The 61,021-nt window shown below is 44.0% G+C and overlaps 1 protein-coding gene across 1 annotated transcript; it reads left to right on the top strand.

The window, feature by feature from the left end:
- Positions 1 to 13,057: 13,057 nt before the first annotated feature.
- LOC141105250 (pancreatic triacylglycerol lipase-like) lies at positions 13,058 to 48,440 on the top strand. The gene is made up of 10 exons (XM_073595138.1): positions 13,058 to 13,102; positions 13,189 to 13,237; positions 28,104 to 28,258; positions 28,580 to 28,705; positions 32,581 to 32,715; positions 33,854 to 33,962; positions 43,385 to 43,504; positions 44,092 to 44,214; positions 45,221 to 45,339; positions 48,330 to 48,440. The coding sequence occupies exons 1-10, from the start codon at positions 13,058 to 13,060 to the stop codon at positions 48,438 to 48,440; spliced, it is 1,092 nt and encodes a 363-aa protein (XP_073451239.1).
- Positions 48,441 to 61,021: the final 12,581 nt, after the last annotated feature.

Below are 61,021 nucleotides of genomic sequence, written 5' to 3'. Positions count from 1 at the left end.
TGTCAAGCCATCAAATGGCTGATGTCATAACTGATCACATGTGCAGCACCATGGCAGTTGCAAGTCAAACAGAAGCAGCTTCCTTGGTTGTAAAGGATGAGAGGGCTTCATTCCACTTTAAGGCTGTCAGCAGATCGGCCTCTACAGATTCAGCAGTGCTTAAATATGGAGAGCAACTGAGCATGTGCAGAGCAGAGTGAGATAGTGTATTACTGGAATTTAAACAGTATGGGCACTTATTTTTAATGTTTTACATAGCTATACCTGCAAAAGGGGCCAGCCTTAAGTCATCTATCAGGACTTAAGTTTCTGACTTTTTCAGTTCTTTGAATTTTTGTACTGTTGCTTTAATTTTTTTATATTCTACAGTTTGTTTTGAAAAAAAGTAAAAGAATGAGGCTGGCGGTGTTTTTGTGCCACAAGAACATATCAAGTATAATTGAAATAAGCTTCTATAGCCTGCAGGAGGCATTTCGGGCCCATTGTACCAACCAAAAGTTCACCTTTCTCATTTACTCCAATTCAATTTACAAAAATGGCAAAAATGCATGAAATTCCCTGATCTTCACTGAGAATTTGGGGAGTTGAAAACGCTCACGTTTGCTCATCTCTATTCATAAGAGGCTGAGATTGCTGTTTTATTGTTGTTTTAACTAGATATAGAGATTCTGACAATTTTACTGTTTTATTCTGCTGCGATGGGCTATTTCCCTACTCGTAATTCTGATGAAGAATACAATTCCAGTGAAATCCATTTCTTTGCAGATAATTTATGCCCTCTATAGCTCACGTAGCGCTTACCCCCGAGGGAGCTGCTGATGTTGATGGTTCCTTTGTTCTGCCAAGACTCTTATGTGGCGTACACATGAGCAAACTTTTCGACCGGACTGGTCCGACGGACTATCCGACGGACTTTCGGCGGACTTCCAATGGACTTTCCCAACGAACGGCCTACACACTATCACACCAAAGTCTGATAGATTCCTACGTGATGACGTACGACCGGACTAAAATAAGGAAGTTGATAGCCAGTAGCCAATAGCTGCCCTAGCGTCGGTTTTCGTCCGTCGGACTAGCATACAGACAAGCGGACTTTTCGATAGGAACTGGGTCCGGCAGAGTTCCGACGTAAAGATTTGAAACATGTTCCAAATCTAAAGTCCGTCAGATTTTCGACCCAAAAAGTCTGCTGCAGGTTCGATGAAGCCCACACACGGTCGAATTGTCCGCCGGACTCGGCCCGTTCGTGTGTACGTGCATTAAACCCACTCGGTCCCCACTGGCACGCCCAGTTAGAGGTAGGAGACCCTGGGCAACTTAAGCATTAGTGATTCACAACAATGTAAACAGCGCACAAGAAATCTAAACAAAGACTACCAGATAACACATTAAGTAAATGTATTATCTCAAAATGGGTGACATTGATATGTAGCAAATACTTACCTCTCAACTTTTGAACTTGACAATGACAATGATGAAAAATTTCATCCGACGAACGATCTGCCGGTTTTCGGATCTATAACATTTTTGTCGTATGTGAAATCAACGTCCGATTTTCATGTAATTAGTGCGGTTTTCGTCCGAAGAAAATCGTAAGAGCAAGACTACGCATGCTCAGAAACAAAAGAATACATACAAAACTATTCAACACGTTACATCACTTCTGACGTTGTATTCTGTCGTACGAGAATTTTCGTATGGCGAGTAACCTCTTCTAGTGACCCCCCCTCCCTCAGTACAGACCCCCCCTCCACTAAGTATAGACCCCCCTCAGGACAAACCACGCCTCCCAGAACAAACCACCCCCTCCTCCATCAGTACAAACCCCCCTCAGGACAAACCACTCCCCACCTCTATTAGTACAGACCCCCCCACCCTCAGGACAACCCCCCCAATCAGTACAGACCCCCCTCAGGATAAATCCCCCCCAAATCAGTACAGACCCCCCCCCTCAGGATAAATCCCGCCTCCATCAATACAGACACCCCCTCAGGATTACCCCCCCCAATCAGTACAGACCCCCCTCACCTTCTATCTGCTGACATCAATTCATCCCACTGTCACTCCCCCCCCCCCCCCCCCCCAGCTGACATTCATCCCTCCTCAGCCACCACTTTCCCCCTCCACTGACATCCCCTGATTCCTCCCCAGTCAACGTATCCCTCCACTGATTTCCATCCCTCCTCAGCCACCTCTTACCTCTCCACTGACATCTATCTCTCCTTAGCCACCTTATCCCCCACCATTGACATCCATACCTCTCTGACTACCCTGGCAACTTCACTCCACCTCCACTATCCATTCCTTCTCGGTTACCTAATCCCCCGGCAATATCATTCATCCAATTCCCTTCCCAGCCGCATCAACCCCTACTGACATCTTCCACTGCCCTGCCCTTCACTGATATCCATCCCTACCCAGTCGCTTCACCCTACCTCTGCTTACATCCATCTCTTCCCATAATCTTGCCTTCCCATCACAGACATCCATTCATCCCCAGCCACATCACCCCCTCTGTTGACATAGATCCCTTTATAGCTTCCTCTTCCCCTCTCTGCTAACATCCACCCTTTTCAGGCCACCTCACTTGGCTGAATTGCCCCGCTTCTCTTACATCCACCTCCCCAGCCCTCTTTAAATGATATGTCAACCCAACATTTCATATTCCTGATATTCCTGATATGTGCCTGCTGTACCATGTTTGATAAAGTCTCCTGTTCTCTTTGTATTGCTTCCTTTGTGTGAAATTATGGTGTTCCTGCCAATCCCTCTGCTTTCCTATTAAAAGCTGACCACACTAGGCACAAGAGCACAGCTTGCTCAGTTTTATAGCTGTGCTGGAACTCTCCTCCAATGATCAAACTTGTGTTGACATGCCCCCCCTGCACAGCCATTCACTTGAAAGACTAGTGTGCTGCTGTCCCCCCCCCCCCCCCCCAGCTCTCTAATATCCTTATGCAGCTGAAAACAGAGGTTATGTGATCACTTATAAAAAAAAAAGGGGGGAGAAAGCAAGTATTACAGACCCAATCAAGACAGGGGCTTTTGGAGAGGACTAGGGGCAAGCCTCCTACCCACTGATTATGGCCCATGAACAGAGCAGTTCATTCTATAATGATGGAGAACAACCTAATGGCCGCTGAGAGTGAGTCTTGAGTTACTTCTCTGAATACGGACAATAAAGCTTTCCTTCTCCATTTCTCCCAACTGTCCCTGATTTTGAGGGACTGTCCTTGATTTCGAACAAAGTCCCTCTGTCCCTCATAGCTCCTCATTTGTCCCTCATTATGGTCTGATCTATACAGTTGTATATAAAATGCACTATTTATATTTCAAAAATGTTTACCAGGGCTAAACCTTTCATCCGATTTCTAAATTGCTGCATTTGTACATTCCAAAAGTCAATATAAGAATAGTAATGGTAAAAAAAAGCAATTGTGGGTTTAACCAATCAATTTCTTTTGTACGATTCTCCTTTAGGGGGCGTGGCAGTGGGCGTGTCCGATGCCTACATACTTTTGTTAAACAAAAGTTAATAGTACCTGACCTACAACAAGGTAATAGTACCTTTCTATCATTAACCACTTCAGCCCCGGAAGATTTGGCTGCTCAATGACCAGCCCATGTTTTGCGAAACGGTACTGCATCGTTTTATTGTGCGGTCGTGCGACGCTGTACCCAAACAAAATTAATGCCCTTTTTTTCCCACAAATAGAGCTTTATTTTGGTGGTACTGTATTTGATCACCTCTGCGGTTTTAATTTTTTGTGCTATAAACAAAAGAAGAGCGACATTTTTGGAAAAAAAACACATATCTTTTACTTTTTGCTATAATAAATACCCCACTTAAAAAAAAAAAAAAAAAAAATTCCTCAGTTTAGGCCGATATGTTTTCTTCTACATATTTTTGGTAAAAAAAAAAATCGCAATAAGTTTTCTTCATTAGTGCCCTGCAGGTGCCCCAGCTGACAGATAATTATGAAACCACTCAGTACAGAAGCACAGAGGGATTTCTTCAGAATAACAAAAGGTAGGAATCTGCAACAAAACGGAAAATTTATATCAAATACTTACCGTAATTTTCCTTTCCTGATAGGCTCCATGGCAGCATACGTGTGGGTAGGCTCCGCTTCCATAACTACCCAATAGGACCCCTCTCCCATAAATCTTTGCTCTAGGCTGCTATCCATGTTCCGTAACTAGCCTACTCCAGACATTTGGGAGGGAATCCTGCTGCTATGGAGCCTATCAGGAAAGGAAAATTACGGTAAGTATTTGATATAAATTTTCCGTTTTCCTGACAGGCTCCATGGCAGCATACGTGTGGGAAATAACTCGCCCAAAATACACACGGGTGGGCAAAAATGTTTGAGCAAAGAAACCAAATTTTATTTAACATTGTCAACCGACAATACTTGTAAACCAAAATTAATGGATGACAGAGTAGCAGGCTCAACACAGTAGTGAGAAACAAATGTGTTAATAGAAGACCAGGAAGCCGCTTTACAAATGATTTCAGGCGCGACATGCCGAGAAGCTGCCCACGAGGTCGAGATACTCCTGGTCGAATGAGCTGTCACTGCCTCTGGAGGAGCCAAGCCCTTTGCCTTGTATGCCCTCTGAATGGTCTGCACAATCCAAGAAGAAATTGATCTGACCGAAGCTCGCATTCCCTTGTTTTTACTATGGAGAAGAACGAAAAGGAATTCCGTTTGTCTGAATGGAGCCGTGACCTCCAGATATTGTTTTAGAGTGTGGCCTACATCAAGTGGATGAACATCCTGATTATCCATTGTTTTAAAAGTAGGAAGTACAATCTCTTGGTTTTCATGAAAGACTGAGGTCACTTTAGGGTTTGACCCAAGCATGGGAATCAACACTACCCTGTCTGGAAAGAATGTCAGGAAAGGTTCTTCTGAACCTAGATTTCTAATCTCTGACACTCTTTTAGCCGACGTCACAGCTACTAAGAAGGTGGTCTTGAGCGTGAGGTCTCTCATGGAAAGAGGTTTGTCAGGATCTGATCCGAGATTGGAGAGAAAATCCAAGACAATAGGGAGGTCCCATTTGGGAAACCTAGGTCTTCTTTGAGGTTTAAGCCTGATAGCTCCTTTAAAGAATTGACGGACTAATGTGTGATTTGCCCAAGATACTCCTGTGAAGGCCGAGATGGCTGAAACTTGAACTCTTAGTGAGGTTTAAGCCTGATAGCTCCTTTAAAGAATTGACGGACTAATGTGTGATTTGCCCAAGATACTCCTGTGAAGGCCGAGATGGCTGAAACTTGAACTCTTAGTGAGCTGACTGCTAAGGATAGGTCCAGCCCTGATTGGAGAAAACTTAGAATGTCCTGTACTGCTGGAGAGTTACACGGATTTGACCGGGAAGACATATGATCAGTGAATTTAGACCATATACGTTCGTATACCCTATTAGTACTTCCCCTCCGGGCACTAAGAAGAGTTGGAATAGCTTCTTCAGGACAACCTAGAGATTCAAGCCTTTCCCTCTCAAGAACCACACCCTGAGGTGTAGGCAAGATGGGCATGGGTGTAACATCGTGCCTTGAGACAGTAGATCCAGCCTGAGAGGAAGGGGAACTGGGTCTTGATAACTCAGGAGTGATAACAGAGGGAACCACGGCCTGTTGGGCCAGAAAGGAATCACTGCAATGATCTCCACCTTCTCTGTTCTGAACCTCCGGAGAAAATGAAGAATCACCGTTACCGGAGGGAAGGCATAAGCCTTCTGAAACTTCCATTGATCTGAAAGAGCATCTATTCCATATGCCTGAGGGTCTCTGAACCTTGAATAATATCTGGGCATTTTGTGATTGCATGGGGAAGCAAACAGATCGACCTCTGGAAATACTCCCAGGGTCAGAAGCCCCTCGAACACCTCTCTGTGGAGAGACCACTTGTTGTCCATTTGAACCCGCGAGAGGAAGTCCGCTTGTACATTCTGAATCCCCGGAATGTAAACTGCCGAGATGTTGGACAAATACTTCTGAGCCCAGCTCATTATTGGCTCCACTTCCTGTAACAGAGACCAGCTGCGAGTTCCACCTTGCTTCTTTATGTATGCCACCGCGGTTGTATTATCCAACCTTAGCATTACAGATGACCCTTCTATTAGATGGCGAAATGACAGGAGTAAAAAACTTCCTATTGATTCCAAGAGCCCAAGGCGACCCCTGTGAAGCAATATAAGCGGCGCTAAATGACAGTGATCACCATCCAAAACAGGATTCTAGTGCATCTATCTATACCCAAAATAATAAAAAAAATAAAAATAAAATAAAATAAAAATATAAAAATTATTGCATGTGGTAATCTGTATAAACAATTTTCAGTATACAGTAAACCAGTGAATATCAAAAGAACCTAACAGTGTATATTAAAGTGTATCATACACCCAGTAATATCAATTGGCAAATAAATCAAAAGTGAAATCAGGCAGTATAGTCCATATGAAGTCCATAGACAGGACACCGTGCAGGAAAGGTGATAAGCTGGAAAACGTCCACCACTTCACTTAGTGTCAGTGCCTCCACTCCCCTTGAATACAAAACTCACCGACTCAAAATGCCTCACACTCTCGTGTTTTGGCAAAAAAGCATGGATGTGTAGTAGGTCAGCTGGGCATATGAACTTCCGAACTCCTTATAATTCCAGTGTCACCTGTAAAATCCTTTTCTTTGAGTACTTCATGAGACACAGGGTCAGGCTAATATTCATTACCTCCTGGGTTATACTCCATCACCAGGTGAATGGACACCGGTAGACCAAAGGTCCATCCATGCTTTTTTGCCAAAACACGAGAGTGTGAGGCATTTTGAGTCGGTGAGTTTTGTATTCAAGGGGAGTGGAGGCACTGACACTAAGTGAAGTGGTGGACGTTTTCCAGCTTATCACCTTTCCTGCACGGTGTCCTGTCTATGGACTTCATATGGACTATACTGCCTGATTTCACTTTTGATTTATTTGCCAATTGATATTACTGGGTGTATGATACACTTTAATATACACTGTTAGGTTCTTTTGATATTCACTGGTTTACTGTATACTGAAAATTGTTTATACAGATTACCACATGCAATAATTTTTATATTTTTATTTTATTTTATTTTTATTTTTTTTATTATTTTGGGTATAGATAGATGCACTAGAATCCTGTTTTGGATGGTGATCACTGTCATTTAGCGCCGCTTATATTGCTTCACAGGGGTCGCCTTGGGCTCTTGGAATCAATAGGAAGTTTTTTGCATTGATTATTTAATAAGTGGCAGCTTTGGTTTTATCTTATTTTATTTCATTTATGAGTTCATTTCACATAGGTGTTTCATACACAGTGTCAGTTTACACCTTTCATAGGGGGTCACACCCCTTCATCTGGCATCGAGCGCAGTGGTGAGAACTCAAGAAGGGCGCGTTGGTTCGAGTTTTCAATTTTTGACAAGAAATGACAGGAGTGCCTGAAAGGCGGCTCTCAGCTCCAGAATGTTGGAGACAATCCCCCGAGCAGGGACAATCCATCGGCCTTGAGCCACTTCTGAAAGGCAGTGAGCGCCCCAACCCCGATTGCTGGCATCCGATGTTAATGTGACCCATGAGATGGGAGTGATTGAATGTTGATTGCGCAGATTCTTCCCTTGAAGCCACCAAAGGAGAGACGTTCTCATGGTTGGAGTAAGGTGTATGCGCTGGATTTGGCTGGAAGAATCCCATTGTTGAAGGAACCCTTTTTGGAAGGGTCGTGTATGCCATTGGGCCCACTTCACCATAGGAATGGTAGCTGTCATCGTGCCAATTACTTTCAGGCATTGGAGAGCGGAGAGGTGAGACAAAGCAAGGGCTGCGTGTATTCTGTCTCGAATCACTCCAATCTTCTCCTCTGGAAGGGAGATGGTGCCTTCCAATGTGTTGAAGTGAGCCCCTAGAAACACCAGAGATTGAGTTGGCTCTAGATGACTCTTCTCTAAATTCAGAAGCCACCCGAATTCCTGCAGGGTGGAGATGACTACGTTCTTGTGCTCTAAAAGTTGATCTTTGTTCTGGGCTAGGAGAAGTAGGTCGTCTAAATAGTGGTGGAGACGAACCCCCTTGATTCGAAGTAGAGCCACAACAGACAAAAGGACCTTGGAGAAGACCCGAGGTGACGTTGTTAGGCTGAAGGGTAGACATGTGAACTGCAGATGCTGATTGCCTACCGCAAAGCGGAGGAATTGTTGGAAATCTGTTGCCACTGGCACGTGAAAGTATGAATCTTTTAGATCGATTGAAATCATCCAATCCCCCAGATGTACTGATTGTTGAATCGTAAGTAAAGATTCCATTTTGAACTTTTCCTTTCGGATAAAGGAATTGAGATGTGTTAAATCTATTACTGGCCTCCATGTACCGTTTTTCTTTTGTATCATGAACAGAGGAGAATACATGCCCTTGCCTCGTTCGTTTTCTGGAACAGGGACGGCTGCGCCTTGATCCAATAAACAATTCACGTAGGTTAATAGGACCTGCTTTTTCTCCTCTGAACCTGGAAGAGATGTGGGAACAAATCTGAGTCTTGGGGTATTGTTGAAGACCCACTTGTGACCGGAGGAGACCTTCTTGATGGTCCAGTAATCCCGGATTGAGGCCGCCCAGACATGCCCGAAGTGGCGAAAGAACCTTCAAACGGAATTCGGCACCAAGCTTGCTTGGAAGCTGGATCCGCCAACCACGGACGGAGCCATAAGGCTCGACGTGCTGAAACAGCCGCCAACATAACTCGGGACATCAGGCGGATGACATCAATAGATGCCTCCCCAAGAAAGGCTGATGCCAGCCTGATCTCCTGGATAGGAGAATCCTTTGCTGTTTCAGTAGAGATACCTCTTAAGAACTCATCCACATTATCAGACCAAGATTCCAAAGCTTTGGAGACTGCAGCTATCGCAAGTACTGGCTTACATGCCATTCCTGACGTCAGGTAGACCCTTTTTAAATCTGAATCAATTCGTCTTTCCAAAGGATCTTTAAAAGATACAGTATCTTCTAAGGGAAGCATTACATATCTTGCTAATCTCATCAGTGCTGCATCCACTAATGGAGCTGACTCAAGGTACTTTACTTCCTCTTCCTTAAAAGGATATAGTTTCAGGACCTTTGACTGCATGGAACTTTTCTTGTCCAACTTGCTCCATTCCTCAGAAATGACATCGCCCAGCTCAGAGAGAAAAGGAAAATACTGTCGCTCCTTATTGAGCTGCTTGAAAAACTTTCTCTGTTTTGGGGGGGAAGTAACCAGATCTTCCCACTTCAGGGCCTCTTTTACTACCTTCACCAAAGAAGGGACTAGAGCATACTCAAACCCCACGCCAGGATCTTCCAGATCCAAATCGCTGTCTGAAACAGGAGCAGAAGGGTGACTTGGCTGGGAAGATTCCCATGTCTCATGCACAGAACCTTCTCCCACTGGAGGGCATAATGGGTCTGATGGGGAATCACAGGGCTGTTGAGCCTCTCTTTCCTGTAGAGATTCTTTCACAACTTGCCTCATCATAGATTCCAAACGCTGGTCTGCACCATCCCTCTCATCTGCAGCTTTAGAGAAGCAGTGAATACAGAGAGATTTGTCTGTTGGAACAGGCATCCTGCATCCCCAGCATGATTTTCCTGTTCTCTCTCTAGAGTGAGATGAAGGGAGGTGAGAAGGATCTTTATTGCGCTGTTCAGATCTGGAAGGAGATCTATGATGGCTAGACCTAGAGGAAGATTGCCGGTGGCGTGATTTTGATGATCCACTTCCTTTATGGGAACTACGGTGTGGATCAGACCTAGGAGGGCTGTGAGGAAAAAAACACAGAAAAGATAGAGAAAGAAATCAGCTAGTGTCCTAAAATCCTACTCTCAATCCTTGTACAGGTAGAAAAGCATAACTGCAAACATACCTGCTACAAGCGGGCTGGCCACTAGGGGGCAGTGAGGAGTCCATGGAGTCAACACAATAGGAAACTGCAGAGACAGATTCACACATCAGCTGGCTGACAACAGACCTCAACCCCCAGACAATAGAGATTGTCTTACCTTGAACCACCAAGATAGTTGCCCCGGGAAGTCGCCGTATCCCCCACGATCATTCCCGGGGCTCTATAAGCTTTCCACAGCTTTTAAAAGTGGCGCCCGTGACGTCATCGCCGACGTCAGACGCGAGACGCTCGCGCGCATGTGCGAACCAAACCTCGACTTCGTATCGGGTCAGCGCATGCGCAGAGCGCATGCCGGTACCCGGAAGTAATAGAGAGAGCGGCTGCTGGAATGCAGGGAGCGTCAGCGCCGGCTAGGACACCAGTGATGCGGAAGAACACAAAGGAAAGAGGTACAACAACACATAAACACTGCTGCCATATGCATATGAATAAAAAACTTACCCCTCCACCTACGATCACCTGGGCCGAGGAACCGCCATCCACACACACACACACCGGACTTGGCAGCAGATAATGGTCGCCTGAAACATTAGGCAAACAGATCGTGCGCACATAGATTAACCGATCCAATCTTCAGTGCTACTCTGCTATACACTCCATACCCTGCTTAACAGTCAGGGCCTATCAGAGGAATTTATGGCACTCGGCTGATTCGATCGTAGGGAGGTTTATCTTCAGGTAGGACAGTGGTTCTCAACTCCAGTCCTCAGGACCCACCAACAGGCCAGGTTTGCAAGATAGCTGAAATACATCACAGGTGATATCACTTGCTGCTCAGTGATTGCAGTATTCTATTCTGCAACTCCCCAAGGTAATACTTAAAATCTGGCCTGTTGGTGGGTCCCGAGGACTGGAGTTGAGAACCACTGAGGTAGGAGAACCAACACCTGGTCCTACGGAGGAGGAAAAAAAAGGAACATGGATAGCAGCCTAGAGCAAAGATTTATGGGAGAGGGGTCCTATTGGGTAGTTATGGAGGCGGAGCCTACCCACACGTATGCTGCCATGGAGCCTGTCAGGAAAGGTTGTTAAAATCCCTGCAATGTACATAGATCACCCAGAGGGGAATGTTTTTTTCTCAACAAAAGTGGAGTTACGCTTTAATTGTGTTAACTTTTTGTTTCTGTCTGTCTGCTAGTATTGTGCCCACTTCACCTTGTTACCAAATTGTTTAATTAGATTACTGTTGAATTAAGATCACTGTTAGTTGTTAGCTTTTAATTGGATTGGTGTTTGAAGTTTGCATTGTCATGCTAATATCCTCAAGAGTGAAATGTCCTCCTGTGGGGTATAAAGTATGTGTCTGAGTTTCAATAAACAGTTATTCCTTTGGTTCTATCCCAACATCTTGTCTGTGTACGAAGCTTGGGGTAAAAAAGGCTGGTATTAGCTCTCGGTTTGTCTGGAACAGTTTGGAGGGCAGGATGCACTGTTTGGCAGAAGGAAGCACCCAAGCGAGGTGCCAAGCGGTTCCGTCACAACAAGTATTTATAATGTGTTTATATGCATACACAAATGTTTTGCCTTTCATTTCTATTTTAGACTGAATAGGTTGTTTTACAATGTGAGGGTCACATATACTCAGGGATCAGCAAGGTGTCCGTACACGGACACTGGTGTCTGTGAGCGGTCCTTGCCGGGTCCGAGGCCGCTGGTCAGCTTGACATGGCACTGCTCCCGGTTTTTAACATTGGCGTCTATGGAAAATCTTGTTCAGCTTGACATGGCACTGCTCCCGGTTTTTAACATTGGTGTCTATGGGAAATCTTAGTCAGCTTGACATGGCACTGCTCCCGAACCATAAGTGACAGGGACATCAAACTTGGGGGGGGGGGGGGGGCACCGAAAGGGGACTCAGGATTACAACATTTCCAATGTTGGAGTCAGACAGCTTGCCTAGGTAATTTACCATATCGTAGTCCTGGGTCCTCTTAACATGCTCCCCAAGTTTAGTGTCCCTGTCACTTATGGTTCGGGAGCAGTGCCATGTCAATTTGACCAAGTTTTTCCATAGACGCCAATGTTAAATGTTAAAAACCGGGAGCAGTGCCATGTCAAGCTGACCAAGATTTCCCATAGAGCTAGTGTATTTACATGCATTGATAAGTGAGAAAAGGTATTACGTTCTACATACAGTACATGCTCTGGTCCCATTGTGTACTTAAAAGTGGGGTATGCCTGTATATATTCTTTGCAGGGGGAGAGCCTGGAGTGTGGTGCAGGAAAACCTGGGGAATATACAGGTGAAAGGGTAAGAATAAGAAGACTAAAGGGGGATCTATTCTATGGAGGACCTGCTGCCCTGGCCTGCTCTAAAGGGGGATCCATCGGGGACCCTGGCCTGCTCTAAAGGGGGTCATGTTGGCTAAATATATATATTCTTTGCAGGGAGACCCTGGAGTACCTGGTGGTGCAGGAAAACCTGGTAGCACGGGGAATATAGGTAAAAAGGTAAGACTAAAGTGGGATTTATCGGGACCCTGGCCTGCTCTAAAAGGGGATCAATGGGTACCCTGCTAGACCCTGCTAGTGGACAGGGTGTTTTTTGATAATTTGGAAAATGTCCACCACAGCCTTGGTCCATGCCTATCCCTGCATATATTTAATCCCCTTCCTCTGAAATTCCCCCTCCTCTCACATTCAACCCCCTTAGCCCCTTCGCCTCGCCCACTGCACTCCTCCCCTTCACATCTGACCCATTAGTACAGTTGTAAAACCTAATTTGCTATATCCCCAACCTTGCCCATCCAGGAATGAGCACAATTATGCCTGTCTACTTTTATTGCTCTACTGCAAATCTTTTGTGCAACACCTTGAAGTAACATGATACAAACGTAATGATTAATCTCATGACAACTGATTTACTAAGAATGACCAGTGCATCCACAGCCTAAAGAACAGAACAGGTAGAACTAATAAAATAATAAAATACATTCTGTTTTTTTGATCCTGAGGGATTTTTTCTTGATGATATTATCCCGTGACACACTCTTATAGTGGCAATAAGAAGAGATGCTCTTTAATGATTAATACTGCTGGGGGTCATTGTGTATAGTGAACCCTCCCTCCCTCTATATATACACTGAAATGTCAGGTATGAGTGCAGCTGAGTGGAGCGCTGTGGGGATGAAGGTGAGAGTGGAATTCATTGTATTCCATCACCCAGGGATGAAGAACGCCCAAATCCTCATTTTAAATCCGTTCTCTTTCCCTTGCAGATGTTGCTCGCCTGGATCATTGGTATTTTCCTCCTAGGCACCGTTAAAGGTAAAGGAATTTATTAATTCGCTTATTCATAATGATCACAAACAAAGTTCTTTGTCTTTGGAATCCCTTTGGGAATAATAAAGTATTCCGAATCTGAATTGATGTACATTTAAAACATTACAGATTAAGTGCAGATCTCATACTGAATGAGATAGAAATAAGGATATTTAAAATGTATGTATAGCCAAAACTTTTTCTTTTTTTTAGTTTGGATGGTATGGGGTTCTGCTAGAAAAATTTTCCCCTACTTGCTGGTAGAAATTAGTTCACAAGACAGAAAATTAGTTCACCAGACAGACAACAAACTTGAAGAAATGATGGGCAGAAACTTTGGAAATGCCACAGGTTATGTTGGAAACATGCTGTAGAGACAGAGACTGGGGACATGTTACAAGCTGTAGAGATCACTGCTTATGCCCCTTTATAAATAAATGCTCCCACTCTCTGTTTCATTGTTTTTTATTAAAGTTTTCACAAAAACAAAGAATGAGTACATCCAGATACAAATACAGCTGTTATACATTATATTACTCTTTGAAGATTTCTATGAAAAGGACTGCATGACATAGTTTACAGTTATAATTAGGTGATTAGATTATTTTATACCAGTGTCAAATGTTGAACGTAGGGCAGTGAGTGGAGTCCCTTCTCCTCCAGACACTCCCATCTGGGAACAAACTGTGCCCAGGGAGAGGGCATCCAATTCACCCCCCCCCCTTCACCTACACACCTGGGACAACAGAACAATTGCCTGTCGTCAATTAATACTTTATTACAGTTATTATACGTTATAGGTGCATATGGATATACTTCAGAATAAAATTAAAGAAAAGGGTATAAGTCAGAATAATAAAGTAGACGGATAATTAGTTAAGCGTAAACTAGTTAATGAACATAGAAAACATAAAAAAAACATAAATTACCACCATTTGGAAAGTGTATCTATATCAGTGTATCAATGAGGAGTCTCTGGAAAGCTTGAGGACCATGGTATCTAATTAGCCAGGAGATTTTTCATTGAATTAGACGAGTATGCAAAGAACTTTTCGTAAAGGTATTGAGTGTTTACTCTATTTATTACATCGTTTATGCTAGGTATAGTGTCTGTTTTCCATTTCGAAGTAATATATAGGCGTGCTGCTATCAAGATGTGGATGATTATGCATCTGAATTTCGTGGGTATATTATCTATCCCTAGGTTGAGAAGGCCCAGAGCAGGTTTAGGGGTGAGGATGATTCCTGTGATTTTGCTAGTAAAGAGAATACTGAGTTCCAGAAACTCCTCACAGACCTACATTCCCATAGTATATGAAATATCATTCCTTTAGAGCCACATTGTCCCCAACAAGAGTTATTTGTACCTTTGAAAATATGTGATAATCTCATCGGTGTTAGGTAACTTCTATATAATAATTTGAGAGACAAGTCCCAGTGGTTAGTGCAATGGGAATAATTATAGTTAGATTGAGTAGCCTTGAGCCAGTCTGTTAGAGCGGTTTTAAAGTCTCCCTCCAGTTTAACATACTCAAAGTTTTAGTTTGGGTGTGAGTGTTTTGCAATTTCTTATAGAACCATGAGAGTCCTTTAGGTTTGATAAAGGAAGTGGTTAGATAGTCCCATATGTCTGGTCTTAAGTAAAGAAGGTATTTGGGTTTTTGATGTGGTAGTGGTGTAGTTGGATATCTGCGTATGATGGTTTTGGTGGACGTTTGGCTATGAATTGTGATATATGTAGTATTCTTTGGGAAAGAGTTGTCTCATATATTTTTAATGAGGGGATGAGGTATTCGTACATACCTAGGGTGAAGTCTTTCTTTTGTAGGGATTTGCTGCTGTCAGTTTGTTCATTTAAAGCCCTCCACGCGGTCACCGTTGCGTCAATAGAAGGAAATTTGGGATAATATAATGGTCTGTGTGTTAACGTAGCTAATAAAAGTGATGGTAGATCTCTTTGTGTGACTATTGCTCATTCTATTTGTACTCATAACTTATCTGTTGTTTGATTGAACCATGACTTAGCTTAGTCCAGTAACGCTGCAATGTAATATTTGGGTAGGTTAGGAAATCCGTTCCTCCTCTCTGTCTTTGTTTTAGTAATATGGAGTATGAGAGCATCGCTAGTTTACCAGCCCATACAAATTTAAGAGTTTGTCAACTGTAGTAAAGAAATGTTCAGGCAAAATGATGGGAATAGTTTGAAAATAATATATTATTTTTGGCAATACATTCATTTTAAAAGCGGCTATCCTCCCCAGCCAGGTAAGTTTGTGTGACGAGATGTGTGCTAGATCATTCTTTATTGTATTTAGTAGGGCAGGGTAGTTATGGTCGAATACAGAGCTGGAGGGGTAGGAGAGATTAATCCCTAAGTACTTCAAGTATTTTGTGGCCCATTGAAAAGGAAATTTAGACTTTAATGTATTAAGATTATTGCTGCGAATGTGTGTAGGAAGAATAGAGTATTTGTTGATGTTGAGTTTATAATATGAAATATTTCCAAATTCGCTAAGTAATTGTTGTGTCCTATAAAGAGAAGTTTCCGGTGAGGTTACGGTCAATACCACATCATCCGCAAATAATCCAATTTTATGGTCTATGTCTGATACTTGATGCCAGTAATGAGGGTGTCTTGTCTGATAGCTTCCGCCAGGGGCTCCATCACCAGTGAAAAAATCAGTGGCGATAGGGGACATCCCTGGCGAGTCCCACTTTGTGATATAGAATTTATCTGACATGGCGTTGGAAGTCGTGACCATAGCTGTTACCCCTATTAGGTCATGGTGACTCTTTTTAATTTGTTTTTTTCAATAAAATTCATTTAAATATTCTTCCTACTTTTGTACTTCCATTTTGAGTGATCCTCTTAAACTCCATTAGAGGAATTACACTCCTTGTGAGTGTTGCTGTTTTTTTCATTACATAGGGATGTGGGTTTAATCTCAATTTAAAACTCATATTGGGGTGACACCTTTTCACTCATAGAAGTATATACTTGTTGCAGTATATAATCCGGAGATGGCTGAATGGATACGACCCGTAAGGCCAAACTTGTTGAGTGTCGCAGATAGGTACTCCAGTGAACCTGATCGAGCACTTTTTCAGAATCAAGTGTCAGGAACACTGTGGGCACCTTACGAGTCTCTGCAATTCTAAGAAGGTTGTACATTCTTCGAGTGCCATCTGGGGCTTGCCTACCTTTCACAAATCCCACTTGATCTGCTTTTATTAGGTAAGGGTTACTTCTGCTAGACGGTTAGCCAACATTTTTGAGTATACTTTTAAGTCCGTATTGAGAAGGGATATGGGCCGAAAATTTTGAGGGGCATCTGGTTTGATGAGGTAGAGGTGGTAGCTTTGTGAAAGAGTTTGTTCATGTGTGGCACTAGAATAGCCGAAGCTGTCAGCGCCTGGTGATTTATTGTGGGGTAGGGATTGTATGGCTTGGAAAATTTCTGTGTATGTTATGGCAGATTTTAGGTAGTGTAGCTTTTCATTGTCTAGGAAGGGAAGGTTGACAGATTGAAGAAAGTCATTAATCGCTATGTCAGTAGGTTGGGGTGTTGAGGAATCTGACTGTAAATTATATAGTTGCTTATAATATTTGCAAAATGCATTAGCTATATCTAACCGTTTTTAACCACTTGAGCCCCGGACCATTATGCTGCCTAAGGACCAGAGGTCTTTTTCATTTGGCACTGCGTCGCTTTAACTGCTAATTGCGCGGTCATGCAATGCTGTACCCAAACGAAATTTGCGTCCTTTTCTTCCCACAAATAGAGCTTTCTTTTGATGGTATTTGATCACCTCTGCAGTTTTTATTTTTTGCGCTATAAACGGAAAAAGACCGAAAATTTTGAAAAAAAAGTGATATTTTCTACTTTTTGTTATAAAAAAAATCCAATAAACTCAATTTTAGTCATACATTTAGGCCAAAATGTATTCGGCCACATGTCTTTGGTAAAAAAAATGTCAATAAGCGTATATTTATTGTTTGCGCAAAAGTTATAGCGTCTACAAACTAGGGTACATTTTCTGGAATTTACACAGCTTTTAGTTTATGACTGCCTATGTCATTTCTTGAGGTGCTAAAATGGCAGGGCAGTACAAACCCCCCCAAATGACCCCATTTTGGAAAGTAGACACCCCAAGGAAATTGCTGATAGGCATGTTGAACCCATTGAATATTTATTTTTTTTGTCCCAAGTGATTGAATAATGACAAAAAAAAAAAAAAAAAAAAATATTTACAAAAAGTTGTCACTAAATGATATATTGCTCACACAGGCCATGGGCCTATGTGGAATTGCACCCCAAAATATATTCAGCTACTTCTCCTGAGTACGGGGATACCACATGTGTGGGACTTTTTGGGAGCCTAGCCGCGTATGGGACCCCGAAAACCAATCACCGCCTTCAGGATTTCTAAGGGTGTAACTTTTTGATTTCACTCTTCACTGCCTATCACAGTTTCGGAGGCCATGGAATGCCCAGGTGGCACAACCCCCCCCCAAATGACCCCATTTTGGAAAGTAGACACCCCAAGCTATTTGCTGAGAGGCATATTGAGTCCATGGAATATTTTATATTTTGACACAAGTTGCGGGAAAGTGACACTTTTTTTTTTTTTTTTTTTTTTTTTTTTTGCACAAAGTTGTCACTAAATGATATATTGCTCACACAGGCCATGGGCCTATGTGGAATTGCACCCCAAAATACATTTAGCTGCTTCTCCTGAGTACGGGGATACCACATGTGTGAGACTTTTTGGGAGCCTAGCCGCGTACGGGACCCCGAAAACCAAGCACCGCCTTCAGGCTTTCTAAGGGCGTGAATTTTTGATTTCACTCTTCACTGCCTAACACCGTTTCGGAGGCCATGGAATGCCCAGGTGGCACAAAACCCCCCCAAATGACCCCATTTTGGAAAGTAGACACCCCAAGCTATTTGCTGAGAGGCATGGTGAGTATTTTGCAGCTCTCATTTGTTTTTGAAAATGAAGAAAGACAAGAAAAAACTTTTTTTTTTTTTCTTTTTTCAAATTTCAAAACTTTGTGACAAAAAGTGAGGTCTGCAAAATACTCACTATACCTCTCAGCAAATAGCTTGGGGTGTCTACTTTCCAAAATGGGGTCATTTGGGGGGGTTTTGTGCCACCTGGGCATTCCATGGCCTCCGAAACTGTGATAGGCAGTGAAGAGTGAAATCAAAAATTCACGCCCTTAGAAAGCCTGAAGGCGGTGCTTGGTTTTCGGGGTCCCGTACGCGGCTAGGCTCCCAAAAAGTCTCACACATGTGGTATCCCCGTACTCAGGAGAAGCAGCAGAATGTATTTTGGGGTGTAATTTCACATATTCCCATGGCATGTTTGAGCAATATATCATTTAGTGACAACTTTGTGCAAAAAAAAAAAAAAAAAAAAAAATTTGTCTCTTTCCCGCAACTTGTGTCGCAATATAAAATATTCCATGGACTCGACATGCCTCTCAGCAAATAGCTTGGGGTGTCTACTTTCCAAAATGGGGTCATTTGGGGGGGGTTTTGAACTGTCCTGGCATTTTATGCACAACATTTAGAAGCTTATGTCACACATCACCCACTCTTCTAACCACTTGAAGACAAAGCCCTTTCTGACACTTATTTTTTACATGAAAAAGTTTTTTTTTTTTGCAAGAAAATTACTTTGAACCCCCAAACATTATATATTTTTTTAAAGCAAATGCCCTACAGATTAAAATGGTGGGTGTTTCATTTTTTTTTTTCACACAGTATTTGCGCAGCGATTTTTCAAACGCATTTTTTGGGGAAAAAACACACTTTTTTAAATTTTAATGCACTAAAACACACTATATTGCCCAAATGTTTGATGAAATAAAAAAGATGATCTTAGACCGAGTACATGGATACCAAACATGACATGCTTTACAATTGCGCACAAACGTGCAGTGGCAACAAAATAAATACATTTTTAAAAGCCTTTAAAAGCCTTTACAGGTTACCACTTTAGATTTGCAGAGGAGGTCTACTGCAAAAATTACTGCCCTCGATCTGACCTTCGCGGCGATACCTCACATGCATGGTGCAATTGCTGTTTACGTTTGACGACAGACCGCCGCTTGCGTTCGCCTTAGCGCAAGAGCAGGGGGCGACAGGGGTGCTTTTTTTTTTTTTTTTTTTTTTCTTTATTATTTTTTTGCTTTTTTATCTTATTTTTAAACTGTTCCTTTCATTTTTTTTTTTTTTAAATCATTTTTATTGTTATCTCGGGGAATGTAAATATCCCCTATGATAGCAATAGGTAGTGACAGGTACTCTTTTTTGAAAAAATTGGGGTCTATTAGACCCTAGATCTCTCCTCTGCCTTCAAAGCATCTGACCACACCAAGATCGGTGTGATAAAATGCTTCCCCAATTTCCCAATGGCGCTATTTACATCCGGCGAAATCTAAGTCATAAAATGCTCGTAGCTTCCGGTTTCTTAGGCCATAGAGATGTTTGGAGCCACTCTTGTCTCTGATCAGCTCTATGGTCAGCTGGCTGAATCACCGGCTGCATTCTCAGGTTCCCTGTTGAGACAGGAGAGCCAGAGAAAAACACGGAAGACGGGGGGGGGGGGGGCATTCCCTCCCACGGCTTGTAAAGGCAGTCTAGAGGCTAATTAGCCGCTAGGATTGCTTTTACATGAAAGCCGACCGCTGGCTGAAAAGAATGATACCAAGATGATACCTAAACCTGCAGGCATCATTCTGGTATAACCACTCAAAGTTGTGAATGGCGTACCTGAAGACAAAAAAATGGTTAACAATAAAGCACAGTAAACAGTAAAGTATAAATAATTACATACCTGAAAAACAAACATGATAAAACATAATAACAATAACAATAAAACATTGCAGAATAGAATACAGTAAAAAAAGAGCAGAACAATAGAGAGAGAGAATAGAGAGAGAGAACAATAAAACGACAACTATTTTTTTTTATTTTATATATATATATTTTTTTTTTACACTTTTTTTGTAACTAACTTTTATAACGGTAACCGGTTCCAGGTTCGGGTCTCTCAAAATGCGATGGCATCTTGGGAGACCCTGTGAAAGTGTGCCTAGTCTGTGCAATGCTGTACCCTACGCTAATACTCAACTAGTGAATGGTAGCGTTCAAAACATTCACCAATGCAAAGACCAGGATTGTCAGGACAGGAGGGACAATAATAGCGGGTGTCACGTCTATATCCGCGCTTGCTGCAGACACAACATCTTTTTTGGGGGTTCGTTGGGTAGGGGTACTCGGGAGGACATAAAGAAAATGCCTCTCATGCAGCCGACTGCATTTGGTTGGGGATGTGAATGAGGGAAGTACGGGCGCTGCAGAAGTGGTGGGTTCCCAATTAGGATTGGCGAATGCAGCAGGAAGGGCACTATGGGCACGACGGGCCTGTGTTTGTCTTTTTGGTGGCAGCGGGACACTACTTGTGCTTGCCACCTCACCAGCTTGAACTGCACTTATGGGACTTGCCACGTCACCAAGTGTTACTGCAGCGCTGGTTTGACTACGACCGGGGTGTACTAGGCCGCTGGTGCTTGCCAGTTCAATAAAAAGCTTCCAAAAAAACTGTTAGCGATCGCAGGGATCAGGTCTGACTCTGCGAACGCTGCAGTTATGCGTTTAGTGTTTTGTAAGTGTCAGTGATCGATCGATACTGCACTTGGGTGGGCTGGACTGGGCCGGGCGGAGGGGCAAAACGCAGGTGCTAGCAGGTATCTGGGCTGATCCCGCTAACACTGCGTTTTTGGGAACCCTAAACTGCTGGGGACGCTAGTATAGATCTGATCGGATCAGATATTGATCCGTTCAGATACTATACCACTAAAGGAGGCGTATGCTGCGTGCGTGGGTGTTAGTGGTACTGGCGCTAACCTGACGCTGCCTGGGGCCGGTGCTTGCTAGTTCACCAAAATGCTACCAAAAAAACTGTTAGCGATCGCAGAGATCAGGCCTGACTCTGCGAACGCTGCAGTTATGCGTTTAGTGCCTTGTAAGTGACAGTGATCGATCGATACTGCACTTGGGTGGGCTGGGCTGGGCCGGGCGGAGGGGCGCAACGCAGGTGCTAGCAGGTATCTGGGCTGATCCCGCTAACACTGCGTTTTTGGGAACCCTAAACTGCTGGGGACGCTAGTATAGATCTGATCGGATCAGATATTGATCTGATCAGATACTATACCACTAAGGGAGGTGTACGGTGCGTGCGTGGGTGTTAGCGCTACTGGCGCTAACCTGACGCTGCCTGGTGCTTTCTTGCCAGTTCACCAAAATGCTACCAAAAAAACTGTTAGCGATCGTAGGGATCAGGCCTGACTCTGCGAACGCTGCAGTTATGCGTTTAGTGTTTTGTAAGTGACAGTGATCGATCGATACTGCACTTGGGTGGGCTGGGCGGAGGGGCAAAACGCAGGTGCTAGCGGGTATCTGGGCTGATCCCGCTAACACTGTGTTTTTGGGAACCCTAAACTGCTGGGGACGCCAGTATAGATCTGATCGGATCAGATATTGATCCGATCAGATACTATACCACTAAGGGAGGCGCATGCTGCGTGCGTGGGTGTTAGCGGTACTGGCGCTAATCTGACGCTGCCTGGGGCGACGCATATCACCGCCGGGCGATCAGGGGGCTAAACCTTTATTCGGTAATAAACGGCGGGTGCCCTGACACTATAAAAAATAAACAAACTAACCAGCGTCACCCGTAACGGTTATACGGTGATCAGTGGTGAAAGGGTTAACTAGGGGGCAATCAAGGGGTTAAAACATTTATTAGATAGTATATGGGGGTCCCTGTCACTATAAAACGCTGACGGCGAACCTAAATATTTACCTCACTAACTAGCGTCACCAGTGACACTAATACAGCGATCAGAAAAATGATCGCTTAGCGACACTGGCGATGGGGGGTGATCAAGGGGTTAAAACTTTATTAGGGGGGGTTAGGGGGGTATCCTAGACCTAAAGGGGGGTAATACTCACTGTCCCAACACTGTAACTGTCACAAACTGACACTATGCAGTAATCAGAAAAAAAAAAAAAAAAACCTGCTGGTGTCAGTTTGTGACAGGGGGGGGGATCGGGGGGCGATCGGGGGGGGGATCGGGGTGTTTTGTATGCCTGGCATGTTCTACTGTGTGTGTAGTGTGTTGTGCACTTACATTGATGTCTTCTCCCCTCGGCGCTGGAACGGAATACCGAGCCGAGGGGAGATGACATCATTTCCTTTGCTGCTGTTTAGCATACAGCAGCAAAGGAGTGTTCCCATTGGCCGGCGGCGATCGCGAGGGGGGGGCCACGAACGGATGGCCTCCCCCTCATCTCGGATCGCCGGGGAACAGAACGGGACCGCTTCGGGCACCGGGGGGGGGTCCGATCGGACCCCCCACCCGCGAGAGGCAAATCACGTACATGTACGTGATTTTGCCTGCCCGTGCCGCCTTGCCGACGTAAATCGGCGTTAGGCGGTCCTTAAGTGGTTAACGTAATAGGGTCTGTAATATGGGAAAGTTTAGATTTTTGCTGTTTCTTGCAGATATAAGCCACTAAGAATTTGCCAGCCTTGTTTCCTTGGGTGTAGTAAGTGGCTTTGAATCTCTGTAGGTGAAGTTGGTGTTCTGAGATTAAGTACGATCGAACCTTCTGTCTGGTTTGAAACAATGCTGAATGTACCTGAGGAGAAGGATTAGATTTATGCTGCATTTCAAGAGATTGGAGTTTATTCAATCATGTAGTCAGTGCCTGTAGATTCCTCTTTTTTTCCCTTGAGGCTGCCTGGAGAAGTAGGCCCCTGCTATATGCTTTATGCGCGCACCACAAAGTGAATATGGTGTTATCCGGGGTATCATTATGAAGGAAAAAATCTTTGATCTGATCACGCAATCTGTCCCTATGCTTGGGATTATTAAGTATAGATATATTATTGCGCCGCAAATGTACTGGTATCGCAGAATTTTGTTCCTTAATTGAGAGTGAGACAGGGGCGTGATCAGACCAAGTCATTGAGTGAATTTTACCTGATATTACATTTTTAAGAATAGACAGGTCAGATACAAATAAGTTGATTCTTGAATATGACTTGTGGGGAGCTGAATAGTAAGTAAAGTCTTTTTTCCCTGAGTTTGCACAACGCCATATATCATATAAGTTGGATGTGTGTAAAAAGGATTGGATTTTGCTGCGTGTTGAGCGTTGTGGGGCAGAGCAATGTAAGTGCTTGTTAGGTACACAATTAAAATCACCACAGTATAGTACTAAACCTTTCTTGACATTGTCAACCTTCTTTTTGAGAATATGCAAGAAAGGTAATTGTCTACAGTTCGGAGAATACAGGTTAATTATAGTATGCATGGTATTGTTCAACTCACAAACTAATATAATATATCTCCCTGCTTTATCTTTTATCATATCATGCAAGCAAAATGCTACATTTTGATTAATAGCGATCAGCACTCCGCCTTTTCTCTTTGGGCCAGAGGCTGTAAAAACCTGAGGAAACAGTTTGTTTGTGCATAATGGATGTTTCTGTTGAGCAAAATGAGTCTCTTGAATGCATAAAACATCACTCTCTAGGGTTTTTGCCTGTTGCCACATGGCCTTCCTTTTAAAGGGACTGTTGAGGCTGTGAGCGTTCAAAGACACGAAGTTAAGAACCATTGATCCCTAATGTAAGAATGCTTTGTATAAGCAATTTTAGAAATCGTAGTGAATAGTTATGCATAAGAGTACCTGTAGTTGATGTTATAGTGTCTTTGGATATGGTGTAGCCAATTGCTTGTGGTAGCATCAAAAAGTAAGTGAATTCCAGGAGGTTGTCAGCAGATTGACCGTGGATAGTTGTCGGTGGTAAAACAAAAAATAAAAAATAAAGAACGTCAACAATCAAATAGGAAAAGTAACATAAAAAAGCGAGGAAATAGTCCTCAATGTGCGAATAGCATCGTATAAGAGCAACTGGGGGTATTATATTTACATATAAATTAGAAAAGCAAAGTCAAGTTGCATTGCTTGATTTCCATTCAGGTGAGATGCGCCCAGGGGCTTTGTTAATAAGTGTATCTTCCCCCTCAATTGGGAGAAGACCACATTTTTTGTAAGTTGGAGACCTTCCTCTAGAGATCTGATGGCATATGTGCGGCCTTCTTTGGTAACAAGGAGCTTGGTGGGGAAGCCCCATGAGTATGCAAGCTGGTTGTTGTATATTAACTTTGTAAGCGGCACTAACTTTTTCAGAGCCAACATGGTGTGCTGGGAGAGGTCGGCATAAATGGCGATTCTTGAGTAAGAATTGGGCAGCGAGGAGTTTTGTCTTGCAAACTGCATCAAGTCGTCCTTAACGTGGAAGAAATGTATGCGAGCTATAACGTCGCGTGAGATTTTATCTGGTAGATGCTGTGGCTTAGGTAGCCTATGACCCCTATCCACTATAATTTCACCAGTAGGTGTATGAAGTAGATCCTGTATTAGTTTTTGAACATAACGTCAGAGGTCAGAAGGAGGTACAGATTCCGCCACCCCACGAAATGTTATATTATTTCTGCGAGATCTGTCCTCTAAGTCCGCCATTTTGTTTTTTAGTGCCTCTAGTTCATCATCTTTATCGTTGTGTGCACTAGTTCATTATAAGCAGTCGTGAATTCTGCCATTTTATCCTCTACGTGGCTGACTCGCTCTCCCACCTCTGCTATATCCGATTTCATTTGTGAAATACGTTCTATAAGATCCCTGTGCATTGATCCCTGCAGGGACACCAGCATCTCTTTCTTTGTGGTATCGCTAAAGGGTTGCCCAATAGTAGGGAACTCATGGATTTGATCATAGAACTCAGTGGTGCTATTCTGGGATATGTAGTCCTCCTTCCTATCCCCTGCATAAGTGTGGGTGGAGGAGCACTTGGGAGCTGCCTTTTGTGGGCTGTGGGTCGGTGTATTGCATAGGGATGTTTTCTCTTCCCCATCCCTTCGGTGAGGTCAGCGGGGTTCTCAGGCACCTGTGGCTTGTATTTGCCAGCGTTCCTGGTCGCTTTGTGTGGGCCGTTAGAGCTGGAGAACACAGGGCTCTCTCCTTATGCGGCCATCTCCTTCGGCTGCTGGCTACGCCCCAATGCTCCCACTCTCACTACAGACTATGGGACCTGAAGGTCCTATAACAAGTGTTAAAGGGCTGCTTGTGGTCCTTGGGCTGCAAGATGGGCAGCAAGGGAGAAATGGAAAAGCTAAAATGCCTATCTGCTTTTCATTGCTTGTACGGTAAGGAAAGTGCTAGACACGTTCTATAAAGTCCAAAAATTAGGATTATTGAAAGATACATTCCATTGAAGCCAATGGTTTATGAGGGTCTAAAGGACCATTCAGAATGGTTACTAGGATGGTACAAGAACCTGCTCATTCTTAGCTATACTGTAATGGCAACAGCAAACAGTGTGACTTTCAACACGTTCCTGAGGAACCAACCAAAATTCAAGGCAATGGTGGTCCTGCTGATACTCTTCTGCCCAATATGAGGAACATTCAGCACAGCTTCTAGAATGATACAAGAACCTGCTCATTCTTAGCTATACTGTAATGGCATCAGCAGACAGGGTGAACTTCAAACATTTCCTATATAATCAACCAAAATTCAAGGTATGGGTGGCCCTGTTGACACCCGTCCACTGACATCCTTATGTCTGCATCCAATTTCCGGATATTTTGACAGTTGTCAGAATATAATAGCTGGCAAAGGAGATTCCTTCATCCATGCTGTCTTGCATAAATGGGGGATCAATAGATATCTCTCATACAGCCCTTGGCTTGCAGTGTATAGTCAGCCTAATCACCTATCTAGTCATTGACCATTTATCATCATTATTTTATGTTATACATTCTTTTATTCAGCAATCCATAAACAGTACTGATATTATTTATTAGAAGAAAGATGCTTAATTTAGGGAGAATTATACAGAGATAAGGATCTTAATTAGTGTCAGTCATGTCATTCTTAAAACTCACTGGGCAAATCTGAAAATAGCTGTCTCTTTTTCAAAGTAGGGATCCATGTCTTTTTGTGTTGGCTTTTTCTTTATTATGGTAAAGACTAAAAAACAACATTTAAAAACTGTTATTTTTATTTTTTAAATATGAAATATTGTATTCTCCCTTTTTAGCTATCAGCTCCTCTGTGCATGATTGCCTTTCTAAAGCCAGCCATACATTGATTAAAAGTTGGTCTGTTCAGCAGGGACCAGCTGAATTTTGAGCCATGTGTGGGCAGGTTGGCTGTATACAAGTATATCATACAATAAGCCTGTTGGAAAATATTCTCTCAATCAGCACTACTGGCTATAGCTGGCGGTGCTAAGAAGTGTATTTTAACCGTGGGGAAATCTCCCCGCTGTCAGAACACAATATCTCAGCGGGAGTGATTCCCCCATCCATCTCAAATGTGTGGCTGGGGGAATCAAGTCAGTTTCTTTCATTCAACATGCTGGCTGAAGGAAAAATAAATGACTCCTCCATAGCCAGCCTAATTCTCATCCACTTTACCGATAAAAAAAATCTGTTCACATAGTTTAGTAGTTCAATGAACACTAATAATTAAAGCTTATCTAAACCAATATAGTATATACAGTGTTTTATGTTTATTTTTTATTTTGTATTTGTGAATAATCGCTTCAACAGTTGTCTCCTTCTCACCAAGCTTCTTGCTGAAGGTCTTGTAGCCCATTCCAGCCTTGTGCAGGTCTACAATCTTGTTTCTGATATCCTTTGACAGCTCTTTGGTCTTGCCCATGATGATGAGGTTTGGATGGAGAAAGAGATTCTGTGGACAGGTGTCTTTTATACACATAATGAGTTCTTTTTACTGTAGCCAGTCTGTGGGAGCCAGAATTAGACGGGTGGGGTTGAAGCTGTTCCTGCTGGGAGAAGACAGTGATTATCGCTAGCATCTATAGCAGCCACTAGCAATAATCACAAGAGAATCTAGCAGGCTGGTTGTACTCAAGTTAATCAATCGATCAACTTGGTATATTCAGCCTGCCCATTAACAGTTTGAATCTTGGCTGGTGCATGCTGAACCAGCTGAGATTCAAAACGTGCATGGCCAGCCTTAAACAAAAAGTAAACTGCAAGCTGCGCAAGAGTTAAATCTTCAGCTGTTGTTAATGATGGGACATGGGAGGGTAAGGTTGTCTGTAGATAAAGCGGGTGAGGTTGATAAGATGTAACGGAGATAAAAGCTCCTGAAATTACCCTGAGATTGTACCTGCAGATAGCAGAATACTGATAATCATCTGCAGTGAACAAATAGGTTCATCATGATCATCACATAAAAAGATCACATAAAACAGCCAACATGTTTCAGAGGCTAACAACGCTCCGCCTTCATCAGGGCTCAGTAGACTTTAAAGTGTATTTGCACTTTTGCAGCCAAATTGGGATAACACTTAAGCTGGTCATAGATCAAAATTCAGCCGGTTCAGTAGAAATATATGGCCATATTAGGTCAATGATGTCACCTCCACTGTGTTACATATGGCTGCGGGACAGAATTCAATGGCCGCTGATTGAGCCTGTGACCTGCTATCATGTGAAAGTTTTCTGCGGGTTTGGGCCGAACTGAGAAAATGTGCAGTTTGTGCCACCTATAGACAAAAAACTACTGTGCCTAGAGTTGCACAGAATGGCTGGTTGAAGGTGATCGTGCATTTTAGAGGTCCTTAAGCACCCACAGGGCTTCTGACGCAGTTTTAGGTGGCCTTTTGGGTGGTCTGACCCTGACTTTAATGTTATTAAACAGAGCGTATTGGGAGTCTCTCCTCACTGATGTCTCTTCGTGCCTCCCTTCAGGTGGTGAAGTGTGCTATGACAGGCTTGGATGTTTCTCGGATGCCTGGCCCTATTCAGGTTCTCTTCAGAGACCCTCTGCCAAGTTACCCTGGTCCCCAGAGAAGATCAACGTTCGATTCTTCCTCTACACCAGGAGCAACCAGAACAGCTACCAAGTGAGAAATCCAATTCTGCCAATTTTTTCTGTAAACATATTAATACGTAAAGGATCAGTCCTTCCTAAAGTGATATTTAGTTATTCTAAATTTCCTCACATTCTATTTCACCGAAAATGGTCAGTATTGCTAATAGAGAGGGTGAATCTCCCTAGTGGAGATAACGGGACTTTTCACCTTTTCCCTTTTGGGAGATATTTCCACAATATACCATGTTCAATATTCCACAATATAATATACATTATATTATATTATATTATATTATATTATATTATATTATATTATATTATATATATTTATTTTTCTGTCTCCTCCATCCAGGTGATCAGTGCTGTCAATCCTTCCACCATCTCCTCCTCCAACTTCAGCACCTCCAGGAAGACCCGCTTTGCCATCCATGGCTTCACCAGTAGTGGAGAGGCTTCTTGGCTATCTGAAACCTGCAGAGTAAGTGGACCTCCTTCAAAGTCATTAGCATCTCTACTGTTAATGTCCAACCTAATTTTACGTTTTTAATTTTTTTTTGTTTTTGTTTTTTGCTGTCTGTGACTTCATTGGTGGGATTCCCCCTATCATTCTACCCTTGCGACCCCAGGACGGAAATTGAGGGGAGTGGAGGTCAAAGGAAAATAAGCCAAGTCCAATTCTATTAATTCTAATTTAATTTATGATAGACTAGAAAAGGGTTAGAGCATTTATCGTGGTTTTATTGCTTTCTGTGTTCCCACTGGGGATATTTTGTCATGACAGGAAGTGATAGGCAATTGCTCTGGTGGTAACACAGACGAAAAAAAAAAAATGCACTTTTTTAAGCAATAATAAGGTTACCAGAGATCATGGACTTTATAAGCACAAAGAGGTTTCAGTAAGTGCAACGAGATGACGTGATATATATATACAGATTCAATATATCTTGTACACTAATGTTAAATATTTTTTAAATCTATAAGTTGACTCAGCACCCAAAGAAGCTCCTGAAGAAGCAGCTCTCTGTGAAATATGTCGAGCTAAGTAATTAATTGAAGGATATTTAGACCTTTTCACTGAGATCTGTGTTTTAATGATGTATCAGAAAAGTTGGTTTATAATTGTTTACACACTCATTCATGTACATGGGGCGTTTTTACAACCTCTCCTGAACGATTTGACAGATAGTAACCCACGTTTAAAACGTCAGTTTAGCCGTGTTTTGCCACGTTTTGACGCGTTTCGTTTAGAAGCGTTTTGTAAAAAAAAAAACAATTTTTTTTTTAAATGGTCAAAAACGAAAAACATCCACAAATGAAATGCGGCTTAACATGGGTTACCACGTTTAGCCGCGTTTAGATGCGTTTTGGCGTCTGAAACGTTGGAAACTTTGGTGTCTGAACTAATTTTTTTGCCTTAAAAAAAAGGCCTATAAACGCAACTGCCTAAAAAACGACAGTAAACGAGCCTGTGTACATGTACACATAAGATAACATTGTATGAGTACAGAGGGGGGAAGGGTTCTTCTTTTTTTTCTTGTCTCAATGACAACCATCTTCCTTGTTTCTTGTATGGGTGTCACATGGGCAGGAAGTGGAGTAATACCTCTCCAATTTAACAGAAACATCAACACTTCACCACTCTGTCCAATACTGAAAAAAGAAGAGATGATATAAAATGTAGAAAAAACTTCAACTGGAGGTCACAGAAGCCCAATACACACACGTGTCTACAGGAAATGTTTGGATAGCTCTCATCAGCATGTAGCATGCATAGTTTCCTGGTTGTCAGCCCCTTATATCTGTCTGTACTTTAGTTCATGGTACTACAGCCTCTGAGGGATCTTCACCAAATATGAGCCATAAATAGACAAACTTTAAACTAATATAAACCTTGATATGATAAGTTTCTCATCCTCAGAAGATAAGCTATAGAAGGCTCTGTTGCTTGAACATGTTTGTGTTTGATTCATCAACAGTATGCTGAAAATTACCAAGCAACCTGAACTTGAGTCCGAACAGTATTGAATTCAATGAAGAGAGAATTCAGGGAGGCTTTTCCGTAATCTGAAAGACTGTCACGGCCTTTGTGGGATCTGTGGTGATCCAAAGGAGCCTTATTGACAGCTTAGCCACTAAATGGCCTGAATTCCCAGAACACTTTGACAGGTACCGTTCCCCACTTCCGGAGACGGCGCCGCGGCGATGTCTCTCGGAAGTTCGTCCCCCCCTCCTCCTTCCTCCACCGCTGGGCCAATTAGAAACGCGCTTCGCGCATGCGCAGTAGGGTGCTGGCTGTAAAGCCGAAAGGCTTCATTGCCAGGTTCCCTTACCAGGAATGGCAGTGGCTGCACCCGACAGCCGATCAGAAGATTGGCTGGGGTGCCGACATCGCTGGATTCCTGGGCAGGTAAATGTCATAATAAAAGTCAGCAGCTGCAGTATTTGTAGCTGCTGACTTTTAATTTTTCATGGGGGGGGGGGGGGGGGGGGGGGCTGTACCTCTTCTTTAACAATCCATGTTAAAAACAGAGGGTTTAGTTTCACACATTTGCAAAAATATGTAAAAGTCGCAGTACCCCGCCAAAGTTCCTCTGTATACGGTGGTCCTAACTCTATAGTTTTGACAGTCTCCAAGTTGTAGCACATATAGCAGTGAATAAATTAAGGGCATGTTTGCCAGGAGGGAACCCACTCCTCCTAAAGGCACAGCAACACAGACACCCAGCAAGAGCACAATGGAAGCCGAAGGTATCCAATGTGTCCTTATGCCAAATACAGCTGACAAGCTGTAAAATCAATAGCTTTTCTAGGAACACAGGAGCCCTTTAAGAGGCTTTGTTAACTTCTGAAAGCCAGGCTTAGGGTTAGAGGCATTTAAAAAAGGACCAATGGCTTCATTATGGCAAGTTCCAAAATGGTGACTGGAGGATTGAATCTGATTGCAGCAGTCCCTACAGCAGTTTCTATAGCAGTGACAATATTGCAGTTGTTGGCTTTTAGCTTTTTAGAACTTATTCTGTGATAGACAGGATGCATTTGCCATTTACCCAAGCATGAACAGCAACCCTAGCATTGTATGAAGCTAGGTTCCTAGGCCCAATAGAGATGGTATCTATCCCTGAAGTACAATATTCAAGAACCCACAAGGGGAACAAAAGGACAAGCACTTGGAGCATGGTAGCCAAGCACCCCACACAAGCACAGATGTAACCAGCACATGGAGGCCCAGTACAAGTCAGGAGGCCGGGGAGGAGTAGACATGCACCCAGGAAAACTGGCTGTAGACTTTCTGACCCTTATGGAGGTAGGGGCTAGGGCGGATTGCAAAAGGACTTTTAGGCCAGGCCAAGAGTTCCCTGAGTAAGGCTATTTCCCTGGATGGTCCCAAGAGAAGTGTACCTGTGGAGGAGGTGGTTACAGAAACCCCAGTCCTGTGAGCACTAATGTCCCTTGATGGAATGAGAAACAGAGGGAGATGGCTGCTTAAAGTGCTGCATATGCTTTCACATATGACTACTGCAAACCATCCACTAAATGTAATCCCCTATGTATTGTCAAGTGACTGTGGAATGTATGTTGATGTGATGTAACTGTTATGCCATCCCCTGAATTTCATCAGTAAAGTGCAGCAAATTTACTAATTTGTGTGGACATTCTTTTCTCGGGCTATAAAGGTCAATGGCTAGGAATGTCTTGTGGTACTGAGTGGGGCACCCTATAGCAGAGGGTTCGGCCTTAGCAGCAGGAACAGTGTTCTAGCAGGACAGGAGCTGGGGTAGGGACTTGTGGTCTTGACGCCAATTCTAGCCAACCACAAAGCACCTCTGAATTGTCTGTTTCAATGCAGCTAGGGCCTGAAAGAGGTTGATACTGGTGGGCATGTGTCCTTGGCAGTTAATTTGGAACCTCCCTCCCCCACCTTTGTGGTGATAACAGCATCCAATCTTCTGAGAGGGCTTTTTTTTACAAGATCTCGGAGTGTATCCGTGGGAATTTATGTACATTCAACCAAAAGAACATTTGCAAGGTCAGATCAGCTCACAATCAGATTTCTAATTCAGTCATTCAGCAGGGTGGAGGTCAGGGCTTTGTGCAAGCCACTCGAGTTCCTCTACACTAAACTAGTCAAACCATGTCTTGTACAGAGTGACTTTTTACACAGGCGCACAGTTACCACAAGGTTGGAAGAGCAGAATTGTCTAAAATGTCTTTGTATGATGTATTACTAACAGTATTCTTCACATACGTTTTGGGTTTAAGTATAGGTGGGAAGGTCAGGCGTTCACATACGTTTAGCCTTATTGTGTACATCAGAGCAAGAAAGTGTAACCAGACTCTGTTTCTGCTGCTCAGACCCTGTTTCAGGTTGAAGATGTGAACTGCATTGCCGTAGACTGGGGCGGAGGATCCCGCACTACTTATTCCCAGGCCGCTAACAATATCCGCCTTGTGGGGGCAGAAATTGCCTATTTTCTTAACTATTTATTGGTAAGTTTGTGAAGGTTCTTATATTTCCAAGTTAGTATATGCTTAGTACTAGTTGGCCACATTCAACTGGACTTGTTCTGTGATTTTAAAGATGTTTCATTGCTTCCTAATAAGTGTTTATGATTTAACAACAGTTCAAACCCTTAGGCCCACACAGCCCAGCAGGTCAGGAAAAGGGAGGGGACGAGCAAGCGCCCCCCCTTCCTAGACCATACTAGGCCACATGCTCTCAACATGGGGGGATGTACCTTGAAGCTGGGGGGCCCTGCACCCCCCACCCCAAAGCACCTTGCCCCCATGTTGATGGGGACAAGGGCCTCTTCCTGACAACCCTGGCTGTTGGTTGTAGGGGGCTGCGGGTGGGGGCTTATCGGAATCTGGAAGCCCCCTTTAACAAGGGGCCCCCAGATCCCGGCCCCCCACCTTATGTGAATAAGTATGGGGTACATTGTACCCCTACCCGTTCACCTAAAAAAGTATCAAAGATAAAAGGCAGTATACAGGTTTTTAAAATAATTTTTTAAGGCAGCTCCGCTGTCTCTTCCGATTTCTTCTCCCTCCTCTGCTGATGCCTTCTGCCTCTGCCGGTTCTTCTCCCCTCTCCGGTTCTTCTCTGCTCTCTGCTGATTTCTTCTAGCCCTCTATGGTGCTTCTCCCTCTGTCTGCTGTCTTCTGCCTCTGCCGGGTCTCCTCTCTGTGCTGTCTTCTCCCTCTGTTCTTCCCCTGTTCTTCCTCCGATGATGACTCGGCGCTCTCTCCCAAACTAATACTGGGTGCGCTGTGAGCCACTACTGATATTGGCATGGGGCGGGGTTACTGGGTGACGTCATTCGGAGGACCCACCCCTTATAATGTCACTTCCCCATCATTCCCCGGGCAGTGATGTCATAAGGGGGCGGGGCCTCTGGATGACGTCACCCGGTGACCCCACTCCATGCCAATATAAGTAGTGAGGTTCTGGGTAAAGTTTAGATTTTACAAATTTGGAGGATGCTTTGTAAAACTGGTTGCCAATCAAATCTGGGGAGGTTTGCTAATCCTTAATTTTATTACTATTAGCAGCAAATGTTCTTGAATTGAAATAAGCTGTTTCTTTAGAACGCTTTTATACCTTTTCATATTTCTAACTTCTTATTAGGAATACTTTGGATATTCGCCTTCAAATGTCCATGTGATCGGACACAGTCTGGGGTCGCACGCTGCTGGAGAGGCCGGAAAGAGAATGAAAGGCATTGGCCGAATCACAGGTGACAACTGACGGGGGGCTACACAGACAAGATAACACAGTGTAAACCCTTTACATTTTATTGTTCTGTCATGGTATTCTGACTTTAATGCACACCTTGCAGCATTTTTTTAACCAAAAGTTACAGCATGTTTATCATTCTTAGTTGTAGCCAGGGTGTCTGGGCACCTATCACTTTAATCCAAATATGGTCCTAGGACTCCACAAATGGAACCCAACAGAATCAATAATATAATGGTGAGTGTCACCACAAAAACCTACTGATCCAACAAGCAAAAGAAATGTAGGTGGGCACCTATGGTAGTTGTGGGATGAAATGCATGGTACCATAATCCAAGGCCACAATAAAGCATATCTAAGCCTAAAAGGAAAAAATGTATATATTGCAGCTGACCAGTCATGGGTGGTGGCTGCATTATTTTTTTTTCAGGATAAGAAAATTGACACTTACTGATAGCCTTAAAGATAACATAAAAACCTTCTGTTCCCTGTGTAAACTACGAATCTCAACAGTCCTCATGTAATATTGATGAAAAAAAAGGTAGACATGTTTGAAGTCCAGAGTAAAAATGTCTGGCAGCACACTGTGAAGTCCAATGCTTGTAATGTATTATTACTTTCAAAGATTTTTATTTTCACAAGTAGCACTTTTACAAAAGAGAATAGAAAAGCTAAGGCAAAGTAGGGGTGGAATACAAATATGGAATATGGAATACAAATCATGAGCAAACATATCAAAAACAAGAGATGGTTGTATAGGTTATAACCAAAGACTGAAAATTGCTAATTACATATCTCTGAAGAACTATCAAAGACTTATAGTAAATCCGCCCCAGGTGGCAACAATTGCCTCGGGTTAGTGGCTCTTAAGCTCGGAGGCATAAACCCCCTTTGGGAGTGGGGAGAGAGGAATAGGGCATCTACTCCACCAGCACCCCCAATGGGATCAAACTGTGGCGGGGGATGGGACACCCCTACCCATCCCCCCCCCCCCCCAGCGAGGGTCCCCTCCAAAAACAGGCATTTGCAAAGTGAGAGCCCTAGTATGTTTCCAGTAAATTCTTTTGAGGATCCATGAGTGGGAAAGAGTTTAGAAGGCTATAAAGAGAGGAGAAATAGAGTAAAATGTGGGGAAGGGAGGGGAAGGAAGGAGAGTCATTCACCGGAACTTTGGGCTAAACCCTGGGGGGTTCAGCACCCGGGATGATGGAGATTTCCACAACTTGAGCCCAAGGTTCCCAGATAGTTTCAAACTTATGAGCCGTGTCTGACAGGATAATAGCTACTTTCCGTTTGACTGCGTTTATTGAGACTGACGGTTGTTTCCAGGCCTTAGCTATGGTTAGTTTGGCTCCTAAGAGTATGACGTGTATACACTTTCGGTTATATTTGGAGATCTTTGGGATATGTGAGTTCAGTAGAGCGACCTCTGGAGACCTGGTTATCTCGCATCCCGTGACCCTTCGAATAAGGTTAAAAAATTTTCTCCAGAAACATCTGATTCTAGGGCATCCCCACCATATGTGGGCTAATGTGCCCATCAGTTGGCAGCCCCAAAAGTAAAGGGGATCCGCTGAGGGATAAATTATTGCTAATCTGGCGGGGGTCATATACTACCGAGTCATGACTTTTAGGCTCGCCTCCATTAGGAATATGTTGAGAATGCCCTTAAATGAAGTGGAAAAAACAGAGTGCCAGGTTCCCAGGTTCCATTGAAATTGAAAATCTTCTTCCCAGGCTAACATATACAAAAGATTTCTGTGAGGGCTGGGAAAGTGACGCGTAAATGACCGAAATGTCACCCCTCTGCTCCATGGCTTGACCGCACCAAAGCTCATAGGCTGTGAATTTGGGGGGTTTGGGTTTATCCTTCCAGAGGCTGTGGAGGAAATGTGAGATTTGTCTGAACCTGAATCGTTCCGATTGTGGGAGTTCAAGTTTGGGCTAGTGAAGAGGAGCCCATTGATGTGTAGAAGTGTCCTATTGGGCCTTTATGTTCATACCTGGAGGAAAGTTCGGATTATGAAAGAGGTGTGCTAGGGGATTTATATCTGAAATGAGAGATGAGTCGTCCCTTAACTTGTCCCACAAAGCAAAGGAGTGAGAGAGTGTAGGGGCCAGGATAGGTGGGTTCTAGGTGGGCTCCAGAGGAGAAAGTCTAATGTGTTTTGCGGCACAGCCGGGCATTCTATCTGGACCCAATCGTTTTTTTCACAATAAAAGTAGACTGTGGATAGCTGGGCTAGTCTGGAAGCTTGATAGTTTCTGTGTAAATGAGGTAGTCCCAGCCCTCCTTGTTTACGGGACAGGTAAAGGGTCTGTTGTTGGATCCTATATCCAGAGCCTCCCCAAATAAATTTAAGTATTTTGCTTTGAAAGGACCTGAGGTGGTCTCTTCTGACTTGAATGGGGAGGGAGTGGAAAAGGTATAGTAATTTAGGTAGCAGTGTCATTTTGACGGCATTTATTCTCCCTATCCACGAGGGGTTTTGTTTGGTTGGACCATGGCAAGTTTGTGGTACATAGGAGGGTAATTACTGTCAACGTGTCAAATTTAGAGAAGTGAAATCGTCTCGGGGGCTAGGGAGACGTTTAGGGCTTGAGATTTGTTATAGTTGACTTTGAGGCCAGAAATGTTCGCAAAAGAAGTAGGAGTCCAACAGAGGTTGGGGAGAGAGGCAATAGGCGAGGTAATGAATAAAATTAGGTCATATGCTAAAAGACCGCATTTGTGGGTCTGGGGGCCACATGAAATCCCTTTGATGTCGGGATTCTCTTGTATTGCTATTGCAAGAGTCTCGACGGCTATGGCGAAAATTAGTGGTGATAAGGGGCAGCCCTGTCTTGTACCTCTAGCAATATGGATGGGGGGAGAGTAAGGGCTCTGGGGCAGGAATAAAGGGCCCTCATGATGCCCAGGAAGCGTTGACAAAATCCTTAATGCTCAAACAGCGTTAGAATATATGGCCAGGACACTGAATCAAATGCTTTCTGTATATCGAGGGAAAGCAGTAAACCCTGTTGTTTTAGTGCCTCCCGGATTGGATTGTAGGATGGATATTATATATATGGCTCTTCTGATTTGGTCCGGGCCTTGTCTCCCTGGGATGATTCCCAGCTGGTCCTTATGAATATAGGAACTTATGAAAGAAGCTAGTCGGTTAGCTAGGATTTTAGTGAGGATTTTCAGATCGTTATTTATGAGTGATATTGGACGGTAATTTCCTACTGTACCTCCTCAGGTTTCTTATCAGGTTTCAGGATCACAGTAATGAAAGCTGTATTAGGGTCGTGGCTTAGGGGGTCCCCAGACATTTTGGCATTGAAGAATTTGGCCATAAATTGGGCTACAGTATTTGCGAAAGCTTTGTAATATGGGACCGAAAGACCGTCTGGGCCAGGGTTTGAGCCTCTTTTCAGGTTTCTAATGACCTCCAAAATTTCCTCTTCAGTGATGTTTTTTTCCAGAATAGTATTATGTTTATCAGTGAGTACAGGGGTGGGGAGGGTTTCAAGAAACTGAGATATGGCGTCTTTGTTGCCCTGCGATGAAGCACTATATAGCTTGTCGTAAAAATCTCTGAAGGCTGCCAGGATTTTGGTGGGGTCAGATGTGGTGAACTGCCCATTGGTTTGAATCTTGGGCAGAGAATGATCCCTCGCACTGGTCCAAGTTTATCCTTCTGGATATAAAATTTAGCGCCACTTCAGCGAATTTGCTTCTGGGTTCGTGCTGTGTGAGCAAGGTTCAGCTCCAGCCTAGCTGCAACTAATTGGGCGTTAGGAAAACCAGAGAGATCCCTTTTGTGGTGTGCCCTTAGGGACGTGTATCCTTGTTCCAATCTTACTATATCCGCCTTTCTCTCTTTTTTGTGAGTGTGGTGTCTATAATTTTTGAGCTGGAGACACTGGGCTGTTGGTGTGTGGCTATCAGAATGTGGTCAATCCTTGCATAAGAATGGTGGGGGCTAGAGAAATGAGTATAGTTCCTCTTCAATGGGTTCAACTCTCGCCAAATATCCGGCAGACCTTGAGAGTGGACCAGTATAGCTATTTTACGGCTAGCCCTGGTGGGACGGGTCAAAAGAGCCTTGTCCAATCCTTGATCAAAAGGCACGTTAGAGTCCCCTCCTAGAATGGGAGCATAGCCCACATTGATTGAAAAAATTAAAATTGGCCCTTGTTGGGAGCATAGTAGGAGATACAAGAGAAGAAGTGGCCTTCTATGAACCCTTTAACTGAAATGAATTTGCCCTCCGGGTCTTTATAATCTGCCTGCCAGGTGAAATTACAAGTTTTGAAGAATAATATAGCGAAACCCTTAGACTTTCCTTCTGCCTTTGCCAGGGAGAACAAGGGATAATGATGGTGGAGAAATTTGGGGCTGTACCATTGATGAGGGAAATGAGTCTCCTGTATCATAACGATATCTAGCTCTCCTGTATCATAACGATATCTAGCTTGAGATCGTTAATTATTGAAAATCTTTCTCTTTTTGCCCGGGGAGTTCAGGCCTTGAACATCATGTGTGGCTAAACTGAGTGTGGGTCTTGTAGTATTAGCCATGGAGCAGGTGGATGCTGTCATACACTGTGTCACTTACCTTAAGATGGACACTGTCGCAAGAGTGAAGGACATAGAGCAAATGGAAGATCAGACCGCGGCATTATGGGATAAGTCAGAGGAACACAAGTCCAGATGGATTCACTGGGACCTCTTCCGCTTCTCAGATGAATTCCTCCAATATTTCTAATTAAGATTCATCGACAGAAGTTCCCATTGCCTGATTGGCGCTGTTGATGCCCTCTCCTGGGAAGTGACCCCTCCATCCCTCCACCCCCCCGCCCCCACCTTTTTTTTTCTTCTTCTCTTTTTCTCCCTTCCTACCTCTCCCTCACTCTTTCTTCTGCTTCTTTTCTAATTCTCTTAAAATAAATAGATGAAAATGTGGTGTGTACAGGACAGCGTTCTCTACCCCATTTTAGACTTCCCTCTATGACGTGATGGATTTCCCTGGCAAGTTAGGGTTATTCCCTCTCGAACGGGCCCACCTTCGGTATAACCTGCTTGAGGGGTTTCATACATAAAGATAAGAATGTTTTATATTTTTGTAGCGCTGATAGATTTGCGATCTACCATATGTTAGGTAAATTTAGTAACTTGTTTGTTAAATAGGTTAAGTTTACCTCTGTTCCAGCTTGGCTGACGTTGTGTGTGTTTTCAGACTGACTGGTGGGTGTCGCTGTTATTGCTGGTCAGTGTTGGAAAGGCAACGTGTCGAAGCGTATGGATGCTCTTCTGTCCCGGAGACAACTCGGTGGAGGTGGTCCTCCGAGTTGCATTCTGGACGAGGGTATTTATGGGACAGACGCCATATTAGGAGGTTCGTTTTACAGCCACCTGCTGGCCCTCCTGGCCGACATGCATGCGTTAGAGAGCAATCTTGTGGTCCTCCGTTCCGGAGGCCCACGCTGCTGCGGCGCAGGGGTGGGCCCAGAAGCTTGTCTGGGGCCTACCACAGCAGCCGAGGAATGGTCCTGAGCTGTCTATCCAGACGGGAAGAAGCTGGACAACCGAGGAGATCCCAGGGGAGGACCCGTCATGGAAGGATCATGCAGCGTGCTGGTCTGGAGAGGGGCCTGGTGACTCGGTTGGAGGACGTATCCTAAAGTAACTATACAGCATAGTGTTGCCAGGTTGGCTTAAAGATTCAAGCACTGTGACTGACATTCACTACAAGAAAAATCGGTACATCCTGTGGCAGAGGACCGTACAGGTTTACCCCAAACAAGTCTGTGGCAGAGACTTTTGTTCGTGCTACGTACTGGCTGCTAGGCAAGTGAGAGAGGCCTATCCAGGCGAGCAAAGAGTGTGTCCCACGAGCGCATTCTATTATATTATCCAAATTCTACCAGGACATTTGTCAAGAACCTTATAAGAAGATATTTGAGTTTCTTCTGCAGTTTCCCTTCTGCCTCTTTCCTGCTACTTCCCTAGTAAATCGTTTAATAAAGCATTGAAAACGTATTCAAGTGTTGGTGCGTGTATCGTCCAGAGGTAAACTCAATGGAACCCTAGACCCGGTGTCGGTAAGACAGAGGGAAGGAGAGTGAAGGTAACAAGCCTGCTTAAACCAGCAGCTCCACCGAGAGTTAGTGCTACATTTTTTATTGCCTTCAATATTTGTTTCGATCTTCCGCAATACAGTACAAAGTACTGGTTGTATCTCACAAGCTCGACATTGATTGTTTGTTCTGAGAAGTTGCTTTTTCATTGTACCTGTGACACATCTTTAAATAAAAAAAATAAAAAAGAAGGACACTGTACCATTTTCTAGAAATGAAGGACCAGCCAACTGGATGACCTCACATGTAGATATTTTGAGTTGAACCTGGTGAATGACTGAGAACAAAGTATATAATAATTTCCCTGGAGCGTAAAGATGTACAGTAGAAAGGGACAGAGGAAAGGATAGCAGAGCAAAAATGAAAGTGAGGCTTTAGATTGCATCTTCAGGAGGGTTAGACCGGAGCCTTGGGGGAAAAACAACCCCCAGGGTCCGCACCAAAAAAAAATGTCTGGTCCACTAATCAGACTACCTATCCCACAGAGTCAATAGGAGACTAAGGAATAGGTGGTGGCACATGTACCGCACCCAGAACCAAGGCGCCCTTTAACAAAACAGAAAACTGAAAAATTTAACACAGGGAGTAAACTTTCTTTAGGTAGGGAATGCTTCGTATCCCCAGGAGACTCTTGTATCGGATCCTCCCCTCCCACTCCAATAGGGAAGGAGAGGGGACCCCAAGATACTAATCAGGTTGTCTTGAAGCCAAAAAAGAGCTCACTGCCTGGTTAGACCCGTCAGCCTATTGTGGCTATCATGTCCAAGAGGCCTTTTAACAGAACATGAACTTAGTAGTACAGAGTTATCTGGCCACCTAAGAAAAATAAAAAAGGGAGAACATAGCAAAACAAGGAACCAGGAAAAAAAAACAAAAAACATTTTTGATAAAAATTACAGAACCTATGGAGCGATTGCTCCGATCAGCATGCTTGGATATCCCTGGGGACCTTGACCTTGAGAAGGTGAGGAAAAAAGTGTAGGTTGCTGAGGTCAGTCCTTCCCTCAGGTCGAGCCATTATCTTTTGATCTCTTGGTTTTTGACTTGTTCCACAGGGAGGTCAGAGGGCTAGTAAGGGGTGGACGTTTCAACAAGATGAGGCTGGAGTTGGACATGTCCATTTCTGCTTTCTGCAAGATGAGCGTCAGGGCCAGAAGAATTTTCTCCCCCTCCTGGAGACTGGAGAAGGAGTGTTGCTTGCTCTTGAAGAGGAATTTAACTGCGAATGGAAAAGACCACGGGGTATTTAATGTCCTTTTGATTGAGGACTGAGAGTAGGGGTTTCAAGGCCCATGTCCACTGGATCATAGAGGGGGATAAGTCAGCAAAGATGAGGATTGGGTGACCTCGACATGTAACCTGTTCTGTTGCTCTGGATTGCTTCATTATCTTCTCCTTGACCGAATAGAAGTGTGGTTTTGCGATGATGTCCCTAGGAGAACCATCCTTCCTTGGGGCAGGGGGACCCAAGGCTCTGTGGACTCTGTCCAATTCCAGACAGTGTTGTGGGATGTTAGGGATTAAGGTTTTAATAATCTCCTGGGCAGCCTGGGGGACATCCGTGATGGACTCCAGGAGACCTCTGATCCTAAAATTGTATCTTCTGTTTTCTAGCTCGTCGATCCTAGAAAGCGCTGAATCTAGCCTGTCTTGCAGGATCTGAATATGGTCCGAGTTTTGGTTAGTGGCTGTTTCCGTCATGTCTAGTTTGTTCTCAATGGCCTCCATCCTGGATCCCAGGTTATGGAAGTTGGCCTTAATGTCCCCTGTTATTTTTGCTTTTTTGGAGTCTAAGCCCCTCTCCAGCAATTCTGAAAGCTTAAGATATAGGTTTCCTGCCTGGATGTAAGTGTCCTGAGCAGGGGTGGTAGGGACGGAGACCCCCTGGTGTGTTGCAAAAGAAGGCCCAGCCGGAGAAAAGGCACTTTCCCCAAAACCACGGCCTAGCAGTGATTCAGTGGATGCCGGGGAGGGTGTCAGAAGTTGTTGGTTGCTGTTCTCGCCAGCCGGAGTGTATGTGAGGGAAGCAGGGCCGATCACTTGCCTGCAGTCTGTCTGTCCCTCTGCACCTGGCACTCCCAGTCGGTGCTGCCATCTCAAATTGCGGCCCAAGGTCCTTGCAGGTCGAGCTCCTGGACATATGGGGGGTGTCCCCGGAGGATTAGGGGTCCGGATTGCCGGGTGTAGTGTGTCCCGGGGTGTTCTGTGGGTTGCTGTGGGCACCGTCTGGGCTGGGTGGTACAGAGCTCCAGGCTCAAATGGCCATCTTGAAAACTCCGCATATGCGCACGCCTTGTAATGTATTATTAATCCAGGACAAGTTTCATGAAGCCCCACCTAGGACCTTCTCATTTTCCCCACCATTGTTCTGATTAGGCCCAGTGGTGAGTGAAACGGGTCAGTGAGGAGGCCACAAACCCAAAGTGATTGATAAAATAAAGTATTACAAACAATGAACTTTGTGTGCTCTTTGATGTTTTTCTCTGGATGCCTTATAGTTCAGGACGAGAGCGTTTGCTTGACATTTGCTAAGGGAGCCAAGGAAGTGATCCATTATAGAGGATTAGGGATAAATGGAAAATCTTGACTTATATGTTTGAAGTCCAGGCTGTGTGACAAGCATGGCTGCACCCATAGATACAGTGACACTGTGAGCGTAGCCACCCAGTGACATGAAGTGTGTCAATGACAGCATTACCATATGAAAATAAAGTTAAAATAGAAGCTTGAAAATAAAGTTAAAAAAGAAGCCTGAAAAAAATAAATGTATTGCAGTCACCACTTCTGAGGACTGGTGAGATGTAATATATTACATATTTTTGTCTTTGGTTTAGATATCCTTTAACCTTGTCTGATTAACCACAGGCCATTATCTTGTCCCTTGTTATAAAATTCCACATTGCATGGCTTCACTGACTGTCTGGTATGCATGTTGGGTGGCAGCTGGTGTATGCACACACCGTGCCAGTTGCCCAATGCTTACTCTACAAGAGAAGGTCACATGGCTTTCCAACCAATGAGAAAACGGTGTCTACATTTCCTTATTGTTAACTTTTACTGGTGACATATCTACAGTCAAAAAAAGTCAAACTTTTGATGCTTTCACTTTGCACCATTGTTACTGGGTTGTAGTGTACTACTGTGGCTGGTGGAAAGGTCTGATGTAACCCTTAGTGGAAGATAATGTGTCCTCAGGGGTGGGGTCTCATGGATCAGAGGGACTGTACAGGCCAATAGATGGGGATGTTAATAAGGAAATCTGCAGAAATCTCATATTGTATGCTTCCTATCTGGGCAGGTCTGGATCCCGCTGAGCCATACTTCCAGGACACACCCGCGGAGGTCAGGTTGGATCTGACGGATGCTATATTCGTCGATGTCATCCACACCGATGCCGGAAGTATCCTGACCAACTTGGGTCAGTATTACTGAACAATCGTAATAATATTAAAAATAAAAATAGGATAATGTCCGTATAGAGAGTGTAATTCCTGTGCATGCAAATCATCAGTGGCCACTCAATTTCCGAAGAGGAGTGCCATGGGAACCAGAAAAATCGGGTATGATGGGGGATGCAGTGTGACAGGATCTTGGACCCATTATCACTGGATATCAGCACAGTAGGAAGTATTAGTAGCAATACTAATAGATTAGTAGCAGGCAGTTGTAGATAGTAGTAGTAATACTAGAAGTAGTAGAATAGTTGTAGGTAGTAGCTAATAGTAGAGGAGTAGTAGTAGGTATTATGAAGTAGTAGTAGGTAGAAGGTAGAAGGTAGTAGTAGTACAGTAGCAGTGGGTAGTAGTAGTAGTAGTAGTAGACTAGTAGTAGGTAGTAGTAGTGATAGAGAAATAGTAGGTAGTAGTAGTGTGCTGTTCAGTAATTGCAGACTATGGTAAAAGTTCACTTCCACCAATGAGTTTACTCTACCTTTACTTCCCACCTTCTTATCCAAATGTATCCTACATGTATTACATTGTACTGCCATGAAAATGTATCTTACAGGTTTGGGGATGAGTCAGGTCATCGGTCATGTGGATTTCTTCCCCAATGGTGGTGTGGAAATGCCTGAATGTCAGTCCTACAGAAATGTTGAAATTACCAAAGAAGAAATCTTGAATGATCCAAGTAAGTCATTGGCATATATTAACAGGTCTGTAACGTGCAGAGTACACATAATGGATGAATGCTGGTAGTGGTATTGTGCTTTGAGGGTCAGTCCACTCAGAACTATGTCAGTGTTTGGTAGCTGCTGGAAACCAATCACAGTCTGTATCTCTCGGAGATTCCATTAGTGAGATCCCTGTGCTGTGTTCTTTCCTTTGCACACCTACTGTGCCTATTGTGAGTAGTTTCACTTTCTACCATTTTAGAACTGAGTTCCCGGAACTGCACACTTGATGTACCCATTATGAGGGGCTCCTATCATCCCTAAGCTGAGTTCCCAGATCTGCCCACCTGTTGTGCCCATTGTGAGGGGTTCCCACCATCCCTGTGCTGAGTCTGAGGGTGCCTGTGGGGTGAAGCTTATCTTCCTCCTGCTTCTTCTCCCTTTTTTGTCTCCCTCCTTTATTTTTTCTCATGTTATGATGAGGGGAGCTCTACCACTTTTTGTACCAAGGATCTTGTTCATCTTATACTGCAACAGGCCATCATAGGTCGATAATTTTCCAGATATGATTGTTTTCTTTTTCATACCACTGTCATGTATTTGATACTGTATGAATATTTAGCCTGTCTAGCCTATCCTTTTTGGAAATTTCCTTGGATATTGATAACCTCATTGTATTTCTTTCATTTTACTTATGCTACCTCACTCTCTCTTTTTGGAATGTTGTATCCTATTATATTTTGTCACTATATTTGATATTTCTGGTATATTTTATGATATAAAGTTTAAAAAAAAAAAAGAAAGTTAAAAAAAACGATCTCCCCTCACTTTCACTCTCAGTGACAATGGTCACCAGAACGACTAGAGAGGATGAATCTCCCCAATGGGTACAAACCTGGCAGAGGGTCTAACCCTTCCCCATGCTATTCCAAAATGCTAAAATATGTAATGAGTGTTAATAGATAATAATTAATAATCTGCCTGAGTTCAGTGTTAACCTATTTCTGTCTGAACTTTTTCCAGCAACATTTGCCTCCCTCATGTGTAACCATGATGCTGCCAAAGTATATTACCTCCGGAGTATCACCAATCCGAGTGCCTTCGTCAGCTATCCCTGCAGCAGCTGGAACGATTATACGGCGGTAAGTGCCTGTTACTAGTCTAAAATGAGTTGGGTTAAAACTGTAGACTCCTGAATTCACAAAATCAAATCAATAAACACATTTTATCTTTCTCTCCCTCCGAGTACCTGACACCTATTCTGCTCTACATCGTACCAACAGCTCAGCATACATACAGCAAAGTCCTGAGTGAAACGTTAGATTGTAAGCTCCTATGGTGCAGAGACTGATGGGACTGTCTCTGTGTTCTCTGTACAACACTACAGTATATGTCAGAGCTATATACAGTAAATGTAGTGGGGACATTAGAGTGTAAACTCCTTTGGTACAGAAAATGGTGAAACTGGCTCAGTGTTTTCTGTACAGCACTGCAAAGGCTATATAAGTGTAAATTAATAATACGGTGTGACTGTGGTGGGACATTAGAGAGTAAGCTTCTCTGGTGCAGAGACTGATGTGGCTGGCTCATGGTTCTCTGTACAGCACTATGGAATATGTCAGAGCTATATAAATGTATAATATTAATAACAGTGTGTGACTGTGGTGGGATTTTAGCGTGTAAGCTTCTCTGGTAGAGACTGATATGACTGGCTCAGTGTTCTCTCAACACTACAATATATGGCAGAGCTATATAAATGTATAATAATAGTCTGTGACTGAGGTGGGACATTAGAGTGTAAGCTTCTCTGGTACAGAGACTGATGTGACTGGATCCGTGTCCTCTGTACAGCAATGTCAGAGCTATATAAATGTATAATTTAATAATTTTATATTAGAGTGTAAGCTTCTCTGGTACAGAGATTGATGTGACAGTATCAGTGTCCTCTGTACAATGCTGCAGTATATGTCAGAGCTATAAATGTATAATTATAGTGTGTGACTGTGATGGGGACATTAGAATGTAAGCTTCCCTGATACAGAGACTGATGTGACTGGATCAGTGTTCTCTGTACAGCACTATGAAATATGTCAGTGCTATATACAGTAAATGCAGTGGCAGCCCGTCCATAGGGGGCGCACGGGCAACCCCCCCCCCATCCATGCATTCGGCCCCCGAATCTACATGCAGGGTGCTGGACGCATGGATTTTAATGTTTTTTTTATAAGTACATGATTAGAGCCTGAGGCTCTAATTGGCTTCAAAAAAGAGTGGGCTCGGAGCGCAGAGCACTTGCGTGACAATAGCGAATTAATATTCGCTATTGTCTTCCTGATTCTCCTCACGGCCAATCAGGAAGCCATAATTGGCCAGGGAGTCTTAGGACTCGGGTCTCAATCAGGACCCACTTCCTGTTTGGCCTGGAGGAGAAGCGATGGCCATAGCACCCAACTGCCCCTGATTTCCAGGGACAGTCCCTGATTTGGAGCAATGTCCCTCTGTCCCTCTTGCCTCCTCATTTGTCCCTCATTTTGGTCTGATCTATATAGTTTTATATAAAATGCACTTTTTATCTTTCAAAAAGTATAGCCCAGAGCTAAAACCTTTCATCCAATTTCTAAATTGCTGCATTTGTACATTTCAAAAGCCAATATAAAGGAATAGTAATTGTAAAAAAAAGCATTTGTGGGTTTAACTAATATTTTTTTAATAATTCTCCTTTAAGGGGGCGTGACAGGGGGTGTATCCTATGCCTATATACTTTTGCTAATATGTGTCCCTCGATCCCATCTCAAAAAGTTGGGAGGTGTGGCGATGGCCCCGGAGCGAGGAGTTGCGGCCTGGATCCGTGTCTACCTGATCTCCCTCTGATCGCCGCCACATTCCTGTCCATCTTCTGCGGGGGGTAGATCGCTACGCTGACTTTGGTTTGCTGCCTCCCCCCCAAAATATTGAGCACCAGCCACACTGAGTAAATGTATAATTTAATAGTGTGTGACTATGGGGGGGAATTAGTGTGCAAACTCCTCAGGTGCAGAGACTAATGGGACTGGCTCTGTTGTCAGAGCTATAAAAATGTATAATAATAAATATGTAACTCCTGACTCTACCATATTTTTTTTAAATCAAAAAGATGTTTATTTAGTATAACACATTTAATTACAATGCGGTAACAAAAAAATGTTAAATTGACATCATTGTATCCTTGAACAATTTCCAGATCCACAGGTTACAGAGCAGTATATAATACTACTTTAGCAGTAACATTATTGATAGAAACAGTGGAATCCTAACTTTATAATACCATACTGCATATTGCCGTCTGACAAAGCTTCCAAAGAAATACAATTTTACATTTTGCGACCCATTATACCTGTGCAGGCCTAGCCAGACACTGCATCACCCGCATAAGAAACCAATTCTCGGGGGCTAAGACCTGGAGTATCTAGCCATGGTGCCCACAATCTTTCAAATGTACCCAGGCAACCTTTACGTTGGTATATACGTATTTTTCAAAAAGGAGTGTGTTGCCCATGTGAGTTACCTATTGCTGGGGGGAAGAGGAGCCGTTTTTTTCCACTGCAGCAGAAATACTCTACGGGCTTGAAAAAGAGCATGAGTAAAGGCCACCCGTGTAGATTCTTCCAAAATTATGTTGTTAAGAATGCTCAATAAGCCGTATTTGGGGTCAAGGGTTAACTTGGTCTGGAATACCATGTTAAGGGTACCCATAACTTCTGTCCAGTAATGGTGGAGCTTAGGACACCTCTAAAGGAGATGGATAAGGTCTTCCCATATCTCTTTGACATCTATAACATAGGCTCTGCAGTCACTCCCATATGGTGGAGCTTGGTTGGAGTGTAATGTGCTCTCAGAATTATATAGAGTTGGGATAATCTCTGCGAGAAAATCATAGAACTTGTTACCACAGCTTGTAACGCCTCCTCCCATTGGTCCCCTTACCTACGTCCCTCTCCCATCTCTGAAGCGTCCCAGTAGGGTGTGCATACAGAAAATCATTCAGCAGCATCCTATAGACCCTACCATATTTAATTAGTGAAGTGTACAGCCAAACGCACTTTTGTAGGTTAGAGATTCATTTAATTTGTTCATTTGCTTTGTGGTGTTACAGGGCAGCTGCAGGTCGTGCCCCAGTTCCGGCTGTCCCAAGATGGGTCACTACGCTGATGCCTACAGAGGTGTCACCAATTCCAGCCAAGTCTTTTATCTCAGTACGGTGTAATGATAGACTGGTAAGTGATGCAAGTAGAGCTATCGACTCCCAAAAAAAATGATATGTGCTACAGAAGTAAATTATGAGTCTATCTTTACCTACAGTTTTCTGTGCAAAGTACCACAAATACCTGTAGATCTTGCCAGAGATGTCCACTTAATGTAGCTTCCTGTGATGGGATGGCAATGATACCACCAAGAAACACAAGAGGGCTCCTCTAAGTGCAGTATGTCAGATCTATTTATTAATAAAATGCATATAAATCATTCACATGTAGCAGAATAAAAAGCGCATGTCATAAGCTCTGTTGCCATCATTCAGAAACCTAGGCAAGGGCAAAGATGACAACGGGCAGAAGCCGCCAATAAGGGAGGATATACAAGCTCTGGAGCTGATCTGACAGCATGGTAACTTGGCCAATGATGTCACATGCTGGGAGGAGTGAAGGGGTGTAGATACATGTTTTAGGGCAGTAACACAATTTTCTAAAGCCTTGAGGCACATAGAATTACTGCCTTGAAATGGTAGCCCTTCACACACTGGGAGGTGTGAAGGGGTGTGTGTGGCTACGTGTTTCAAGACAGTAACACTTCTTTTGAAAGCCTTAAAGTGGATGTAAACCCAATTTTTTTTTTTTTTAATGTCATAATGTAGAGTATAAGATTTCCTATCATTTGAGCCCAGTCTTGCCACAAAGAGTTACTCCAGCTCTGAGCAATCCTCTTTTACTGTTCAGTGAGATAAATCTTGACAAACAGAGAAAAACTTTGTCAAATCCTCCCCCTTGCTGTGAGTGACAGGTGATTTACATATCTCGTGCACTAGCCTAAGACACGCATTATTTTTTAATTCCCTCCCCCACTCCTTTCTTCTGCTGCCCTGCCAGGATTGGATGTTCCACACCTCACCATAATTGGGCAAGTCATGTGGTTACTTTCTTGTCTTTTCACTGGATGTTAGAGATCATAGCAGAAGTTCAGTGTAAGAAATACACAGGAGAAACGCATATTGACAAGGGAAGTGTAGAGGTGGGTGGGGAGTCTACTGACATCACGACTCCACCCACCGAGCTCCAGACAACAGACCCACCCACAGAATATGCAGTTTTTCCTCACTCATAACAGACAGAGGGGAGACATTTGACAGGTAAAGATACATGCAGGAGGCATGTATATCCTTATAGATAACCCCTATGGCAGTAGTTTAGAAAGGATGACATTGGGTTTACATCCACTTTAAGGCACGTAGCATTACTGTCTTGAAACGTAGCCACGCCCTCTTCATGGCTCCAGTTGTGTGACATCACCGCCCAAGTTCTCATGCTTTCAGATCAGCTCCAGAGCTTGTATATTCTCCCTTATTGTCAGTTTCTGTTCCCTATCATCTTTGCACCACCTGGGTTTCTAGATGATGGCAACAGAGCTTATGACATGCTACATGTGAGATGAGTTGAGTGGCATCTTGATATAGCGTGGTCATTTACCCTGTAGGATCCCGACGCGCTTGACAAAGTCCCTGGAAAAAAAAACCCAGGGACTAGAAGGAGACAGAGTCAGATGGAAGCAGCATGAGAGATGAAACAAGAGAGGCTACGCAGGAAAATCTTGTGTGAAGAGCCAAGTCTTCAGTTTCCTGTGAAAGACCAAGATGGTAGGGGCCTCCTGGAGCTCAGCAGGTAGGCTGTTCCACAGCACAGCACGCTGGTGGGAGAAAGCTCGATTGTGTGGTTTGTGAGTGGTTTGTTTGCTTTTTATTACCAAATTGATCTTACTGCACTTAGAGGTGTCCTCTTGTGTTTCTTTGTATTACTACAGATATTCCTTTGAATCAGAATAGGAAGAGCTGCACTTTTTTAAGCCAGTTTAGCCTACCTGTTATAGCCTATGTGGTCATTATGAGCTTTCCAGCTTGGACTTCACCTCTCTGGAGTTTAGGCTTGTTTTGCACTGTAACAGATTTCGTTTATTGGCAATGATGCTGCACTGCTCCTGAATTCAGAGCAGAGTTGCCATGCTCATGTTAGCAGTGCCTGCTTGCACTACATTAGAATAAGCAGATGTTGCACAGAAGGTGGCCATGGATGTTGTCACTGCTACTTTTTCCAAGTGGTCAGACGACCGCAAAGCTCTACTAAGTGTGTCTGCCTGTGCAGGGCCGATAATGCCACTAAATCCTTAGAACAGCGATGTGATCCCATTGGTGTTCAAAGCTCTTAAAGTGATTGTAAAGGATCATATTTTATTTTTTTTAAAATAACAAACATATCATACTTACCTCCACTGTGCAACTCGTTTTGCACAGAGTGGCCCCGAACATCCTCTTCTGGGCGACCGCGTTATTGGATTTGATTGACAGCAGAGGGAGCCAATAGTTGCGCTGCTATTAAAAAAAAAATCACTAATCGCCGTCATTACTAATAAAAAAAATTAATTAATAATGAAAATGCCATAAATATATCCCCCATTTCGTAGACAATATGAGTTTTGCGCAAACCAATCAATAAGCGCTTATTGGGGTTTTTTTTACCAAAAATATGTAGCAGAATAAACATTGGCCTTAATTGATGAAGAAATTGGATTTAACTTTTTTTTTTATTGGATATGTTTTATAGCAGAAGATAAAAAATGTTTTTTTTTTTTTTCAAAATTGACGGTCTTTTTTTGTTTATAGCGCAAAAAAAAAAACAAAAAACAAAAAAAAATGCAGAGGTGATCAAATACCGTCAAAAGAAAGCTCTATTTGTGGGAAAAAAAGGACATCAAACTTATTTAGGTACAGCGTTGCGTGACGGCGCAATTGTCAGTTAAAGTAACGCAGCGTCGTATCCCAAAAAATGGCCTGGTCATTAAGGGGGGTAAAACCTTCCGGGGCTGAAGTGGTTAGAGTGGATGTAAACCCTCACATATACCCAGTATACTGAACAGCCTCAGATGATACACAGAGATTAAACAAATCTCCCTACATAAGTTTTACATGTATATCTGCTGTCTTCAGCTGTATATATCCTTTAGAAAGTGCTCTTCATGTTAAAGTTTTTCTCTTCCTGGTTAGCACTGGGAGTTGATTATTGGCATACAGCCAAGACACTGACAGCTGATTGGAGGCAGAGGAAGAAAGGAATATGCAGAGGTCTGCTCTTAGACAGCAAGCTGACTGCTAATCTATTTATAGCAACCTCCCCCGACACACACTTCTATCTCGGAGAACGTCTGAGAAGCTATCAGGCTGATAACAGAGCTAAGGAGCAAGAGACAGCTACGGGACATAGTGCTTTGGAGAGAGATAAGAAAACACTACAGATATATGTGCCCAGGTCAAATTTCATGAATCGGGTTTACATCCACTTTAACCACTTGCCGAACAGCCGCCGTCATTATATTGCGGCAGGTCGGCATGTTCCCGCCATAGAGCCATAGAAGGCACGTGCGTGCCCACTACATGGCGGGGGGACACGATGCACCTGACCAACGGCCGCAATGTCCGCTGGTTCACGGGCGATCGCAGGCACGAGAGCCAGAACGGAGATGCGTGTGTGTAAACACACAAATACCCATTCTGTCAGGAGAGGAGAGGAGGGACAGATCGTGTGTTCCTACTAATTAGGAACAGTGATCTGGTTCCTCCTCTAGTAAGTCACATCCCCATACAGTTAGAAACACCTAGCAGGGAACACATTTAACCCCTCGATTGCCCCCTAGTGTTAACCCCTTCCCTACCAGTGACATTTACACAGTGATCAGTGTATTTTTATAGCACTGATCGCTGTATAAATGTCAACGGTCCCAAAAATGTGTCAAAAATGTCCGATTTGTTCACTGCAATGCCGCAGTCCCGCTAAAAATCGCAGATCGCCGCCATTACTAGTAAAAAAAATAAAATAAGTACAATAATGCCATAAAAATGCCATAAATCTATTCCCTATTTTGTAGACACTATAACTTTTGCACAAACCAATCAATATACGCTTATTGCGATTTTTTTTTAACCAGAAATATGTAGAAGAATACATATCGGCCTAAACCGTGGAAGAAATGTGTTTTTTTATAATTTTTTGGGGATATTTATTATAGCAAAATGTAAACAATATTGCTTTTTTTCAAAATTGTCGCTCTTTTTTTGTTTATAGCGCAAAAAATAAAAACCACAGAGGTGATCAAATACCACCAAAAGAAAGCTCTATTTGTGGGAAAAAAAAGAAGTAAATTTTGTTTGGGTACAACGTCGCACAACCACGCAATTATCAGTTAAAGCAACGCAGTGGCGTTTCGCAAAAAATGGCCTGGTCATTAAGGGGGAAATTCTTCCGGACCTTGAGTGATCATTGTAATAAGTTGATCGATCGATCAACTTGGGTACAACGAGTCTGCTGGATTCTACTTGTGATTATTGCTAGCGGTTGCTATAGCCGTCTTCTCCCAGGGCGGGTATGGCTCCCCCCACCACCACCGGGAGAATACAATATTTTGTCAGGAGGGATTCCCCTGTCAGCACAGTCTGTGTTGATGGGGGAATCATGCAACCTGTGGTTGCAGGAAAGAAATTCACACTGTCTATGACCTGCCTAACTCTATGCATGGAAGCAGGAGTCTCTCTGCAGAGGTTAGACACATCCTTTCTGAGTCAGACCTAGAGCTCTCCAATCAGCAAAGCTCATACTTCCACTAGCTCCAGCTCTGACTTATCAGGGGGTATCAGATTGGTGCAGCATTCAGCAGTTGACAGGGGACAGGCCTTTTACTAAAGCTGTGGTTAATTTTTGATGAACTGTAAGACATTAAAAACATTTTTGATACATCTGTATAATTAACAAATTTAGGCCTCATGCACACAGAACGATTTTACAGCTGCTGTTAGGGGCGTTTTTTTCTGCCTCTAAACGCCCCTCCATGTTACCCTATTTGACCTTGCACACATAAACTTTCAGAGGCGTTTGGAGAAATAAGCGTTTAGGGGCAGTAGAAAAAAAACGACAGCTTGTGCATCCAGGAGCAGAGGCTGTTGAGCTGTAAAAACGCAAAATGCACAAAAACGCCGCTAAAGGCTGTAACAAGCTTTTAGTCGTGTTTAGCCACTTTTGGCATCTTTAGGCGTTTTTACATTATAGTGAGTGTTTTTACTGTAAAAATGCCCAAAAACGCTAACGCCAAAAAAAAGTGCATAAACGCTAGTCAAAAACGTGTTTTTACAGCTGCTCTTTATTCTGGCAGCAGCGCTGGTGTTTTTTAAACGTCCTGTGTGTGTGAGCCCTTAAACTGATGGTTCCGATTTCTCTGGTGTTCCCCTCCCAGAAATCTGTGTTATATTGCAATGCTACTACTATTGTTATTTTCTTGTTTTACCATGATTTCGATTGGCTGATTAACTGCTGAAAGTTTAATAGAACTATTTGCATTTATTTTCAGGTAAAAACACCTTCGACCACAAACCAGGAACCGTTTTCAAAAGGCAACTGAGTTTTACTGAGAAATAAATCTTATTTTATGAAATCAGTGTCTCGTGATCAGTCCGGATAAAATAAAAATTATTCCATGTAAAGCCAGAAGATCAAATGAAGATCCATCCTGTTTTGTGGGTCCGTCAGGGCTAAGAAGACATAATAAAGGACAATTTAAATCAATATAATGTGTGTTATTTAATTGAACGTACATAAAATAACAACCAATATATACATAAGAAACAGCATAAGAAATGAACGATACAAAACTTCTATTGGTACAGGAAAACATACTAGAAAATAGGGATGAGCTTCGTGTTCGAGTCCAACCCATGTTCGACTCGAACATCGTCTGTTCGCCCGTTCGCCGAATTGCGAACGATATGGGCCGTTCGCGCCAAATTCGTGTGGCGCTTCACGGCCCATAATTCACTGCGGCATCGCAGTGCATTACTGGCTGATGATTGGCCAAGCATGCACTATGACCCGCATGCTTGGCCAATCACAGCGCCGCCTGAACAGAGAGCCTTAATTGGCCAAAGCCAAGGAGGCTTTGGCCAATTATGGCTCAGGGGATTTAGTACACGCCCCACACTATATAAGGCCGCCTGCACGGCGGCCCTGTGTAGTGTGTGTTCCGGCGTTCATTGAAAGAGAGAGAGAGACAGACAGTGACATTTGATTTGAGTTAGATATATTAGGCAGAACAGTCAGTCAGTTAGCTGCACTTACAGTGTATTGTGTATATATATGCATCCCAGGTGTTGCATATATATATATATACACTGTATTCAGTTTAGCTAGATCCGTTCTTGTTATCTTCCTACTGACAGGCAGGCTTGTCTTGTTACAGTATTTACAGCTACCTGAAGAAAATTGCTGGTGTTCTTTTGATCCTATTAGTACCACAGTCAGGCAGCTAGACTATTTACAGTTAGTGCAGTGCGTCCTGCTCACAGTGTTCAGCTAGATCCGTTCCTGTTATCTTCTTACTGACAGGCAGGCTTGTCTTGTTACAGTATATACAGCTACCTGAAGAAAATTGCTGGTGTTCTTTTGATCCTATTAGTACCACAGTCAGGCAGCAAGACTATTTACAGTTAGTGCAGTGCGTCCTGTTCACAGTGTTCAGCTAAACCTACAAGTTAGTGGGGTGCGTCCTGCTCACAGTGTTCAGCTAAACCTACAAGTTAGTGCAGTGCGTCCTGCTCACAGTGTTCAGCTAGATCCGTTCCTGTTATCTTCTTACTGACAGGCAGGCTTGTCTTGTTACAGTATATACAGCAACCTGAAGAAAATTGCTGGTGTTCTTTTGATCCTATTAGTACCACAGTCAGGCAGCTAGACTATTTACAGTTAGTGCAGTGCGTCCTGCTCACAGTGTTCAGCTAAACCTACAAGTTAGTGCAGTGCGTCCTGCTCACAGTGTTCAGCTAGATCTATTCCTGTTATCTTCTTACTGACAGGCAGGCTTGTCTTGTTACAGTATATACAGCTACCTGAAGAAAATTGCTGGTGTTCTTTTGATCCTATTAGTACCACAGTCAGGCAGCTAGACTATTTACAGTTAGTGCAGTGCGTCCTGCTCACAGTGTTCAGCTAAACCTACAAGTTAGTGGGGTGCGTCCTGCTCACAGTGTTCAGCTAAACCTACAAGTTAGTGCAGTGCGTCCTGCTCACAGTGTTCAGCTAAACCTACAAGTTAGTGTGGTGCGTCCACCTCAGTGTTCAGCTAAACCTACAACTTAGTGGGGTGCATCCTGCTCAGAGTGTTCAGCTAAACCTACAAGTTAGTGCAGTGCGTCCTGCTCACAGTGTTCAGCTAGATCCGTTCCTGTTATCTTCTTACTGACAGGCAGGCTTGTCTTGTTACAGTATATACAGCTACCTGAAGAAAATTGCTGGTGTTCTTTTGATCCTATTAGTACCACAGTCAGGCAGCTAGACTATTTACAGTTAGTGCAGTGCGTCCTGCTCACAGTGTTCAGCTAAACCTACAAGTTAGTGGGGTGCGTCCTGCTCACAGTGTTCAGCTAAACCTACAAGTTAGTGCAGTGCGTCCTGCTCACAGTGTTCAGCTAGATCCGTTCCTGTTATCTTCTTACTGACAGGCAGGCTTGTCTTGTTACAGTATATACAGCAACCTGAAGAAAATTGCTGGTGTTCTTTTGATCCTATTAGTACCACAGTCAGGCAGCTAGACTATTTACAGTTAGTGCAGTGCGTCCTGCTCACAGTGTTCAGCTAAACCTACAAGTTAGTGCAGTGTGTCCTGCTCACAGTGTTCAGCTAGATCCATTCCTGTTATCTTCTTACTGACAGGCAGGCTTGTCTTGTTACAGTATATACAGCTACCTGAAGAAAATTGCTGGTGTTCTTTTGATCCTATTAGTACCACAGTCAGGCAGCTAGACTATTTACAGTTAGTGCAGTGTGTCCTGCTCACAGTGTTCAGCTAAACCTACAAGTTAGTGGGGTGCGTCCTGCTCACAGTGTTCAGCTAAACCTACAAGTTAGTGCAGTGCGCCCTGCTCACAGTGTTCAGCTAAACCTACAAGTTAGTGTGGTGCGTCCACCTCAGTGTTCAGCTAAACCTACAAGTTAGTGGGGTGCGTCCTGCTCAGAGTGTTCAGCTAAACCTACAAGTTAGTGCAGTGCGTCCTGCTCACAGTGTTCAGCTAGATCCATTCCTGTTATCTTCTTACTGACAGGCAGGCTTGTCTTGTTACAGTATATACAGCTACCTGAAGAAAATTACTGGTGTTTTATTGATCCTATTAGTACCACAGTCAGGCAGCTAGACTATTTACAGTTAGTGCAGTGCGTCCTGCTCAGTGTTCAGCTAAACCTACAAGTTAGTGGGGTGCGTCCACCTCACAGTGTTCAGCTAAACCTACAAGTTAGTGGGGTGCGTCCTAATCAGAGTGTTCAGCTAAACCTACAAGTTAGTGGGGTGCCTCCTGCTCACAGTGTTCAGCTAGATCCATTCCTGTTATCTTCTTACTGACAGACAGGCTTGTCTTGTTACAGTATTTACAGCTACCTGAAGAAAATTACTGATGTTTTTTTGATCCTATTAGTACCACAGTCAGGCAGCTAGACTATTTACAGTTAGTGCAGTGCGTCCTGCTCACTGTGTTCAGCTAAACCTACAAGTTAGTGGGGTGCGTCCTGCTCACAGTGTTCAGCTAAACCTACAAGTTAGTGTGGTGCGTCCACCTTACAGTGTTCAGCTAAACCTACAAGTTAGTGGGGTGCGTCCTGCTCACAGTGTTCAGCTAAACCTACAAGTTAGTGTGGTGTGTCCTGTTCACAGTGTTCAGCTAAACCTGCAAGTTAGTGGGGTGCGTCCTGTTCACAGTGTTCAGCTAAACCTACAAGTTAGTGGGGTGCGTCCACCTCACAGTGTTCAGCTAAAGCTACCTGTAGAAGGTTGGTGGTGTTCTCATACTACAGGCAGGCAGTTGATTTTGCTAGCTGCAGTATCAGTACATATATATATATATATATATATATATATATATATATATATATCCCAGCTTAGTGCAGCTACAGGCCATTAGTATGTCTGGAAGGCCAAGAAGGAGAGGTAGACAGTCACAAGCCAATAAGAGAGGGCAAGCAGGCTGCTCTGTGTCTAGTGCTGGTCGTGGAGACGGTGCATCCTCATCAGCACGTGGCCGTGGGACACGCTTGGCCTTTTTTTCGGCAGCTGGCCGTGTTGAGCCGCAACATGCGGAAGACTTGGTCGAGTGGATGACCAAGCCGTCCTCATCCTCTCTCACCCATGCCCAGGGTACTTTGTCTGGCAAAGCAGCGGCCTCTTCCCTCGGCTCAATGTCATCAGTGACTCCTTCCCTAGCCCCACCATGTCCTCCTGAGGAGTCCCTCGAACTGTTTGACCACAGTGTTGGGTACATGCTCCAGGAGGATGCCCAGCGTTTGGAAGGCTCTGATGATGATACTGAGCTCGATGAAGGCAGTAACATGAGCACGGACAGAGGGGGTGCCCAAGAAGGACAGCAATCTGGCAGTCATGCTCCCGCTGCTGCAGCATACTGCCAGGTTTGCTCCAGTGATGAGGAGGGAGGGGATGATGAGGTCACTGACTCAACGTGGGTGCCTGATAGGAGAGAGGAGGAGGAGGAGGAGGTGGCACATCATAAGGGCAGCACATTGACTGCATCACACCCCAAAGCTCCACATGTGCAGGGCGCTGCAGTCTCTGCGCGTTATTCAAAAAGTTCTTTGGTGTGGGCCTTTTTTGAGACGAGTGCATCAGATCGCACCGCTGCTATTTGCAACATATGTCTCAAGCGTATCTCGCGTGGCCAAAACATCTCCCGCTTGGGTACCACATGCTTGACCAGACATATGTTGACCTGCCATGCAGTTCGTTGGCAAGCGTATCTAAAAGACCCACACCAAAGAACAAAGAGGACCTCTCCTTGCTCCTCATCAGCTGAGATTTCCAACCCCACTATACCTTCAGTCCTCTCTGAGACCTGCACTTAGAGGAATGAAGGTGTAGAATTAGGTGTGTCACAGCCAAGTACTTGTGGGCAATCTGCTTTTGATACACCGTCGTCAGATTGTACCAGGCAAATTTCCCTGCCCCAGCTGCTGCACCGCCGAAAGAAGTTTGCTCCCAGCCATCCACATGCCCAGCGGTTGAATGCTAGCTTGGCAAAATTGCTAGCACTTCAACTGCTGCCTTTTCAGTTGGTAGACTCTGCCCCCTTCCGTGAGTTTGTGGAATGTGCGGTTCCTCAGTGGCAGGTACCCAAACGCCACTTTTTCTCACGGAAGGCGATTCCGGCTCTCTACCGGCATGTGGAAGGCAATGTCCATGCCTCGCTGGACAGGGCGGTCAGCGGTAAGGTGCATATTACTGCTGACTCATGGTCCAGCAGGCATGGACAGGGACGTTACCTAAGTTTCACGGCGCATTGGGTGACTCTGCTGGCAGCTGGGAAGGATACAGGACAAGGTGCAGTAGTGTTGGAGGTTGTTCCGCCACCACGCCTCCAAAATGCTAATGATTGTGACACACCTCTCTCCTCCACCCCCTCCTCTTCTTCTTCCTGGCCTCTTCCTGTGCTTTGTCCTCGGAACCAGCGGTGCTCTGTAGCCGTTCAAGGGGCTACGCAAGTACGCAGGCCAAAAGATGCCATGCGGTGCTTGAGCTGGTGTGCTTGGGGGACAGGAGCCACACTGGGACAGAGGTTCTGTCAGCTCTGCAGGGGCAGGTTCAGAGGTGGTTGACGCCACACCAACTTAAGGCAGGAATGGTGGTTTGCGACAATGGCACCAACCTCCTCTCTGCCCTCCGACAGGGACAAATGACCCATGTGCCCTGTTTGGCTCACGTCCTTAACTTGGTGGTGCAGCGGTTCTTGGGCAGGTACCCGGGCTTACAGGATGTCCTGAGGCAGGCCAGGAAAGTCTGTGTGCATTTCCGCCGGTCATATAATGCCAGTGCTCGGCTGACGGACCTCCAAAAGGAGTTTAACCTGCCCAAGAACCGCCTAATCTGTGACATGCCCACCAGGTGGAACTCAACGTTGGCCATGCTGCAGTGGCTGCACACGCAGCAGAGGGCCATCAATGAGTACCTGTGCGACTATGGCACCAGGACAGGGTCAGGGGAGCTTGGTTTTTTTTCCCCACGCCAGTGGGCCATGATTAGGGATGCATGCACTGTCCTGTCACCATTTGAGGAGGCCACGAGGATGGTGAGCAGTGACAGTGCATGCATCAGTGACACTGTCCCCCTTGTCCACCTGTTGGAGCACACGCTGCATGGAATAATGGACAGGGCACTTGAGGCAGAACAGAGGCGGGAAGAGGAGGACTCAAGGCCCCCTTTATCCAGACAGTGTTCCTGCATGCCCGCCGATTACACAGGAAGAGGACGAGGAGGAGGAGGAGGAGGAGGAAAATTGTGTCAGTATGGAGGTGGAGCCTGGCACTCAGCATCAGCAGCAGTCTTTAAGGGATCAGTCCCAAGAAACACATGGACTTGTACGTGGCTGGGAGGAGGTGGCTGCGGACCATGTCGTCCTTAGTGACCCAGAGGACTCCGGACCGAATGCCTCAGCAAACCTACGCTGCATGGCCTCCCTGATCCTGCAAAGCCTGCGTAAGGATCTTCGTATTCGTGGTATCAAGGAGAAGGACCAATACTGGCTGGCAACCCTCCTTGATCCACGTTACAAGGGTAAGGTTGCGGACCTTATCTTGCCAGCGCAGAGGGAGCAGAGGATGAAACATCTTCGGGAGGCCTTGCAGAAAGGTCTGTGCAACGCGTTCCCAGAGACTGGGAGGTTACAAACTCCTGTTTCTGGACAACGTGTTGCTGAGGCTTCGGTCAGTCAAAGAAGGAGCGGTGGAGAAGGTGGCCGTCTGACCGATGCGTTCAGACAATTTTTTGGTCCGCAGCCCCAAGGTATGATCGGTTCCAGCAACCATCGCCAGCGTCTGTTTTACATGGTGCAGGAATACCTAGGGGCAAGATCAGACTTGGACACCTTTCCCACCGAAAATCCTCTGGAATTACTGCTCCGCAGGCTTGAATGGAGGAGAAGATTCGGATGCCGCACACCGGATGTAGTCAAAAAATTTTCACTTTATTGAAAAAATGGGATCATCAAAATAACAAGACTGTCATGCAGAAAGTACAGATAAGCTGACGCGTTTCGCACTCAGGACTGAGTGCTTACTCATAGCTTTTGATGATCCCATTTTTTCAATAAAGTGAAAATTTTTTGACTACATCTGGTGTGCGGCATCCGAATCTTCTCCTCCATTCAAGCCTGCTTTGCCTAGCATTCAGCCAGCACCTGGAGCTCTTCTGCTCTGAAACTTCTACTTACACCTGGGTCAGTGTCAGCCTGAGCGGTGAAAACACTTTCTTTGCTTGTCTGCATCTAAGGAATTACTGCTCCGCTAGAAAACCATGCGGTAATAACGCATATGTGTTTTTGGTGTGTTTTCTGGTTGCCTGACTCCCAGCATGCACCTGTGAAACATGCGCACCAAAACACATCTGCGGAGCAGTGTGAAAGCAGCCTTAAAAATGCACTGCACCCACCGCGCATTGGTGTGAAGAGTTCCATAGAATTTAAAGGGAAATATTTTTCATGCGTTTTTGTTC

Source organism: Aquarana catesbeiana, linkage group LG08, assembly GCF_042186555.1.
Source record: "Aquarana catesbeiana isolate 2022-GZ linkage group LG08, ASM4218655v1, whole genome shotgun sequence".
NCBI classification, from domain to species: domain Eukaryota; kingdom Metazoa; phylum Chordata; class Amphibia; order Anura; family Ranidae; genus Aquarana; species Aquarana catesbeiana.
This window is presented reverse-complemented; position numbering and strand designations above follow the sequence as displayed.

What these genes read in the sequence shown, in the direction of transcription:
- LOC141105250 (XM_073595138.1), top strand. Translation starts at nt 13,058, where the DNA reads ATGTCAGGTATGAGTGCAGCTGAGTGGAGCGCTGTGGGGATGAAG. An exon ending in AGGCATTGGCCGAATCACAG is followed by an intron (nt 33,963 to 43,384) that starts GTGACAACTGAC and finishes CTATCTGGGCAG; the next exon opens with GTCTGGATCCCGCTGAGCCA. An exon ending in AAGTATCCTGACCAACTTGG is followed by an intron (nt 43,505 to 44,091) that starts GTCAGTATTACT and finishes TGTATCTTACAG; the next exon opens with GTTTGGGGATGAGTCAGGTC.